The sequence below is a fragment of the Castanea sativa genome, chromosome 1 (genome assembly GCF_040712315.1).
Source record: "Castanea sativa cultivar Marrone di Chiusa Pesio chromosome 1, ASM4071231v1".
Taxonomy (NCBI): domain Eukaryota; kingdom Viridiplantae; phylum Streptophyta; class Magnoliopsida; order Fagales; family Fagaceae; genus Castanea; species Castanea sativa.
The window spans coordinates 54,763,327-54,835,415 of record NC_134013.1 but is presented as its reverse complement, the minus strand read 5'-3'; the positions used below and the strand labels follow the sequence as shown (position 1 = coordinate 54,835,415).

The 72,089-nt window shown below is 36.5% G+C and overlaps 4 protein-coding genes across 6 annotated transcripts; 2 read left to right on the top strand and 2 right to left on the bottom strand.

The window, feature by feature from the left end:
* Positions 1-5,468: 5,468 nt before the first annotated feature.
* Positions 5,469-13,262, bottom strand: LOC142622430 (phospholipid:diacylglycerol acyltransferase 1-like). Of its 2 annotated transcripts, XR_012841909.1 has the most exons (8): positions 12,149-13,262; positions 10,192-10,414; positions 9,687-9,970; positions 8,775-9,099; positions 7,457-7,716; positions 6,374-6,864; positions 5,969-6,017; positions 5,469-5,831 (listed from the first exon to the last, which is right to left on the bottom strand). XR_012841909.1 is itself a non-coding variant. In XM_075795893.1 (7 exons), the coding sequence occupies exons 1-6, from the start codon at positions 12,628-12,630 to the stop codon at positions 6,381-6,383; spliced, it is 2,058 nt and encodes a 685-aa protein (XP_075652008.1). In that variant the 5' UTR covers positions 12,631-12,762; the 3' UTR covers positions 5,469-5,831; positions 6,374-6,380. The 2 variants fall into 2 exon arrangements, 1 of the variants encoding a protein (XP_075652008.1); XM_075795893.1 differs by lacking the exon at positions 5,969-6,017 and having other exon boundaries at positions 12,149-12,762.
* Positions 13,263-33,754: 20,492 nt separating this feature from the next.
* LOC142629993 (uncharacterized) lies at positions 33,755-35,621 on the bottom strand. The gene is made up of 2 exons (XM_075804054.1): positions 35,241-35,621; positions 33,755-34,117 (listed from the first exon to the last, which is right to left on the bottom strand). The coding sequence occupies exons 1-2, from the start codon at positions 35,619-35,621 to the stop codon at positions 33,755-33,757; spliced, it is 744 nt and encodes a 247-aa protein (XP_075660169.1).
* Positions 35,622-43,719: 8,098 nt separating this feature from the next.
* Positions 43,720-49,510, top strand: LOC142641077 (protein Brevis radix-like 4). 2 transcript variants are annotated; one of them, XM_075815460.1, is made up of 7 exons: positions 43,749-43,837; positions 44,123-44,189; positions 44,331-44,460; positions 44,560-44,966; positions 47,523-47,658; positions 47,979-48,382; positions 49,110-49,510. In XM_075815460.1, the coding sequence occupies exons 3-7, from the start codon at positions 44,338-44,340 to the stop codon at positions 49,186-49,188; spliced, it is 1,149 nt and encodes a 382-aa protein (XP_075671575.1). In that variant the 5' UTR covers positions 43,749-43,837; positions 44,123-44,189; positions 44,331-44,337; the 3' UTR covers positions 49,189-49,510. The 2 variants fall into 2 exon arrangements, with proteins under 2 accessions (XP_075671566.1, XP_075671575.1); XM_075815451.1 differs by having other exon boundaries at positions 43,720-44,189.
* A 19,978-nt stretch (positions 49,511-69,488) lies between these two features.
* On the top strand, positions 69,489-70,897 carry LOC142622763 (protein BIG GRAIN 1-like A). Its single transcript, XM_075796292.1, has one exon. It carries the CDS (start codon positions 69,755-69,757, stop codon positions 70,889-70,891), a length of 1,137 nt encoding a protein of 378 aa, XP_075652407.1. The 5' UTR covers positions 69,489-69,754; the 3' UTR covers positions 70,892-70,897.
* Positions 70,898-72,089: the final 1,192 nt, after the last annotated feature.

Here is a 72,089-nt window from a genome sequence, read left to right as displayed (position 1 = left end):
TTAAATTGGGGATGACCCGCTTTGGCCCTTCAATGGTTTTGTTACTTACACTTTGTTTGATAGCAGCTAAGAGGGAAGAGAAAATAAAAGAAATTAGTAAGGGAAAGGAAAGGAAAATAATTTTCTCATGTATATTTGGAAATAGGGAGGCAATGAAAAGAAAAGAAAAGAGATGATGCTCCTCTTTCCTTTGTTTGGTTTGCAAAGAGAAATAAAATGAAAAGAAAAATTTATGTATTTTACTTTTATGCCCAAGTGAGATGGGTGAAAGTTATGGTAACAATGTAAATTTAGGGCAATTAAAAGTCAGATATGTGGGCTCCAATTTTTTTATTCCATTATTTCCCTTCAAACCCGTCCAAATTGGGTCGATTGCAAAATGCAAGCCAACTAGATGTGCTCTCTTTACCTTCTTTTACTCCCCAATTATCCAAAGTCCAAACAGATTAACAGAGGAAATAATTGTCTTTCCCCTCTTTTTCCCTTCTCATCCTCATTTTTAAACACAATGTTATTTCCTTCTCAAAAAAAAAAAACACAATGTTATTGCTACAATTTTTAATGATTCTCTTCTTTCTTTCTTCTTGTTTTTTTGATTTATGTTTTTAAAGCTCACTGCATTGCAACCAAAAAAAAACATTATAGGAGTTTTATTAAAAAGGAAATAACAAACAATAAATTATGTATCAATTAAGTCCTTCCGAGTGAAAAATTATCTTATGAGATAGTCTCATGAGATTTTTTTCTCACACCATGTGTAAATCCCATATGTTATGAAAGAAAGGTCTCATGAGATACCTTATCTTTCTGAGAACATACTTAAAAAATAAAATTATATGTGTGTGTGTGTAAAGGAATCATATACTAAATACAATGGGATATTATTTGACCCCTTAAAAAATTAAATAATAATTTGATCATGTTCTTGGGAATTTATATATTTTATTTTAATCATAGAAAGTTCAAAACAAATAAACAATCGAGATTTATTTCTCAAAAATAAAATAAAATAAATGATTTAGATTTGGATTTGAGATTGGATGCAATTATAAAAGTAAAGGGAATTGCTCTCCTTTTGCCATTCTTTATGTTGCTTTTTGCCTCCTTTTTATTTTTCTTACATAGAAAAATAATAATAAAACTAGTTTTAAAAAAAATAATAAGTTAAACTTTTTTTTTCACATATTTATCATAAAAGTTATTAAAAACTATATCTATTTTATACTTAATGAATAAACTACCGAAAACTATATGATACCTAATACCTAATGGACCCTTCAAATTTTCACACACCCCGAGTGCTTGGTCTTAGAATTTTAACTGCCCTATATCTATATGATACCTAATGGACACTTCAAATTTTCACACACCCCGAGTGCGGTCTTAGACTTGTAACTGCCCATTGACCGAGCTCATGAGCCGCCGAGTAGGCAGTCTTACCAACTCTATTTAAATAAGCAAGATTCGAAACCTACTATCCAACACACTATTGCTTAGCACAACTTGTAAATTAGAATGAAAGCTTCACCAATTCAACTTGAAGTTCATTTGCACCAAAACTTTGTAAAAATGACCAAACTTCCTTAAAAACGTCAAGATCAATTTAATAATCCAAAATGTTACACATGGTTTAGACACAGCTAAGTTTTTTTATTATATTTAATTATATTTTTTCTTTAAAGTAATTGAATGCTAATTAAATTGATTCATCTGTAGATGATATGATAGTTTGTGAGGTTGGGCTGGCAGTTGGCACTAGGCATAAAAGGCATATTCCTCAAAATCAACAAAACAAATTTAATAATCTAACATAGTATTAGATGCATCAAAATCCATGAAAATATCTAATTAGATTCCCTGTTTGCATTAGTAATATAATCTAACATAGTATTAGATGCATCAAATTCCATGAAAATATCTAAATTACATTCCTTGTTTGCATTAGTAATATACCGTAATAAAATATTTTGAGAATTTGTAAGAGAAAAATGTTCATTTGGGAGGGTCACTGAAAAGTTTGGGGTAAAACCGGTTTGGAGTTATTTTCCTTTAACTTATCATGTGGCAATTGAATAGACTATTAGTTTATAATTTTAATCACATGACTTATTAAAAAAGTAATGCTTAAATAATACGTATAATGACAAAATTTGACAACAAATTTAGTTGTAGCCTAAAGCTTGTAAATTTTTTAAATCAAATGTTTGAATTTAAAGTTTTTGTAGTCTAAAATTATGCATAAAAAATAAATATATAAATCGATTAATAAATAACATCTAATTAATACAAAATTTGATAGGTGTGATTGGTATTGACTTTTAACTTTATGTTTTAAAACCTTAAGGAGTGTTTGGTTTGTATTTTCAAACAACCATTTTCAGTTTTTAAACAATATTTTACGCATTTTAACGTACTTTTTCACCTCACACGTATATCCACAAATATTTTCAAACAACAATTTTCAATTTTTAAACAATTTTCTCACTTTTTTTTTCAAGGCATAAGTATACTTTAACACATTTTTAGCAAAAAAATTTCAGCAAAACACTAAATAAACTGATTCCAAACAAACAATTTAGGCATGTTAAGTTTTTTAATAAACCAAATTTGTACATATAAAGACTCTTATAATTCATTGGAAAGATAAAGTCATGGATTGAGAATCAGAAACTTTGTTCGGCTCACCATAAGAAGCAATATATAATATTATAAAGAAAAAGTTAAAAGAAGGTGGAGGGGTAGTTGAGTAAATTTGAATGAGTGAGATGATAATGCAAAAGAGATCAAAAGAAAAGGTAGTTTGTCCTATTATCCGTGTCGTTTAGTAATAGGTACTAGAATCTAGGGAGACCTTAAAAAAATGTAGAGAAATTACAAAAATTTAAAAAAAAAAAAACCAAAAAAAAAAAGCCTGTTGGAGAAGATCTGGTACTGGTGGGTTTGACTCGTAGGCTTCGCAAGGAGACATGAGTAAAGACGAAGATGTCCGAGTTCGTTGCTTTTCAATTAGTCTACTACCCAACCCCACATGGAGATTAGATTATTGCACCAATAAAATATTCATTTTATAAATTAATTAGCTGATCTTAAGAGTGGAGAGTTTTAGTGCTTCGTAGCACATTTATGGCCTTCGGTTTATAATGTTTAATAATTTGCCACCATCATTTTTAAAATAAAAAAAAAAATGCTGGCAGCCGCAACAAGACACATAATTTTGCTACAATTTACCCATCTGGCCATGTGTTGAGTTGAGAATAGTGGATTATGCTAGTACCATTATACTACGAAGAAACACGTAATTTGGCTACAGTTTACTCATGTGTGGAGATGAGAGTGGTGAATCATGCTAATACTAATATACCACAACAAAACACATAATTTGTCTACAATTTATCTATGTGTTTGTGCTAGTACCAGTGAATTACAACAAAACACATAATTTTACTACAATTTATCCATGTGTAGACAAATGGGCAACTTATGACAAAAAATTGTGGATTTTATCATGGTATTAACATTATTCTTATAATGTTAGGTCAGAGTTTGGCTCCAAATTGGAACTATCTTTTCTGATTGGTAAAATATAATATTACACCCATGTTATTAGGAAAAGAAAAAATCATATCACTAACACATAGATGGTACTTCAATTGCCAAATAGTTAAGAGTGAAATAACTTTAAATATGTTTGGAACCAAACTTTTTTCATGATAACATTTTTGTTACATTGACTAATATTTTAAATAAAATGATACCATATAAGGACACAATATTATTTTATTTTTATTTTTATAAAAAAATCTATAGATCCATTCATGACAATCTATGTTAAGTAAGTTGTCTCTAATACTCTTAAATTTAAATATTTAATATGAAATGATTTCTTTTTGGGCATGCTTTTCAAGGAAGGTGCAAAAACACTAATAATTTTATCATCACCTTTATTATTAAAAGAGAGTAATTTAGCTAGCATTTTTTAGTATTTTCAACGAAGACATCTAGGATTCAAATCCTCTCTCTCTCTCTCTCTCTCTCTATATATATATATATATATAGGGTTTGGTTCAAGTTACACCTGATATAACTCTAAACAATGTTACACCACCTAATAATTTGTTATAAAATTTATAGTTTGAAAATCTCACCGTTGAATTACATGTTTTATATATTCTTAATATCATGCCAATTTTTATGTCAATTGGATTTACTATTTGATCTATAAATTCAAATTTTATGCATTATTTTAAATTAAAAAAATTTGAATTCAAACAATTGATTAATGCCTTGGCTATTAATTTTTGATCACCTTAAAATTTTGCAAGCATAGAGAATATACAAAGATAATGTAATCTAACAGTGGATTTGTCAAAATTCACATTCAATTAAAAAATATGAGAAAAATATTCATATACCCCCTAAACTTTCAAGTACTGGCCAAGACACCCCCTGGACTTTTTTATTCACCAATTTACTCCGTAAACTTTACATACCAGCCAAATCAGTACCTCAACTTGTAAACTGTTAAAAATCTAACAAAATGGTCACATACGTCTAACATGGGGTTTAAAAAACAAATTTAATCCAAATTAATAGAAAGAGAAAGCTAGATCTGGCCTGGAGAGAAGAAAGAGAGAGATATGATAGAAACAAAGCCATCGTAGCATAGAGCCACCGTAGTCTACTAGCATCGCCTCCTTGAATCACCGCGATAGTTGTGGCCATTACAATAGTTGGCCTTTTTGTTTCTTCTTCTCAATAGGTATCCCTCTAGCTTTTGCTTGGCCTTCTTTAACTTCCCTTAAATAAATCGCTTAATTCTAGCTAATCTACCATTCTCTTCATACGCTGCTTTGAGCCATCCGATGAGTGCGTCAAAGCTACCCCATGCTTGTTTAAGTGGGCAAGTACATGAAATAGGTGGGTTTAATATTGCTTAAAGTTACATTAAGTGTAACATCGTCACTTATATATGGCTTGCTTAAGTGGCAGTAGCGTTGAATAGACCACATCTGATTCATTGCCTGTAAAGGATTTCTAACTCAACCCTTATAACATAACCGTACACTATAAAAAAAAAAAAACAACAAGAAAAAGAAAAAAAAAAAAAGGAAACCAGCCAATTGGAAGTAACACCAGACACTTTGAACTTCAAAAATTGAAAAGCAACCAGGCCCAAGACCCAGCGAAATTTGGCAAGAAATCATATGATGTTTGTAGTCAAATTACACACCCGTTTTTAAGGTAAAAGATGTCTTATAGTACAGTTGGGTCACACTCATACATACCAACAAGGAATCCACTATTTGTTCCATATTTCCTTTCAACAATCATGTGATTCACCAGCCTAAAGTCCAACCAACTCTGTAGTCTGTATCATTAACCTTATTAGGCTTCGTGTGAAGGCATTAGAGCATTAGGTGATTCAGTCTAAAAGTGGAAAAAGCTGTCACCAGCCAGAGAGAGCAAGACCCACAAAATAATTACAAAGTAACATGCACTAATTAACAGTAACTTTTATTGACAAAAATCAAATAAATTAAATGGATATCCAAAATTTCTGGGACCTATGGACTCTACAAGTTAGTGCACCGAAAACAATAGGGAACCCAATAACGTGGAATTCCAATTAATAAACCAAACTGGGTGCTTCCTGAGAGAATGCAGACTACAAATACTATATATATATCTTTATGCATTTTTGCTTCAGCAGCGAGCACCTCAACTCTTAGGCTTCAATGAGAGCAAAAAAGTGCACTGCTTCAATCGCCGCCGCTAACATGGGAAGGCAGTACCTCATCAGGTCCCTTGAAGCATAGTAGAAAGCTAATATGCTGAAACAAGGGTGGGAACAAACTTTAACAAATGTATGGTATTAAGGGCAAGGTATGAAAATAGAAAACAAATTTACTGAGATGCTATGATTGAGAATGTAACACCAAGGACAGAAACGAAAATAGTAGCGGATTACCTCAATATATTGTGTCCTTTGATTATATTATATTAGTCAAGCATGATTTCTGCCATTCAGAGAAGGTAAGGCTTCAGATTAATGAAAACAATGTGTAATCAAAGACCTAAAGCTCGAGAACTTGGGATAAGGTTTATTTTTAGATTGAATCATTAATCAAGCACTACAAAAAGTTGAGACTGATGTTTTTGTATGAATATATAAATCTTTGGGCAATATCACAAAACCTCAAACTTCAACCAAGAGAAGGTTTTATATTTTATGGAAAGGGGGGGGGGGGGGGAGGGGTGTTGAAAGGCAAAGCCCGTACCGCAAGGTTAAATCAATTAAAGTTGCTTTCAACAATATATTGCTTCAAAGTTCAAACATTTATGGAAATTGTATCGATAAACTTCAAATACTCACCATGAATCTAAAGTTGTAAGTTGATGTTTTCGGACCATTTGAAAATATCAGAGTAAACTCGATCCCCACCCAAGTCGTCTCCAGTGGCCCCTGCTGCTACTCTTATAATATCTTCTATCAATGCAAAATTACCCATTATATCAACATGGGCACCACTTTGGGTGCCCCGGCCCTCTAGAAGATTGGCGGGGGGGGCATGATCGTACTCCCTTATGTAAGTATGAATGCCTGAAGGATTGAAACGAGTTTTTCCCCGCCAACCTTTAGCACACATAAAACCTGAACTTAAAACAGGCACAGTTTCATCTCCGTCAACAGAAAAAACACCACCTTTTAGACAGGAGTCCTCACTTCTACCCTCTGCTGAGGTATCTATCTGAAATGGAATGTAACATTCTGATGGAGGAGTTAACTTGTATACATATGCTCTTTCCGTGGGAACTCCAACACCATACATAGAGTAGATTTCCATGTCTGGAGCATTTGGTAATCTGCAAGGCAGTACAGAAGTTTAAGCAGCAATATTAAGGGGGAGTTCACTTGAACTATAGCCAACCTAGAACAACTAAAGAACGTTCATTGCTATTATAGTGATAAATAAACAAATCATATCATCAGCCTAAACATAATATTTTAAGATCAAGAAGAGAAAATTTCCAACACATTAGACCATTCACAAAATTTCAGATATCAATTTCTCCAGTAACTATAATATAAGAAGGATTTTAACCCATTTTCCCAAGCTTCTGTACCGCACAGAAGAGAACCTTCCAACAAGATTACGTAACATCCTTTTTTTTTTTTTTTGATAGGTAACTAGATTATGTAACACTGTGCTCAATGTGTCTACAAACATATAAATAGAGTATGACATGTGCATATTTATACACACACACTGCAGAGAATGATGCATGCTTGGCTAATTAAAAGCTTTAACATTGATCAGTCACATTGGTGCGCATACTTTGTACAACTTAAATAGCACATCATCAACAACATTTGAAGAAAAAAAATTATGTCAGGGCAATTTATTACTCATAAGAAACAAACAGCTAAAACAACAAAGAAAAGTTAAAAACTCACTTTGTTTCTAAGGGGTTTGACCAATATTTGTAATGTTGGTATTTAGGGTCATCCAAATTGTCAGCAATTCCATATGAAAAATGAGCATCTCCACGTGCCATCATCTTGGGGGCAACATAATGAAGCAGATCCAAAATTGACCCAGCTGTGTAAACTTTGTAATCTGCAATAGCTTTTACACCCTCAATACCCATTTCATGGTACTCTGTCCATACATCACACTTGGTTGCATTTATAAGGTTACTACCCTTGAAAGCATCCTGCCAGTAAGCCAATAAAAGAGAAAGTAAGCACATAGAACTCCAAGCAATATACTTCAGACAAATAACAATTGCTAGTCTAGGTAGCAAACACCTCAAATTAGTGAGTACCTCAGCAGCAGATGTACGATATTTCAGTCACTGATTACTAAAATATACTTCAGGAATTTTTTTTTTGTTTATTTATTTGTTTTTAAAAAGCTTGGACTCTAAAGAAATCAGCACTCGTAGAGTGCAAAAAACAGTAGTCTGCCTTTCATATGATCGATTGTGCATTCTAGCAAATGATATGTGACAATACAGGCTCGCATTTGAAATAACAAGAAGAAAGAATTAGTCCTCCACATAAAACATAGGAAAAAAAAGCAGTCTATCTTTGCGTAATCTTGCAAAGCAGTTGCATCACTCTGTAGCTACAAAATCTTACCCAGAAATTTGATACTAGAAAGTAGGTATAGTATAAATTACAAAGTATTGATACAGATGAAATGGATCAATCAATAAGACTAATTTCCTTGCATGCAGACTGGTGGACAGGAATAAAAAAAACCCCTTCCATTTTAATAATTAATTTCATATGAACCATGGGCTATCTTATGGCTCATCAATCATATGGATGATTTAAAAAAAAAAAAAAAAAGCTTTTCAGGAAATAAGCTACTTGTTAAAAAATGGAATGACTCATTTCTTGCTAACTATTTATTCCCGGACATAGTCATCTCATTCCATCAAATAGGCCATCTTCTTGATTCTCATTTGTGAGATTCATTATTATTATCACTTTTTTATGCATTCTACTAATTTTTTGTTTAATAAACTACTAAAGTATCCTGTTTTGTTAGTTACAATACATCACACTTTTTCTATTATCCCCTTGTTCTATATAAACTTAATTATAAGTGTATAACCTTTCACAGGTGGCAGAGAGAAATACACTTTGTATACTTTTTAGGTATGCATGCACACACACAGAGGCAGTGGGGGGGAGAGAGAGAAGATATGTTTACTTTCAATGGAAAGAGAACTCATAGCAATCAAACTAAAACCCAGAACATTACCCTAAAATCCACCATCTCAATCTCAGAGGAATGTATCTCAGCTACATCTTTCCCAAATGAAATGATCCTCCCATAATTTACTCTTTTTGTAGAACCCAGACCTCCCTTTCCATTTTGGTCTGCAGTGTTGGTATCATTATTTTTCAGCTTCTTTGCACTACAGTTGAAGTATCCTTCAGGAGACCAATCAAGGCCACCCCAAATGGTATCCCCACCTTTTGGTATCATTGACATGGTTGAATCCCATGTACGGGTCATCCGCATCATATGTTGTAGAGTTTGAAGACCAAAAACATCCTTATCCAAAACACCTGGTGCGAAAGCCCTGTTTAAGGATTAGCGGTTCATCAAAAGCAGAAAAGATGTATGGAAACATGCATGCCAGTATTGGTGTCCAGATCTGAATTTGGGTGTTCAAGTAAACAATATTTGAACACAAAATTACCCAAAGATGAGTCAGAATTTTTGGAGAGCAAGATGAATTTTATCTGGACAGTAAATCTTTAAAAAAAAAAAAAAAAAAACCTTTAACAGAAAAACATCTCTCTTCTTATTTCCTTACAACAAATTTTTTTTTTTTTTTGGGGGGGGGTGGGGTGGGGGTGAAGGGAAGCAGGAATCAAACAAGGTTCTCCCAGGCAATGCCATGAGAAAGGACGTTTGCAAATCAAAGAATACAAAAAACATTGATAACTTGGACCACCAGCTAGAATGGAGTCTTCATGCAATCTTTATCCTGCACCAAATTCATAATAAAAGAAATTGATGCCACCCTATTTCCTTTGAAATGATCCTATACATGCTACAAAACATTCTTTGTTTTGAAGTAATTCTGAAACCGAGGCGATTAAGACAAGAAAAGAAAAGATTATAACCTAGTCCTATTCATATCATGACAGTTGAAATATAAACCTGGCAACAGCAACATCCTTCGCTTCAATAGAGAAAAGTCCAGAGACTGCTTTTGGGACGCCTAGAAAGGGTCCACCAATATTCATCACTGCTTTGATATGCTTAGCACACCAATTCGACCCGCCACCACCACCCACTGGAGCTGGTGCCTCAACCCATTTCATGAAATGCAGAAAGTAGATAGCACCCATTGAGTGTGGAATAACAACCACCTTTTTTCCACCATTTGTAGCTACCATGAGTTCTATATTGCTTTTTATCCTGCTTAGACTTTGGTCTCTGACCTGATCAATCCAATTAGGCAGCGAATCATAAGCGGATTCGAGACAGGATGTATTCTATACTACAAGAGGATGACAAAAACTTCTGCCAATACCAGATAGTTAAATAATGACTTTTTTTTCTTTCAAAGTAACGAAAAGTTGAATAATGAAATTTCAGCAACACAAGTTGAGTTGGTGAAATTTATGTCCAGGAAAAATTAACTCCTAATTGAAATCTGTACCTCGGTGTTTTGAAACGACAATCTCCAATCATATGCAGCCATATACATGGTTTTCTCCTCATATCCAATGCGAGCCAAATTGGCAATTAAGACTGCCCAGACAAAATAACCTGGTGCAAAGTAATCAGCCGCCACAAGTCCAGATACAGGCCTCACCCTTATACCAGGCGAGTCCAGTCCAGTTTCATTGTCCAGTGACATGTGCTCAACCCAGCATAATGGCCTGCAGAAGCAACACACACCCCTTAAGGACTCACTTCCATGGTTCCATTAAGATAATCGCAAAACTTCATAACAAATGAGCAGCAAACTGATAAACATTCAGAATACAGGCAAATTTAGCATGATTTTATTCTACCTGGTGTCTTATTTTTTTGATAATATAATTCTACCTGTTGCTAATCAATCAGGAACGGATATAATTGGTCAATTTAACATATATATCATGGATCAAAAGCAATATAAGGTATAGTTAGTCTACTTTCAATTATCTCTAATTAAATTTTGTGCTTAGTCAAAGGATATTAATTTCTTATAAAAAAAATTAAAAGAAAAAAATTATATCTTATTAATTAAGCAAGTTCATAGCAAGGATTATGGTCCATTGATCATGCACTTTTACATGCTAAACCCCTATTTTAAGGACACCATTTTTTGCCCACAAATTTTCTCATTTAATGCCAACTCCTATGCCTCAGAAGAAGTACTGCTTTATGCATTCAAACAATTTTGTAAGATACAGCCACTAAATTTATGTGGAACAAATGCATACTTATATAAGATAGTATGAAAAGGGTTGAAGCACAGATTTCACAAGTTCACAGTCGACAATGAAATACCAAAAATATCCAATAAAGGCTTGAAAATGGTTAAATTGGGTCTTTTAGAGGGCAATACGGCAGCTTTAACAATTAGGCCATTTAGTCAAAAATGGTCCATCATTATATAATCACCCCATATCCCGTTTGTTTTTTAAAGATATCATCTAAAAACTTACCATTTACACAACACCTTCTGGTTGAAAAATTTTCAAATATTTCAGACCTAAATCAAATATTATTAACATAAGTCAGTCTCCAGCAACCTCACCCATAAGATTTCCATTCTAAGCTAAGAACAACATGATATAAACTATTGCATTCTTGCAACCACTAGATTAGCTATAAATACACATTCCTCAAATGTCATGCTCTCAGACCAATACATGACATATGGTTGAATTGGCTAATGCTTCATCTTATATAGACCACATCATTCACCACCAAATCCAGTTCATTTCAAATTCATCAATCACTTAAAAAACTTCTCCGAACCGTGCCTTCCCATAAAACGAAATGGCATTGCACAAAGAAGTTCTAATCCAAATTAAAAAGTAATACTCCCTCACTTCTAGCATCTTCATTTTAGGTTTCTTCCATAGAAATAAAAAAAATCACCCAAAAAAAAAAACACTTTCTTCACTTGCGTATGACAATGACCCAAGAAACACCCAAGTTTAAGCAATGTCACCCCCCCTAACTTCTCACCTAAGCAAAACAAACATAACCCACTTTTGCATTGTTATAATAAATAAATAAATAAATAAAACACCCTTTGAAGTATCAAAATCACTTCCCTCACATGTCACACTAATCAATGAGTAGTGTACATTTGTACTACCCTTTAAGTGTCCCATTGTATAAGCTCAACTTTTACCTTTTATATACCATTTTTAAAATTTTCACTTTTCCTTACATTTTCACCCAAAAAAAAAAAAAAAACTAATTAAGTTATTGCCCACTTTAGAATCTTTTTATTTATTTTAAAATCTCATTTAAGCTATCGTATCCAAAACCAATTAAAGTGCAGTGCTTTTCTGCAAGCATAATAAGAATACCAAAATTCTCATCACAAAGCACAAAAATTACAATTAAAATTTTTTTTAAAAAAGGTGCAGAAACCCGAAAAGGACCTTTACCTTCTGTACAATTCACCAAATGTGCCACCCCAGAGTCTCCTCCTAAACAATCCCTCGGCGCACTGGTGCCCCTCCCACAATTCGAGGCCGCCGGTGACGATTCCGGGCACGAAAACGACCGGATGCTGCGCCGTTAACCCTTCCTTCCTCAATTTGACGCCGGGAGGGTCAGGCAACGGTCCCGTTATCGCCTCCGTTACGTACTGAGGAAACGAAGCTGGCATTGCGTTGTACACGAATAGCAAGAACCACCAGATCGAGCATATGCAGCCAATGAACCAGCAACAGCTGTCCACGCAAGACCATCTCCTCGAAGAACTTCTCCTTCTTCTGGAACTTTCTTCGCTTTCGTGCTTTTGTGGAAGCTTCTGTTGTTTTCTGTTATCAACAACGTCGTCGTTTTTTGAGGCGGTGTCAATCTGAGAGCCTTCTGACTTATTCTCCTCGGCCTTCGTGGCCTTTCTCTGCCGCAGAAACGACATCGTTTCGCTCCGGGGTGGGCGAAAATTAAATAAAGTACATAAATAGTATAGAGAAGTTTTTTAATTATAAAAAAAAAATTAAAAAAAAATGGAAAGTTTGAGCTACTATGCTCCGCCGGAGTATCTGATCAAAACCCTAGGTTTCCCGGCGAGTGAAACGTGGAGGCACGGGATTGGCTGTGCGGGTTTTGTGTGTTTTTTTTGTTCATATTGGGAAGGGAATGAAGGGAGGCTCTGGAGGTTAAAAGATCTTACGTGGGCCCCGGAGGAAAACCATTGTGTTGACACGTGTCTCCGTACCGCGTCGGCTCAGACAAGGGGTCAGTGAATTGGAGGGTGGAAAGTGGGTGCGTTGGAGTTAAAGATGATCAACGGTGAGGAAGTAGGGGATGCCGGGGGCGGGGGGGGGGGTGGGGGAGAGTGACGTTGTTGTGGCGGTACTGGATAAGAGTGGTGTACATTAATTACAAAAAATGGTTGGGATTGGGTTTTGGTTTTGGTTTTGGTTTTTGGAGGCCATTCTAGCTTGTTCCATTCATCTACAATAAAACTAGTAAGTATTCTAGTGGTTTCCTTTCCTCTAATAGCATAAAAGCTGCTACTTGCGTCATGGTGCCTGTCAGCCTCGTACTAGGGAAGACTATCGAGCAGTCGGCGTATACTTCTCATTCTCGCGTAATGGTGAGTTTATCTAATAACGACTTTAGACTATAGGTGATGCTAGGAGGTTACTCCTAGTTTTTTTGCAATTTTCAACTCCGGCTGTAGAATATTTTTCGAGTTTAAAATATTTTCAAAAAAAAAACGATGAAGTTAAATCGTCAGTAGTATATATCTGTCTAAATGATGCCGAAATCTCGTTGTTGCCCCTACAAAACGGACCAAAACTTTCTTGAGATAGACACCGGTGTGGCGCTTGCCACAATACTTCCGATGTCTAAGTTAGTATATGACAATCTCTTAAAAGTAAAAGAAAAATGTCAAAGTATTTCTTGTTGGTGAAATTATCTACCTTTTGTGTTCTTTGTGAGTGTGTATATATAGTCTTTGGGGCTTCTAGCCGTTGGGGCCTTGATTGTGGTTTTAATGCTCTCCTTGTAACGTTTTAGGGCTTGTTAATGCAGGTCTTGATGAGGCTCCAACGGTCTGACAGCTAGTTAATACCTGGCTGAGGCATTGAATTCTCTTATTAATGTTCTGCCTGTCCTTGTCTAAACCGCTTTGTATTTGGACGATGGTGTTGCTTTATTTCGTCTAGAGGTTAGTCTCGTCAATCCCATCAGCTGCCCCCTCGGGTTCTATGGTCGTTGTGGCGTGTCAGGACGACCATTGAAAGTTAAAAAGTCTTTTAACTGGATGTAGCTCTTGGGGTTCTGTTTCGCATTTAATGTGTAGTGGTGGCGTCTCATGCGTGCTGGCCACGTGGCGTGCTCTAAACGGAGCAGTTAATGCCCCAATTGTGTGACTCTTGGTTTTTCCACTGAATTTCAGTTTTTTATGCCTAGCTTTTTAAACTTCTCCTCTCTTCACTTTCCCCTTCACTTTCTCCAACTCCTAATCATTGCTCTAAGTTTCTTCCTCTCCACTCTTTCCTTGTGACTTTCTCCGAGCCAGTGTGCCCTGTGGCTGAGCTTCCTACTTTTTCATTTTAAGGTATGTCCCTCTTCCCTTTTCTCTTTTATGTATACGATTACGATAGATTCCTTATTTTTTCCCTTTTTCTTTCTTTTCTGTGCATTTGTTTTTTTGGCGCTTTGGGGTTTCTAGGATTCATCTCTTTCTTTCCCTTTTTTTTGGCTTTTATGGTCAATAGTGTTGAGGTTAGAGTAGCTTGTCTCTCAGTTTCCTTCTTTTTTGCACATTTGGGGGCCTCTTTAGGTACTTCTCGTGTTTCTTCCCTTTGGTTGGAAATTTTGTATTTGAGGGTAGTGGTTTAGGTGTTGCATTGTGTGAGTTGTTCCCTGTGCTCTGTCAATCAAACGATTGGTTTGATAGTTTGGTGAGTGAGAGAAGGGTAATGTCTAAGGTAAGGTCAAGTGAACTCGAGACTGGGTTGTCCTCTAGCGACGACCTCGTAGAGGGGGACACTGCCGTCTCCGTCCCTTAAGTGGTTAAGGTTTTTCATGCTCTTGGGGAGGTGTGTGGTTTAGACAGGGAGACACTCTCCAGATTTAAGGAAAGATTCCAATTCTCAGATAGGGTTAGGGTTCGTCTGCCTCATGGGGAGGAACGAGCTTGCCACTTCTTGCCTGGGGAGGTGTGCTTTTACGAAGCTGCCTTCCTGTGCGGGCTTAGACTGCCCGTCCATCCTTTTATCATGGAGCTTCTAGGACATTTCGGTATCACTTTATGCCCAATTCGTGGAGGATAGTGGTTAGCTGTATGGAAATATGGCTGGCCGCCACAGACGGGGACATGATTAGGATGGACGAGCTCATTTACTTGTACCGTTTGAAGCCGTCTAAAGACCATAGGTACTACAAACTAGTGCCTTGGGAGAGGAGGACTAAGATCGTTCGAGAATTGCCTTCGTCGTTTAGATACTAGAAGCCCCGGTTCTTTTTTGTGTCCGAGGATGACTGGGCGACTCCCTCTGACAAAGTTTAGGGTGATCTCCCTAGGCTGCTTCGTAGGTGGAGAACCTCGACTTTAGGTACGTCATTTATTTCTTCCAAATCTTTAAACCTTTAATTTTTGTGTTCATTTTATCGTCATTAATTCTTCTGTTCATCTTCTTGTGTAGTTAAGAGACAACCCAAGCTTAAGAGCAAGTATAGGAAGCAGGTTGAGAAAGCCATCGAGTACGTGAGGACGATCAAAGATTTTGATGATCTGGTAGATCTGCGGACTCTAGCTTTTTATTGCCTCGGTCCTGAACCGTTTTCCTTCGTCCTATGAAACATAGATATCGAGCAGAAGAAGAGTAAGTGTTTGCTTGAGCTCGTCCATGTTGTCCTTTTTTTTCTAAGTGTTTTCCTTCTGCAGGGATGACGACAAAATTTAACCAAGTGATATATGCACGAATGAGGGGCAAGAAGAATGAGTCCCTTTCCAACATTGGGACTCGGGCTGTGCGTGTGACGGACAAAGGGGCCCCCGTCACTACTGGTACTCCAGTCACTCCGGGACTAAGATAACGAGGACGGACTTCCCGGCTACTTCAGTTGAGGAGATCATCCCCAAACGAAAAAGGCCGCAGACTGGTGACAAGGGGAAGGGAAAAGCGGATTCTCGTTCGTTCAGCGTCTGGGACGACGCTGGGGTCGCATTGGTGAGAGCACAAGAGAACTTTACTGCCGAGGACATGAAAATATTCTCGGGCCTATCTCCCAACGAGATTGTGAGCCGTCACCTCCACAAACTCGTTTAGGTGGTGGACTTGTGCAGATTCATCCTCTTTTCTTCTTTTTTCTTTTCTCTCTTTTTTCTTTTCTTTTTTATATTTGGCTCCTCTTTTGCAGGTACTGGGGGAGAGCCTTCACATAATCTTGGAGTTCCTTACTCAGGAGACGAAGGTATCGTCAGCAGCTTCACGGGTGGAGGCTTTAGAGGCCGAGAATTCTAAGCTTAAGAAAGACTTGATCACTGCTATGGGGGACACTAACACCATAAAGGAGCAGGTATAGGGCCTTTCTGACGAGCTGAAGGTGGAAAAGCAATTAGTTGCGGAGAAGGATGAACAACTCTTGGCGATGAGGGAAATGCTGAAAACTATTGCTACGAAGTTCGGAAGCGTTCTAGACGACGGAGGAGTACAACACCGTCCTCTTCAACTGGTACTTCAAGGGCTTCGAGCTTTTGAGGTGATATCTCGTCAAGCATCCAATTGGGGTAGACTTGGAAAATTTGGACCTCGAAGAGGTGGACAAGGAGATGACAGCTGACGAAGCTTCCCAATCCACTACTCCCAAGGGTGATACTCCTGGGGATGTCCCTCTGCCTCCTCCAGACGCATGAACCTACTGTTTCCTTATAACCTCTTTCATAAGTTTTTTTTTTATATATATATATATATATTTTTTTTTTTTTTGGTGCCTAATGTGTTTTGGGGTTTTATTAATTCTACTTTAAGAACAATATCTTTAGTTTAAGAATGATGCTTTTTTTATTTAGCCCAGTGTTTATGGGCTTCTAATTGTAGTATGGAAACAATGGTGCCTGTTGTTTTTGGGCTTTTTAATTATATCTATGATTGTGTACTTGTTTGGATTCTCGTCTTTGTGTGATTTTTGTTTTCCTAATTCCTTTAGTTACTCCCCTTGCCATGTTTATTTGTCGGTAATTTTTTCTTCGTCCGAGCAGAACTTGGTCCTTTGACCGCTCTTTGTGATTCTCCCTCATTTGCATTCGTCAATAACTTACTTCCGTCAATACGAAATCTTGTTATATTGACCGATTTATGCGACTTACACACTGTTTAAGGGATCCGGTCATTCTTGTCTTTGTTAGTAACTCACATCCGTCTATGCGGAATCTTGTTACTTAGCCATTTTCTTGTGATTTACACCCGTTTAAGGGATCTTTTCATTCTTAGCTTCGTTAGTAACTTACATCCGTCTATGCAGAATCTTGTTACTTATCCATTTTCTTGTGACTTATACTCGTTTAAGGGATCTTGTCATTCTTGGTTTCGTTAGTAACTTACATCCGTCTATGCGGAATCTTGTTACTTAGCCATTTTCTTGTGACTTACACTCGTTTAAGGGATCTTGTCATTCTTGGCTTCATCAGTAACTTACATCTGTCTATGCGGAATCTTGTTACTTAGCCATTTTCTTGTGACTTACACCCGTTTAAGGGATCTTGTCATTCTTGGCTGAATAATCTTTTATTACTTCTCAAAAATGAATACAATTTGTTACATCTATTGATGGTACTTCTTCAAGTGCTCAATGTTCCATGGCTGTGGAAGTCTCTGTTTGTCTAAGGTCTCTAGGCGGTAACTGCCTTGTCTCGAGTAATGGACGACCCGGTAGGGTCCTTCCCAGGTTAGGCCTTCCTTGGGCTGGATCCTTGGTCACCGAGGTGACTTTGCGCAGAACAAGGTCCCCTTATGTCAAGTCGCCTGAGCTTCACTCTTTTGTTGTAGTATTCGGCTATCTTCTGCTGATACTTCTTCAATTTGTTGAAGGCTTCATCTCTGGTCTCGTCCAAACAATCCAGGTTGATCTTTAATTGATCATCGTTGCTTTCTTCATGGAACGTTTCTCGCCTAACGCTACTTATTCCCATCTCGACCGGGATCACTGCTTCAGTGCCGTAAGTGAGTCTGAAGGGGGTTTCTCCTGTTAGGATCCTTGCTGTAGTCCTGTAGGCCCACAATGCATTGGGCAATTTCTCAGGCCAGGCTCCCTTAGCATTGTCCAGCCGGGTTTTGATGATCTTGAGTAGTGTTCGGTTGGTCACTTCTGCTTGATCGTTCGCCTGTGGGTGTCCTGGGGATGAATACTGGTTCTTGATCCACAAACTTGAGCAAAAATCTTTGAAGCCTTGACTATTGAACTACCGCCCATTGTCTGATATGATCATCCGTGGAATCCCGAATCTGCAGATAATGTTCTTCCATACGAAACTTTGGATTTTTGCCTTGGTGATAGTTGACAATGCCTCTGTTTTAATCCATTTGCTAAAGTAATCAATAGTGATTAGTAGAAATTTTACCTGTCCCTTACTCCATGGTAGTGGACCGACGATGTCAATTCCCTATTGTGCAAATGGCCAAGGAAAGGATATCGTCGTCAGTGCCTCTGATGGAAGATGTTGGACATTCCCGAATCTCTGGCACCTGTCGCACTTCTTGACGAGCTCCCTCGCGTCTACCTGTATAGTAGGCCAGAAGTAACCTGTTCGGATAACTTTGCTTACCAAGGCTCTGGGGCCTGCGTGGTCTCCACAAACCCCTTGATGGATCTCTTTTAGGATGTACTTGGCTTCCTCTTCATCGACGACTTCAAGTAGGGCATTGAAAAGTCTCTCTTGTACAGGGTATCATTTAGGATCGTGGTTCTGGCTGCCCTCTTCCTGACCTTCCTGGCTTCTTTGGCGTCTTGTGGAAGATGTCCGTCTTGAAGGAATGATATGATTGGGGTCATCCAGTTATTTGTGCTCTGGACTACAAATGTAGGGACTTCTTTAATACTAGGGTGCTTTTGGACTTCCACTTTCAAGTCTACGCCGCTCGCTGATCCCTCTTCTGACAATGATAGCTTCGCGATTTCATCCGCAATCATGTTCTCGCTTCTTGGGATCTGCACGAATTCCACTTTGTCAAATTCTTGTGTTAGATGTTTCGTCAGTCGAAGGTATTTTCGCATCCTTTCTTCCTTTGCTTCATATTCGTCCCTTATCTACCTTATCACCAACTTAGAATCACTTTAGAGAAGCACGTTTTTTGCTCCTAATACTTTCCCAACCCTTAATCCCGTCAATATTCCTTCGTACTCAGCTTCATTATTGGTGACTGGGAATTTTAGCTGTACCCCATATTTAAGCATTTCTCCTTATGGGCTGATGATGACGACCCCTACTCCTCCTTTCTTTTGGGCGGACTAATCGTTGGCCTGTATCATCCAGCACTCTATTTCGTCAGAGTTGCTACCCTCGTTTGGGAGGGTGAATTAGACAATGAAATCCGCTAAGGCCTGCGCTTTAATTGCTGTCCTGTGGTGGTATTCAATGTTAAACTGGCTGAGCTCAATCGCCCACTAGACCATTCTCCTAGCCGCCTCAGACTTGTTCATGGACTTTTTAATGGGTTGGTCTGCCTCAGGCTCTTCTTTGCTCTTGACGAGCATATCATCCACGTATACTTCTATATTTCTCCTGATCTGTTTGCTGAACATTCTATTTACCAACCTCTGGTAGGTTGCCCCTGCATTCTTTGGACCAAAGGGCATTACCTTATAGCAATAAAGCCCTTGACTTGTGATGAAAGCAGTCTTCTCCTGGTCTTCTTCAGCCATCTTTATTTGATTTTATCTTGAGAACACATCCATAAACATCAGTAATTATGCCCTGCTGTAGAATCCACGAGCTGGTCTATCCTGGGCAGAGGAAAGCTGTCTTTTGGGCAAGCTTTGTTCAAGTCTGTGAAGTCCACGCACATCCTCCATTTTCCATTTGCTTTCTTTACTAAAACCACGTTGGTGAGCCAATCTAGGTAATAGACTTCTCAAATAAAGTCTGCTGACAACAGCTTATTAACCTCGTCCATAATTACTTGATTCCGCTCTAGAGCGAAGACTCGGCGTCTTTGTTGGACGGGCCTCTTTTCGAGATCCACATTCAGTCTGTGTTAGATGACTTTTGGGGATATACCCGACATGTCCTCGTGACTCCATGCGAAGATATCCAGGTTCTCTTTAAGGAGCTTTAGGAGCCTCGTCCTCGTCTCAGAGCTCAACGTCGTCCCTATTCTGGTCGTCTTGGCTACATCTCCTTCAACCAGCTCCACTATCTCTAGGGCTTCCACTTTATCTTCTTGCTCCTCCTCGATCATCCATGTGTGGTTCTCTTTCGCAGCTAACACGACTTGATAGCATTCCTTGGCTAGTATTTGATCCCCTTTCACTTCTCTGACACCGTTTTCTATTGGGAACTTTACCTTCAAGCAGTAGGTGGACGTGGCCGCTCTCCAACGGTTGAGTGTGGGCCTTCCTATGATCACATTGTAAGAAGAAGGGTAGTCAACCACCAGGAAGTCCAACAGGTGAGTCAGTTACCTCGGGTGAGTCCCCATTGTGACCGTCAGTGTCACTATGCCTTTAGGATATACCCTGTCTCCACTGAAACTGACGAAGGGGGAGTTAAATAGGCGCAGCCCTTCTGGATTTAGCTTCAGCTGCTGAAACGCGAAGAGGTAGATGAAATCTGCAAAGCTGCCATTGTCTAGGAGGATTCTCTTGGTGTTAAATCATCTATCGTGAGCATTATAACCAGGGGGTCTTCATGAGGCTGCTTCACTCCTCTAGTATCTTCTTATGAGAAAAACATGTCCTAATCCATTCGTTTCTACTTAAACGGGGGTATTCGGTGGACGTTGTTCACTTGCCTTTGACATGCTTTCTTAAGAGATCTGAATGAACCGCCTATGATCGGTCCTCCTGTGATCGTCTTTATCTCCCCTATCACATTTGGCGGTCGTTGGGATGTGTGATCCTCATCCCTGAGCGTAGATTCGCGTTGGCTTTTGCTATTGTCCCTGAATCTACTAGATTCCCTCTTTTTCACAAACTTCTGCAGCTTCTATTTTCGTATAAGTTCCTCTATCTACTCCTTTAGGTCTCTGCAATCCTCAGTGTAGTGACCGTGATCCTTATGGAATCGGCAGTACTTCTTTTTGTCGCGCACGTAGGGTGACGAATGTAATGGCCTTGGCCATTTGAGGTAGTGCTCATCCTTAATCTGTGCTAGAATTTTATCAACAAACATAATTAATGGAGTGAATTTTATCGTTCGAGGAGTTTTTTCATCCTTTCTTTTACTCCTGTCTCTGGACTGACGATCTAGTCTCTCTTTTTCGTCCCCTGCGATCGTCTTCCTTTGTCCCCTTGTCACTCGTTTTTTCCACGTCTTTTATCGTGGCTAGAGCATCTTCAGTGTTTATGTACTTCTGCGCCTTCAGGAGCATTTCTTTCATCGTCTTAGGGGGATTCTTCACGAGTGAAACCACGAATTCTCTAGACTTTAATGCAGCTTTAAAGGTTGTCAACTGCACTTTGTCATCAACTTCGTCTACTTCCAAAGTCTCACGGGTAAATTGCTTCACGTTTGACCTCAGGGTCTCTTTCTCTCCCTGCTTGATGGTGAGTAAATGGTCTGCTGGCCTTCTTGGGTGTTGCCCCCTACAAAGTGGCACAGGAAGGAACTGCTTAACTGTTCAAAGTTGTCGATGGACGAGGCAGTTAGCTTCATGAACCACTCCCTCGCTGCCTATTTGAAGGTAGTAGGGAAAAAGCAGCACATTATCTCGTCGGGGGGTTGTTGGAGACCTAGCTTCGTCTTGAAAATGTTGAGATGGTCCAAGGGATCCTTAAGCCCATCGAACTGTTCAAGTTGAGGCAGGCGAAATTTCGATGGTACTGGGCACTCAAGAACTACTATCGTGAGGGGAGAATCTATAGTCCTGACCATCCTATCCACGCTTCGATCTATTTTTCTTTGATAGCATTCCTTAATTCATCCATTTCCTTCCTCATTTCCTGAAGAAGTTTCGAGCTCGGTTCATTTGGAATGGCGGGCCTTTGATAACTTTGTCTCTGGCTGTCCCCCTCGTCTTCCTAATTATCTCTAGATCGGTCAGCTTCCTGCTGGAGTCGCTTCCTCATCTCCTGGTTTTCTCTAGTGAGTTCTTCCATGCTAGTTGTAAGTGCTTGGATTTGCAGGGCCAGTGTCGTAGGGTCTTGGTTAGACTCCATCTGGATTGTAGAGAATGGTTGCAACTATATTCTCGAACCTTAGTACGAAAATGTCGTTCCCCACAGACGGCGCTAAACTGATGAATTATATCCATCTAGATGATGCCGAGACCTCGTTGCTGCCCCTACAAAACGGACCAAAGCTTTCCTGAGATTGACATAGGTATGGCACCTGCCATAATGCCTCCGATGCCTAAGTTAGTATATGGCAATCTCTTAAGAGTAAAAGAAAAATGTCAAAGTATTTCTCGTTGGTGAAATTATCTTCCTTTTGTGTTCCTTGTGAGTGTGTATATATAGTCTTTAGGGCTTCTAGCCATTGGGGCCTTGATTGTGGTTTTAATGCTCTCCTTGTAATGTTTTAGGGCTTGTTAATGCAAGTCTTGATGAGGCTCCAACGGTCTGAGATCTAGTTTATACTTAGCTGAGGCATTGAATTCTCTTATTAATGTTCTGCTTATCCTCGTCTAAACCGCTTTGTATTTGGACGATGGTGTTGCTTTATTTCGTCCAGAGGTTAGTCTCGTCAGTCCCATCAGAAAATATTTTCAAGTGTTTGGCTGCATTATAAAAATTGTTTTAGAAAATGTTTTCATGTGTTTGGTTGCATTCTGAAAATGCTATTTTTCTACTAGTTTCTCACATTTTCTCAGCTTCCAAACATATTTTATAATAGAAAATTTCAATATATAAACTTAAAAAAGAAACAAAAATCAAAATTAAACCATTAAACTTTCAAACTTGGTTAAATAGAGAGGGGGAGGAAGAAAGAGTGAGAGACTGAGGGAAAGAGAGTGGTAGATCAAGAGGTTGAAATGGGGTTAAGGCTCTGATCTGTGTTTGGCATTGACGACGAGCTTCATCGGCGACGAGAACGAGATGACAAGGCTTCGATCTGTGTTTGGCAGTGACAATGAGCTTTAGGCGACGACTATGAGCCAGCGATGGCGATGAGGTTCTCCCAGGTTCAAGCTCTCTCTCTCTTCAGTTTCACTTTCCCTTCAAGAGCTCTCTCTCTCTCTCTCTCTCTCTCTCTCTCTCTCTCTTGTGTCTGGTTTCAATCCGTAAAACTTGATTTGAAGGTATAAGTTGGTTCGAACGAGGGATGGGTCGGCAAAGTGGCTTGCATGCGACGACGGGGCCGTGTGTTGAGGGGTGGTTCTAGGCACCACCAGTGAGGATGAGTTTGAACAAGGATTGCGATCTGACCAGTGAGTATGTGCTTGGGATCTTCAGGTGGAGTGTGCTTGAGCTCTCTCTCACTCTCTCTCTTCAAGTGTGTATTTTCTGAAAATTCGTTGAAAGTAAAATAAGAATGGAAATGGTTTTACGGGTGAGAACGGTTATTTTCCAGTCAATGTGTATTTGAATTTTCGTTTGATCGAATTTTCTATAACTACCAAACACACAAAAGGGTGTAAAATAATTTCCTGAAAGCGTTTTCACCCGAAACAAACGCAGGCTCCATATAGTGTTCAAATAATAAAAAAGTACAAATTATAAAAAAAAAATATAGTTATTGCCTCCCACGAATTTTAGAATTTAGACTTTTAACTCTTTAATTCTTTTAAATTAGTTCAAAACACAAATTTTATACATTGTGTAATTGTTTAGGTTGTGAATAGTTACTAAATAATTTATTTTTTATTTTTTATTTAGCTTGGCCACTGGGAAAAAATTTTACGGCTCTGCCATTGCCTTAGACCCAATTAAAACTTCTATTTCTCTTGAAAAAAAAAAAACCCAAAATTCTAGTGTTTTTGTTTATTGGATTCTACTAACCTATGCTTTATTTTCCACAAAAAAAAAAAAAAAACTATGCTTTTAGAGCTTCCATTAATAAAATATTTAAGGAAATCTTTTATGAAAAGATGAAAAAATGATTAATTTTTTTGGGAGTCTTTTATTTTATTTTTCAAATAAAATATCCTAAAAATGGATTATTAATTTATGCCGTGAACCCTTGTTTATTTAAATTTTCAACTCTTAAACAAAAGGAAGGATAATTATAACTGATGGATTGTATGCTAGAATATCCATTTGAGTAGCTTTTAGCTCAACTAATATCTAATTGTATTTCTGACAATAATGTTTAAAGTTTAAATTCATCATCCTCTCTTGTAACACTATTAAATTATAATATACATATAAGCTTATTCACTTTTAAACTAACAAGAAATAAATTAACATATGACCAATGCCAAAAAAATAAAACAAAAAGAATAAGTAGAAGATCAAGGGGCATCGGTCACAAAATCTCTATTGTTTAAGTTAAGAATATATTCTTTTTTGGGATAAAAAGTTGGAGAATTTTCTAATGCTCAATCTCATATTCGGATTCGTGGCGTTAGATTAACTTTATATTGTATCTTGGTGGTAGTTTATCACACACATCATTTCCTGAATTTTTGATCTCATGGTAATAATGGAAACGGATTTTTTTTTGAGAATCCACCCCAAGCAGTGAGGGGAAATGGAAAAGGTTATAATTGGAAGTGAGAATTTTGAGGCCGCCCAATCATTGCTCCCAAGTTCGAGCTAAAAACCTAGTAAATAGCCTTACATATATGCGGATATAACCAAATTGGGTTGCATATATCGGCCAGTATTGATTTAGATAGATGAACTAGACCCTATGATTTTTTATTTTTTAATCAGTGTTCGTTCCATTACCCAAGGATGATGAGGCTTGCTAACGTCAATACTAAACTAGTAGACATTTTTTTTCTTAAACTCTCAAGTACTTAATGAATAGGAAGATGCCAATTCAGTTACAAAGTTCTTGGCACCTTAATGCCCCACTTGGTTATAAGCTCACGCTACTAAACTTGGCACCTGAACCTTACGTTGATTAATTATATATATAATTTCATGGTATCAATCAGCAAAAGCAAAAAAGAAACAATAATGATAATTGTAAAGACATGATTCGCTCCACAGCCCAAATGGAATGAACAATAGCCTAAAGGGAATGAACAATAGCCTAAAGAGCCCAAAACAATGAATTTGTTAGAGAGTGAGCTTGATAATGAACGTTCAATGAGTTAGGTGATGAGTTAGTTAATATCAGAATATAGGGGTGTGTGCGGGTCGGATTGGGCGGGTAAACGTCAATATTTCTATCAAATCCGCCACTAGCAGGTTGGAAAAATTCCAATCCGCTACCAACCCACCAAAGCTTAAATCCTAGATTGGTTACAAATATTGGTGGTTTCAACTCGGCAGGTTAGGCGGGTTGGGCAGGTTGGCATTAACAACATTAAAAAAATAATAATCACAAACTAAAATTTTTTATTGAATATTCTTAAAATATAACTAATGCACAAAAAAAAAACTAAAGGTAGATTTCATTGAATAATCTTAATTCTAATATAAACACAGGGTCAATGAAAAAGAGATATATCATCTCTAGTAAAAGTAGGCTATGCCTTACAACTTAGAAAATTAAAAACAATAGGCTTTGCCTTACAACTTAGGAAAATTAAATCAACAAACTCAAAATTTTAAAATTTTCAAAGTCACATCAAGGATTAAAAAAAAAAAAAATTAGATAAAGACAAAGAATTAGATGAACTATATTCTTATGTAATATATAACATATTTAACTTGAATATTGTGAGAGACCGCGCCCTTGGCCCGTTTTATATGATGTCGGGCCAAACCCATGTAAATGGGTGGAGTCGTATTATTGCCTCTCAAAGTGGAGGTTTGACTAGTTATATTTTCCCCTTTAGATTAAGGGTTTTACAATGGAATTGCCACTTATTTAATTATTGGGATAAATAAGAAAACCAAAATTGAAAATTCCCCATTTTATTAATTTGAAATTGAATTTACATTGATCATAGGAAATTACATGGCTTTGGTTCTAGGTATAATCTAAAATAAAGTACATGACTTTGTTTTCTAGTTACAATCTAGAAATTGAAAAATTACATGGATAAATATTGGATCTACTAACCCTTAATCTAAGCTCAGAGGCTATGTTACAAGGTGGGAAGGTGTTAGGCACCCACATTACTCGGTGAAACCGGTCTTCTAGACTATGGTGGCTAACATTCATATCATATCATCCAATATATCAAACATTTTGCATGTTGAATTTAATGTGTGTGCATGTGATGAACCCGAATTCAATTTATTAAGCATTGCATTTGGATTGAAAAATAAATTCTAGTGAATGTGTGTGTATGGTGATATCCTAGATTCAAGGATTTGAAAGAATTATGAAATAAACATGTTTTTCATATTTTTGATGTGGATTTAAGATCAAAACTAGTTTTTATGCATGAACAGGTGATGAACAACCAAGAACATGTGAAGAACACAAAAGAACATTTAAAAATATTCAAACATATTCAAGATAATTTAAATAATTACTATAATGCTTTAATCCGAAATTCTCATCATGGCAACACAAAAACAAGTTAGGGAAACGGATTATACCTTTATGCAATATCTATACGGTGGAGGAGGAGACTCTTGGTAGAGGTCCTAAGGGTGGAGGAAAAGAAGAGTTAGTCTCACTCAATACCTTGAGTCTCCGGAAGACCAAGATATGACAAGACTACTCTACTTCACTAGAACTCAGGAGAGGAGAAGAGAAAGGGTTTTTGTTTGTGTCTTTGGAATGGAGGAGAGGAGGGGTTTATATAGTAGTGGTTGAGGAAATATGAATGGAATGCCATTTAATGAGGGTTGACAAAAAATCATGAACCTAGACCTCATTTTAGCATTTGGGAAAATCTAGTGCATTAAATGGAGAGATTGGTGGGAGTGAGGAGCAAACCAAAATTCGGTTTCCTGTAGCTGTTGTAACAGCCTGTAAAGCCAACTTCGAAAAAATCATATCTGACTCAAATATGATCGGAATTGTCTCGTTCTTGTGCTCAAATTGAAGCCCCGGATGTCTAGTTTCTAGGAAAATTAATCTCATTCATAGATTCAAAATATTCTGAGAGATATCAATGAAATGGTGAGTAGAGGTCATTTGTTAGAAAATGATTTCAGCACAATTAGCATTAATAGGTCCCAAATTAGCTCCCAATTAACATTAAATGGATCCAATCACTCTCATTTTAGACTTAATTGATTCCAAATTTACTCTAATTAAAGGATAATTGCACAAATTATTCATTGAATAATTAATGTTTAACTATCTAATTAATTAGGTATGTGTAACCTTACCATAAAATGTAGTCCTAACCAATCAAATTATGACACATCATTAATTTCAAATTGATTATAATTACCAATTGTTCATAATCACATATAGTGGGATTCAATTTGTGACAGTGCATCTTGGCCATTAAAACTTGATTTGATGATAACTTTCAATCTAATGGTCCAATTAGGATTTATGACCAATCGATTTGATCGTTACAAAATCAAGATCATTTTTGTGAAATGAGATTAAGGATTTAATGACCAGAACCAAGATGCATATTTCCAAGGTGAAATTACCTTTCTACCTTCTAAGTGAGATTAAATGCGGGTAAGTGAGATTAAATGCGGGTTGCAAAATGAGGTGTCAACAAATATACAATGAACTACTTGAATATACAATGAACCTGCTTGCTAGAATAGCTTTACTTGTAACATTATATCACATTTTATAATATATAAACAGATCAAATGACATAAACCGAAATAAAAAAGACAAAAAATATTTAAACAATAGAAGACAATAACGCAATTACGTACCTTTGTGATTATTGGTGAAGAATTGAAATGATAAGAAATAGGCTACAAAAAGGTTAAAGAAGAAAGAGGAAGGGAAAGACAGTGGCTGAAGGTGAAAGCCAAAAGTGAAAGGTGAGAAGAAAAAGTGAGACCTAGAGTCACAAAGTGTATACTGTACATACGGCTGAAGTAAATGAGATGGGTGGTAGGTAGAGGTGTTTAGGGTTTCAATGTTGACTTTTTAGATTTTGTTTAAGGAAATTTTGAAGGCTAGTTCTGTTTAGGGAATTGATTATTGATTAGTTGTAAAAATTTATTAGGTGAATTGATTAACTTTAAATACTTAACAATCCGAACTAATATATTTTTTTTATGTAAGTATAATTATATGGGCAGGTTGGGTTGTAACGGGTTGGCAATTTTTTAATCCATAACCCAATCCAATCCGCAATTTTGGGGGTCTAACCCCCAACCCAAACTGCCTAACTTAATGACCCGCACGGGATGGGCGGGTTGGGTGCGAGTCAAGCGGGTTGACAGGTTAAGCGGATATTTTGCACACCCCTATCAGAATAAACGAGATAAACAGTTTGGACAAAGAAAAATGCTCCTCGGTCAGGTTTGAGGAAAGGTTTGTTCTTTTATATATATATATATATATATATCTTCGACTTATACAAATGTTCAAATCCTTAATTACACAATACTTTTTCCTTCTTCAGTCTCAGATACCCCCTCTGGTTATGGGGTTCTTCCCTTTTATATGTCATTCTCTTCTTTCATCCCAGCCCTTCATGTGTAGATCCGATTGCTTATCTTCTTGATACTTGTCCCATCAGCACCGTCTTGAAGTTTCTGTGGTAGCTGTAAGGTCGGGAACTACTGTTTAGGTATCACTTCCACATTAATGCGGCAAAGAGGTTAGATGCAAAGCATTCAATGCGGTGGTAGCAGCTTTATGCCCATGTCTTTCTCATCTCTATGGTGACTCACCTCTCACTGAAGCTTATCCTTCCAAGCATGGTTGCCCATTGCTTAGGGCTTAATGGGTGGTTAGACTTCAGGCCGCTAGTCTACTGCTCGAGGAGGGGTAGCTCCTCTGACAACATCACTTGTTCACTGTGACTTGTCCTCCTCTTGGACTCAATAACCTTCTTGTCTTCGTCAATACTTATATGTCCTTAGGCTATTTGGCGTTCTCAAACGCGGCCCACGGCCCAACATCCTTATCTAGGCCCTTCATCCCTACAATAGCCCCTCGAAATTCTACTCTTTCTCTCCTCGGAGAAGAGTAAAATTTTGACTTTAAGTAACTGTACCCCTCATGCTCATGCTATTTCTTCACGTGTAGGTGTCTTTTCACCTGCAAAGGAGCACGCTCTTGACGCTTCGGCATCTGGGATTCCCCCGCATTTACTCCATACGGCGCTCTGTCCCCCACATTTTATGGTATGATGAAGATCATACGGTGGAGGTTTTTTGTGGGGATTTAAGTGGGAACTCTCCTGCTTACTTTTCCCACCCCTATATAAGTTACTTGAAGAGTCCGAATGTCCCACTTTTTGAAGCTTCAACTTTCAAGAATTAGTCTGAGGTGCCTTTTCATATCTTTGTAAGTAGCCTTTAGCCTTTCTTTTCATTTCTAGGACCTTTCCTTCCTCGCGCCACTAGTTTACACCTTAGTCGTCCAATACTCCTCCCTCACATTTCAAATGGGTAAGTTTGCTAACTTAGTAAATACCCCAGAGGGCATAGAAAACTTTAAGGCCCGTTACAACATTTATGCTGGGGTTTCGATCTAGCACTGCCTTCAAGGGGAATGGCATACTTTGAAATCAGCATGGAAAGTAGTAATTCCCATGATTGCCTTTTTGATTACCCACCGTCTCTGCCTGACCTAATGTGCCCCGAATATGTTTAAGATACTAGGTATCGTAGACGCCCTTAACAAGAAGATGGGTGTAAATCTCACCCATTACGATGTTAACTGGATATATAATTGCCAGAACCTTAAAGGCCAGAGATATTATCTCAAAACTAGGGTTCCTGAAGTTAGACTTATATCGTGTCTTCCCGACACCAACAAGGGTATGGACCAAGACTTCTTGATTGTCTCGGGGGACTGGCATGATGGACATCATTGCCCAACATGAGATGGGGAACCAGGTGGGGTGCTTAGGTTTAGGCTCACTATTCCAATATTGCCCAATTTCTCACTAACTGTTTCTTACTTTTTTTTTTATTCGTACGTTTATTTTTCTTTGTTCGACGATTTCCCCTTCTAACGACGCTTTCTTTTTTGGGAATTTCACAAATAAGTGCTATACAACCCCAAACCTTAATCTTGTTAGCAAGCTTGACTTGACGAGGATACTCCAGTTCGAGATCTTTGTTCATTTCGACGGACAATTGTGAGCAGCGCACATCATACTGGGATACAAACCTATCTCCACGAGCTTCCAAGCCCCAAAGTACGTGATTAAAGCAAAAGATCCTCAACTGCACCAAATCAACATTGTCGTTCCAAAATTTCTGATCAGCCCCACACCTGAAGGTATCCACCAAGTTGAGCTACCTTTTCAGCACAGTGCCAAGGAAGAAGCAACCTCCTTCCACTTGATTTTTGAAGAATTGGTCAAGGTAGTTGAAGTCTCGGATTTCGAGGAAGAATTTAAAGCCTTTGACCAACCTTGACCTTCAGACCCCTCAGGTGCCAACTTCAGCCACCTTCCCCCTACTCAAGTTAGTAGTGTCCAAGAACCTTCCAACATCCTTGATGTAATGGTGCTACAGAGAAAGCCAAAGACGAGCCTATTCACACTCCTCGAGTCCCACGCAGGAGGGTCGGTCCCCGATGTGGCCATCTAGACCTGACCTCCCACTCCCCTTCTTACCCACACTTCCTAGCCTGAACCTACATATAAGAAAACAAAGTGGGATAGGAAAGGCAAGGATATGGTTAAGGAGGGAGAGATCATCCCCTCCAAGGAGCCCGAGCCCCGAAAAGGGGCCAAAATAGCTAAGGGAGCGTAGACGAGGTCCTTAAGTGAGGGGGGATTGTGGAGAGAGGACATGATCGTCGCCCCAAGGTCCAAATCTAGGATCCTCCTTTAGCGTTGGACGACGCTCCTCTCCCTCTAGATTCATCGATTAGGGACTCCCAGAAGGGGAAGGCAGGCTATGTGGCTAAAACCTTGGAGCAACCACTACTGCTACCTCAAGACATGGCTAACTTAAGGACATTTAAGAAACATGAGTTGTTTCTAACCCTGAAAAGGGATTTAGCCATGGTAAGTCTTTTCTCTTTCCCCTCTTTTTTTGACTTTTTACTTTTACATAGCATTCATGCTATTCTTGCTCTTAGAGAGTTTATCCTAACTTCGTTTTTTTTTAAAGGCGATCCAAACAACACATGTCGCGAGGAGTGGGTAGATGATGCCTATAAGCAAATGAAGAAGGAGGAGGGGCGGCGTAGCTGCCGTTGATGCGTTTACGCTGACCGAGCAAATGACTAAAGACCTCAACGTGAAGTTTACCAAGGAAAATAGGGACAAGAAGAGTGCCGAGGCAACTTTAGTTGGGGCCGAGAGGCAAGCAGAGGATTAGCACCGATAGTTACGCAAAGGTGAAGACCAGCTGACCATTGCCAAGGAGCCGATAGATGCTTTAAAGAAGAAATTGGAGAAAGCCGAGGAGATTGTAGCCCAGGCTGACAAAAGGGCTATGATACTAAGGTGCAAGAGACCGAGGAAAACCTCAGGGCCCAGGTCACTGGAGTTTGCAGGGGATACTACCTCCAAGTGTGGAATGAAGCACTAACCCAAGCTGGGGTGGATGCTTCATCAACACTAAGGAGGGCAAAAAATGTCTACTATCCCCCAGCACTCCGTGTGGCGGGCCCTTCCAGTTCCCGAGCTGAAGTTGCTCCTAAGGCACCTGTGCCCAGTCAGATTGCCCTTGCTATTGCCCTTCTCGCCCCTACTGTCCCTTCCAAGGAGGCTGACCAAGCCAAAGCTGGGGACAAGGACAAGGAAAGAGCTAAGGACACAGTTCCTTATAAGGAGTCAATCAAGGAACCAGTCAAGGAGTCTTCCAAAGAGAAAGGAGCATCCTAGGGCTAGGTATTGGTGTTGGCCACTCTCCCCTTTACCATCAAGTAAGACTCTAAGAGCAAGGGTGTAGCTCAAGCAACAGCCCCTGAGGCACTTGCCTAGACTGTAGCAAAGGCCAATCCTCCTCCCAAGTCCACTTAGGATTTTTTTTAATGTACTTCTTTGGTGTATTTTTTTTTACATGTATTCTCTTTTCCCTTTTGAGGCCTTATCTAATGAAAAGTACCAAGGTTCTTTACATTTCAACATGCGTATACCAAATAAGAAGTTATCTTATACTTGAATATAACTTAACTGATGCAAGCTTAACCTCTAACCTCTTTCAATCGAAGCATAGCATTGTCCTTAATCTTGACAGATCCCAATGCACTTATTAATTTGATAATTCTAAGATATTTATTTCAAAAGATTACGTGTGACTTAAGGCTTCCTTCATAACTTCAAACAAATGTGAAACACTACTTTGTCCCAAGCATGCAGTCCGAGGGACTTAGCTTAGTTAAATCAGGTTTATCACCCAAGAATAATTAACAAATATACTTGCAAATGCTTTAAGTGATGCTCATGAAAATTTCTTCAATTAGAACACTGCAACAAGAGTCTTCATGATCCATTGCAGATAGGTCAAGCATTAATTTACCCAACATATGTGGTTCGGGGAACCAGACATGACCAAGGCTCTTTTTAACACTTAGTGAGATAGAGAAGCATTAATTTACTCAAGGTATGTGGTTTGAGGAACCAGGCATGACTAAGGTTCTATTTAATACTTAAACGGATAAGAAGCATTAATTTACCCAACGTATGTGGTCTGAGGAACTAGGCATGACCGAGATTCTGTTTAATACTTAAACAAATAAGAAGCATTAATTTACCCAATGTATGTGGTCCGAGGAACCAGACATTCTATTTAACACTTAAACGAATAAGAAACGTTAATTTACCCAAGATATGTGGTTCGAGAAACCAGCCATGATCGAGGTTTTGTTTAATACTTAAACGAATAAGAAGCGTTAATTTACCCAAGATATGTGGTCCGAGAAACCAGTCATGACCGAGGTTCTGTTTAATATTTAAATGAATATGAAGCATTAATTTACCCAAAGTATGTGATCCGAGGAACCAGACATGGCTGATGTTCTGTTTAACACTTTAACGAATATGAAACATTAATTTACCCAAGGTATGTGGTCCGAAGAACCAGACATGACCAAGGTTCTGTTTAACACTTAAATGAATAAGAAGCATTACATATAATATTAGAAACAAAAAAAATGACAGGATTGCCTTTCATTAAAAGTAAGAAGCATTAATTTACTCAAGATATGTGATCCGAGAAACCAGGCATGACCGAGATTCTGTTTAACACTTAAATGAATAAGAAGCATTACATATAATATTAGAAACAAAAAAATGGCAAGACTGCCTTTCATTAAAAGTAATACCTTCGTGGGTTATTTACATTCCAAGGGTATGGTACAATATTTTCATCCAAGTCTTCTAAAAATTAAGCACTTGTGCCTGCTACCAAGGTGATGTGATACGGTCCTTCCCAGTTGGGACCTAGTTTTCCCCACGAGGGATTCTTCATAGTACCCACAACCTTTCTCAATACCAAGTCACCTGGTGCCAATGGCCTTGCCCTTACACTTGTATCATACCCCTGCTTAAGTTTCTACTGATAATATGCTGGTTGAACCATGACAGCTTCTCTTCGTTTATCAACTAAGTCTAGGCTTTTCTCCAATAACCCATCATTGTTGTCTGGGGTGAATAAGCTCGTCCTCAGCATTGGAAACCCAGTTTCTAATGGATTATAGCCTTTGACTCATAAGTCATTGAAAAGAGTGTCTCCTCTGTTGACCGACGAGGTGTAGTCCAATACGTCCAGAGAACATGTGGTAGCTTTTCTACCTACCTACCCTTTGCTTCGTCTAACATTTTTTTAAGCCCATTCACTATGACTTTGTTAATTGGTTCAGCTTGCTCATTTCCTTGTGGATAAACTAGAGTTGAATACGTATTTCTAATGCCTAACTCACAGCAGTATCTCCTAAAGGCTTTACTATCAAACTGAAGCCTATTATCCGAGATGAGGGTGTAAGGAATCCCAAACTGAGTAACTATGTTTTTCCACACAAACTTCTTTGCATCCAGATCCCTAATATTGGATAATGGTTCAGCTTCCACCCATTTCTTGAAATAATTAGTTCCAACTAGAAGCCATCTTTGGTTTCCCACAGCCTTAGGAAATGGTCCAACAATATCCAAGCCCCACTGAGCAAATGGCTATGAACTAAACAAAGGAATAAGCACACCCCCAAGCTGATTAATATTCAGAGCAAATTTTTGGCATTGATCACACTTTTTCACATATTCTTGTACCTCTTTCTGCATACTCGGCCACCAATAGCCCTGAGTGAGGGCTTTATGTGATAGTGACTTGCCCTCTGTATGGCTTCCACATATCCTCTCATGCAACTCTTCTAAAAGTGGTTCCACTGCCTCAAGGTGGACATAAAGCAAGTATGGTCCAGAAAAGGAACGCTTGCACAACTTTTGCTTCTCGGACAACCAGAAACGAGAAGTCTTCCTCTATACCTTATCTGGTTCCCCCTTCTCGCTAGGCAGGATACCCTTCTTGAGAAATAGGACCAAAGGATCCATCCAGCTAGGTCCTACCGTGATCTAGTGAACCTGTACCCTCTCTTTCTTCTCGTCGGTAGGCGTATGCAGATCTTCAACAAGTATAACTAGAGGTAGGTCTTGTCTAGAAGAGGTTGCCAAAGTAGCCAGAGGGTTAGTATGTGTGTTTCTGCTTCTTAGGATTTGTTGTATACCGAAAAACTTAAAACTTGATTACAACCGTCGAGCTTGATTCAAATATCCCTACATTCTTAAATCCTTAGCTTCCAACTTTCCCTTTACTTGACCTACAACCAATCTTGAATTTGAGAACACTTCCACAACTTTTTCTCCCATCTTCTGGACCATAGCAATTTCGATTAGTAAAGCCTCATACTTGGGCTCATTGTTTGTGGTCGAGAAGCCTAACCTTATAGATTTCTCAATGGTGATCTTGTCTGGGGACACTACAACTAGCCCCACTCTAGATCCCCTTTGATTTGCCGCCCCATCAACATTCAACTTCTAAGATGAAGGCCCTTGTAGAGAAATGACCTTAATCTGCTTCCCCTCTGAGGTTTGCTCCTCGTCCTCTGCCCTTACCGGAAACTCAGTAAACTCTGCCACCAAATCTGCAGGAACTTGCCGTTTAATGGAGGTCCGAGGAATATATTTGATGTCAAATGCCCCCAAAATCGTCCCTCCATTTGAAAATTCTTCTCGTATAATCAGCCTTTCGGAGCAACAACTACAGAGGGAGTTGAGTTAAAACTACCACTGTATGAGCTTGAAAATAGTGAGGGAGTTTCCGTGTAATATGAACCACGACTAAGATAGCCTTCTCCAAAGGTAAATAACGAACTTTTGCTTCGTGCAATGACTTGCTCACATAATAGACTGGCCGCTGTACTCCGTTTTCTACCCTCACCAACACCAAATTGACTGCATGAGAAGCCACAACAATGTAGGCAAACAAGACCTCTTCCTCCTTGGGTTGGGACATAATGGGTGGCCTAGACAGACATTCCTTCAACTGTTGAAAGGCTAGGGCGCATTCTTCATTCCACTCAAACCCTTTCCACTTGTGCAAAAGCTGGAAGAAAGGCCTACACCTATCTGCAGACCGAGAGATAAATTTATTCAAGGCTGTAGTCATTCCTGTAAACTTTTGGACCTCTTTGGGATTCCAAGGAGATTGTAAACCATTAATTGCCTTAATTTGATCAGGTTAATTTCAATTCCTCGATGGGTGACCATGTGGCCCAAAAATTTGCCTAAACTGACACCAAAGGAACATTTAGAAGCATTAAGGCGTAACTTATGTAGACTTCAATATTCTTACCAAGCTGAGGTTTAAACATACTAATCATCATCCTCTGATAAGTAGACCCAGCATTCTTTCACCCAAATGGCATCACCTTATAGTGATAGTTCCCAATGGGCATTAAAAAAACAGTTTTCTCCTGGTCAGCCAGAGTTAATGGTATCTGATGGTACTCCTGAAAGGCATCCAAAAAGCTCATTTGAGGATGACCAACCGTTGTATCCACTAACTAGTCTATCCGAGGTATCAGGAAGGGATCTTTGGGGCAAATTTTGTTCAAATCTGTGAAGTCCACACACACTCGTCATTTTCCATTTTTCTTCTTTACTACCACAGTATTGGGCAACCACTATGGGTGAAAAACCTCTTTTATTGCCCCTGTGCGTTTAAGCTTCACCACCTCCTCTTTGACAGCATTAGAGTGCTCTTTAGAAGAGCGCTGATGTTGTTGTTTTTTAGGGGTAACAGAAGGATTAACATTCAGATGATGACAAATGAAATCTGGATCCACCCCCAGAGCTTCATATGCACTCCATGCAAACATATCTACATTCTTTATGAGGAAAACAACCAACTCTTCCTTTTCCCGATGAGGCAATTGAACTCCCACTTGAAAGTAATTTTCCTCATTGTCATCAACGGTGATTCTTTCCAGCTTTTTGCACTTGGCACCCTCCACCACATCGTCAGAGGACATCACTGTTTTCTTTGGTTGCTACAAATCCCTTACTGTGGTGGTCGAGACTCCACCCTCTGATTGATGTCTAATTGTCGCAACCAAGCATTGTTTGGCCATAGCCTGACTTCCAACCAGTTCCACCACCTGGTTTCCTGAAGGATACTTCACCTTTAAGTGAAATGTGGAAGAAACAGCCCCCATGGCATGAAGCCAAGGCCTTGCCATGATAGTAGTATAGGGAGAATATGCATCTGCCATAATAAAATCCACCCCCACAACTTCTGACTCTGCTTGAACAAGTAATCTGATCTCGCCTTTTGGGATAACTGTCTTCCCATCAAACCCCACTAGAGGGGAATTATAGCTGACTAGATCCTCAAGTTTCAACTTAAGCCCCTTGTACAGGTCAGGATACATGATTTTTGCGCCACTACCTTGATCTACCAAGACTCTCTTCACATCATACCCTCCTATCTAGAGGGTAACCACTAGGGTATCATCATGTGGTTGAAGGGTTCCAACTTTATTCTCGTCAGAGAAGCTTAAAGCTAAAAGCTGGTCGGACCTCCATTTTTCCCCTCTTAGAGTCAGGGATCAAATCCTCCTTCTATGACCTTACCACAGACATAACCTTTAATGGGAACGAGCCAGTCTGTCCTGGGGCAGCGAGGATGACACTGATTGTTTCCAGGGGTGGTCTCGAGGAAGCATCCCTCTAGTGTGCTGACTCAACCTGGCCTCCCTGCCTAGTGGGCTGATACAGGAATTGCCTCAATTTCCCAATCCTGACCAGCTGTTCTAGGTGGTCACGTAAAGTCCTACAATCCTCTGTAGTGTGTCCTTGGTCTTGATGATACTAGCAATGAAGACTTCGATTACGCTTCATGGGGTCTCCTCCCATCTTATTTGGCCACTTAAAATATGGCTCATCCTTTATTTTCTCCAAGATTTGGTGTACAGGCTCCCTAAACACTGTGTTGATTACCTGGGTAGCAGCAGGCTCGGCATGTCCAGTAAAATCTCTCCTGGGTCGATTATTGTTATACCTCTTTGGCCTGAAATCTCTTTGGTCTTGGGGAACTACCTTTGCCTTCGCTTTCCTAGTTGCTGATCCTCCTTAGCCTGTTTATATTTATCAATTCGGTCCATTAGTTGACGCACACTTTAGGTAGGCCGACCTTAAATGTCCTCATTGCTACATCATCAAAATTTTCCCTTATCTCATTTAACATCTCTCAGTATCTATCTGAGTATGTCTTCAAGGTTTCCCTCTATAGTATAGTCTTAGACAATAAGGAATCCAAGGGGCGGGGCACCCTACTGCAGGTGACAAACCGGGCCCCAAAGGCTTTGATAAGTTCTTGAAAAGAGCCAATTGATCCTTCCGCCGACCCATCAAACCACCTTATCGCCATCGGTCCCAAACTAGATGGGAAAATCTTGCACATCAAGGCCTCATTCTAGGAGTGGACAACCATTCTCTAGTTAAAATGACTAACATGTTCCACTGGATCCGTCCTTCCACAAAACATGGTAAACGTTGGCTGGATAAATCGTCGAGGAAGTTTTCCCTTCTCAATCCTCCTTGAAAACGGTGATTTTGAAATTAAGCGCAAGGCCCTACTTATAGCATCATTTCCTAAGCCCCTATAGGCCGGGCTTCTGCTCCTTCGCCTATGATGGCGATCCTCATCACAAGAGAAAGACTCACTGTGGGGCGTCCTTGATTTGAGCTTATAACTATCATCATCATCAGACTGAGACCCCAAGCTTGAAGGAGTCCTTTCTTTGCTTACAACGCAGCTTCCTTCTTAAGTGATCAATCTCCAACTACATGTTTTTGGTATCTTCTTCATGAGACACATGACTACTACTCCTAGAATGGCTCCTACTAGTGTGAGTGGTGTGTACACTAACTTCGCGATCCCTCATTCGTTCAAGATTAAGGAACTAATCTCGAAGTTGGGATCCTCCAGACTACTCACAGTTTGGCCCTGAATCCACCATGATTGAACAAGCTCAAGGATGTTCAAATTCCCACAGACGACGTTAATTGTAAGGACACGATTTGCTTCACAGCCCAAATGAAATGGACAATGGCCCAAAGAGCCCAATATAATGAATTTGTTAGAGAGTGAGCTTGATAATGAATGTTCAATGAGTTATGTGATGGGTTAATTAATATCAGACTAAACGAGATAAACAATTTGGACAAAGAAAAAGGCTCATCGGTCGGGTCGGAGGAAGGTTTGTTCATACATATATATATATATATCTTCGACTTATACAAATGTTCAAATCCTTAATTACACAATACCTTTTCCTTCTTCAGTCTTAGATGCCCCCTCTGGTCATGGGGCTCTTCCCTTTTATATGTCCTTCTCTTCTTTCATCCCAGCCCTCCATGTGTAGATTAGATTGCTTATCTTCTTGATACTTATCCCATCAGCAACTTCCTAAAGTCTTTGTAGTAGCTGTAAGGTTGGGAACTACTGTTCATGTATCACTTCCACATTAATGCGGTCAGGAAGTTAGATACAAAGCATTCAATGTGGTGGTAGCAGCTTTATACCCAGATATTTTTCATCTCTTTGGTGACTCACCTCTCACTGAAACTTATCCTTCCAAGCATGGTTACCCATTGTCTAGGGCTTGATGGGTGGTCGCACTTCGGGCCGCTAGTCTACTGGCCGAGGAGGGGTAGCTCCTCGGATAACATCACTTGTTCACTGTGACTCGTCCTCCTCTTTGACTCAATAACCTTCCTATATTCGTCAATACTTATATGTCCTTGGACTATCTGACGTCCTCGGACGCGGCTCATGGCCCAACATCCTTATCTGGGCTTTTCTTCCCTACAATAACAATATGAGGAAGTTCATTACATTTACACGTAACACAACTTGTTAATAATTTTTTGTTAACAACTTTCTTATTTGTTTAAAAATGAAAAAGCATTTTACTAAAACTTGTTGTTTCATCCTATCCTAACCCTATGAGGGTCTTTCATTAGGTCGGTAGATGCTCCTAATTTGAGAAAGCTTTTCTTCTTTATGAAAAGTAATTGTTTCAAAAATGTGCAAGTTTGATTCTCAATGGCATATTAAAATCAAAATGAGGGTATGGTTTGTGCTTTTGTGGAGGTTACGGCAATTAGCAAAACTGTGGGCTAACTGGCTAAGCCCACAAATTTGGATTTGAAACTCAGACTCCTTGTTTTTTTTTGGGCGAAAATGCACTTTTGGTCCCTACATTTTGGGTTAATTCTCATTTTGGTCCCAAAATTGATTTCGTTACTAATGTCATCCCTAAAAAAAGAAAATCATTTTTAAAATGGTCCTTGCCGTGAGCCAACCAACGGAAAAATCTTACGTGTCTAACGGAATGCCCTGCTTGCTGACATGGCGCTGACGTGGCCATTAAAAATATTATTAAAAAATATTATTTGGCATTTTAAATGACATGTCAGCATTTTAATTTTTTTAAACAAAGCCACGTCATAAAATTTATATAAAAAAAGAAATTACTTTTTTATAAAAAAAACCTTAAATCTAATTTAATTAAAAAAAACAACTTGTTCTTCCTATTCTTCCCAATCAAACCCAGGAAGAACTCAAACCCAGATTACAAGAAAACAAACCCAACAACCAATAACTCAAACCCAAATCACAACAACACGAACGAAAAAAAAAAACCAGAGGTCAAACATAAACATAGACCCAAATCAAAAATAGAGATCAAACACAGACCCAAATCACAACAACACAAATGAAAAAAGAAACAGAGATCAAACAACAAACACAGACCTAGATTGGCGAAGGCTATGCCTCTTACTCTAGCTTCCCATCCGGGGGATTTCCAGCTGATGGTGACGTAGCCATCGACCACGCCTCCGCATCGCCTGAGATCTACGGATTTGAGGATCCAAACCCTGGCTACTCCCAATCTTTGTTCAACCCGATCCGCGTGGATAATGGAAATGGGAACGAGAACGGTTACGGTGGTTTCGGTGAAAATGACATCGGCATCGGCATCGACGACGGCGTTTTCAACTTCGACGGTCCGGTGCTTCCGCCACCAACCGAAATGGAGCTAGAGGAAGGTTCTTCTCTTCTGTCAACAATGCTAACTTCGCCAAAAAGGTCTTCGACAAGCCCGCCACAGCTCTCTCTTCCGCTTTAGCCATGGGCTTCTGAGTTCGGAGCTTGGTGTCTTTGGCCATGGGTGTCTGGGTATGGAGCAGATCAAAGAGAAATCTAAGAGACAGAGAGTGAGAGAAGAATGGGTAGAGAGAAGGATTAAATTGATGTTGTGATGTTGATGTTGGGTTGGGTAACTTGGGTTCGTGGGGTTGGGAATGGGGTTTGGTGCAAAGGATTGTAATAAAAAAATTTTAAAACTGAGAATTGAGAAATTAAAATTTCAGTTTAAATCAAATTTGTATTTTCAGTTTAAATTAAAATTAAGAAATTAAAAGTTTGTTTTTTAATTAGATTTAAGGTTTGTTTTCTAATTTAGTTTAAATACATGTGGCTTTTTTTATTAATTTAAATGCTGATATGGCATTTAAAAATGCCAAATAATCATTTTTAATAATATTTTAATGGCCACATCAGTGCCATGTCAACAAGTAGGGCATTTCGTTATACACGTAGGATTTTTCCGTTGGTTGGCTTACGGCAAAGACCATTTTAAAAAAGATTTTCTTTTTTTAGAGATGACATTAGTAACAAAATTAATTTTGGGACTAAAATGAGAATTGGCCCAAAATGTAGGGCCTAAAAGTGTATTTTCGCTTTTTTTTTTTCTGTTTTGGTAATAGGAGACTCTGTCAGCACAACATAATAAATCAATGGTGATACAATTGTGGTCAACCATGATCTTCAAGATTGGAGGCCAACCAACTATTGGTTCATTTGTTTTATTCACTTGAAAAACCAATATGGTGGGTTTCAAATTAAAAAAGAAAAAGAAAAAAAGATGAAGGTAACATGTGGGGTGGGTTTAGCACATCTATGGATTATCATAAATTTGGGTTTGGAACATAGACAAAGACAATATAATATTGCTACACGATTGGGACTATGGCCAGCATTGTTCCTCATAGTTAGAGCCCAACCCATTACTAGTTAATTTCCATTTATTTAAGGAAAATGCTTTGGATAATAATGTTATTGTTTGTACCTCTGATTCTTTAAAAAGACTAGACAAATATTTAAAAAAGGGGAACTAGCCAAATACTTGATACTGCAAACTTTGTTGCGCATTTTATAACATTGGGTTCCATAGCAATGCCTACTTTTACTCCAACCTATAATATATTCTTTTTAAGACTTACGTTAGTAGGTCCATAGACTAGAAGGGTTCTCTTGTCTGGTATCCATTTTATAAAATTCATATATTGCTCATCAAATAGAAGAAAAGTAATTAAGGGATTCTTTTCTATAGATTTTGATACCATATAATTAGGTTATGCCAAATTCGTTATATAAACAACACTAATCAGTGTATGACTTAGCAGTTGGAAGAATACTTAATAATCGCATAACATTACATGATTTGCACTTTGAAATAAACTAACATAAACCTTTCATTCACTTTTATAGTCTCATTTAGTGGGGTAAGCGTAGACTCAAGCAAATCAAACTCGCATTTGATCGAACCCTATAATTCTTGGTGAAAGACCATCTTATATAGTATCTTACTAAATTATTGACATAACCTTTGCCAATAATATGCAAACAAAATCTTAATGCTGTCGTCAAACAAGTAAAGCCTTCTCTGGTTCCTTAAGATTGTCTTTTGTCTTATTTCTTCATTTAATTTTTAAAGACATTGCAATAGCGTGCGATACCTTGGAATAATGGAAAAATGATAACTGCAAGTTGGATTAGCTCTTCAATATCTGATAGATCACAATGCTTTTTGCACGGGTATGCATAACCCCAAATTTGGGTCGTGTCTAAAATAGTCTATAATTTCAACGACAAGCTATTGGGGCGAGAATAAAAAATATATATAAATTATTTGTTTAAAAAAAAAAGTGAGAGGAAAGAGCCTACTCATCTAAAGTAAACTACTATAAAACCAATAAGATTTAGTGATGTGGACTTTTGTAGTACGTTGTACATGGATAAAATTATTAGTAAAAGGAAAATGCACTAACTTTATTTATTTTTTTACCATTTTATTTTATAATTCACCTAATATTTCAATTTCTATTTTTATATGCAATTTATTAAAATAAAATAAGCTATACCAACAAATAATATAAACAAATCAATTTTTTCTGTTCTCTACCATCTCTTTTCTTCCATCTTTTCTTCTCTCTCTCTCTCTCTCTCTCTCTCTCTCTCTCCATTAAAATAATATAAAGCCCTTTTTTAGTGTCTTAGTTAGTAAAATAGCAACTGGGGGTTTATACGCCTCCAATGCTAATGCTCAAGCTTGAACACTTGTAGAAAGTTCACACACAAAGTCACTCGTATTTTTTTGTGGAAAAAACATCGTTTGATAAAGAGAAAAACAAAGGTTAAAAAACCATGACACAAGCAAGTCAATTCTTCATTATAACATTTTCTCAATTTTATCAAGAAAAGGAAAGAGGTGGTACAATATAAATATTTAAGTTTTGTTGGCGATGGGCAATGTTTCATGCAAACAAAACGTCGGCACTCGGTACTATACAATGCCAGTGCCACGGTGAGGCATATTCACATGCCATAATTGTGATGTTGTTATATTTGGGTATTGGCACACATGCATGTCTCTTCGTTGTGATTCGTGGGAAAGACTCCTATGGGCAGAGTACTTGGTACTAAAATATATCTTTGGTAAATCATCGAACACCTTACCCTATATTTGAATAAAGGAAATGAGAATAGCGCAGAGGAGACAAAATAAAAGATAACTATAATCTACTAAATTTTAGTATATGCCGATCACTTTTCTCTCCACTATCGTTTCCCATTTCTTTGTTCCAAACACACTAACAATTATCTTTATTGACTAACTATGCTCCTATTGATTGTTCCACTCATAAAATACAAAATACATTGAAATTAAGCACAGTAAATATAATTTACAATTATGCTAAACAAATCAATTAAAGAGAAACAGAAGATTCTGCACAGTAATTTGTTCCTTAATCATATCAGCCAAAAAGAGGCAAACCAAAAAGCCCACGTTATGGCCCAGTGGGCCGTATCCAATTTCCCATTTTATAATCTTCAGCCACTCCGAACTGTCATTAACAATCAAAGTATTCGACAACATGCCTCGGACTAGCATTTTTCTTCTCAATCCCCACCACCGATCTAGCCCGTTCCCACAACACCAAGGAACACCCATTCCGTACACCTGATAGCAGGTAAACGCCCGGTAGCACGTCACACACACACACACACACACTCAACAGTCACTGAAATGAAAACACACACCCAAAGCTTACCATTATAGCCCAGCCATTACCACCATTTCTCAAGGCAAAACCAAACCCTTCCCACCAAAACCAAAAATCTCTGTCACTAAAAATTCTCAAACCATTAACTCCAACCATTTTTTATTTAAAATTAATAGTAATTCCCTTCCATTATTATTATTAGTATTTTTAATCTGTTCAGACTTCAGAGAATCTCTGATAGCGTCATTTCAGGTAGCATTTAAAGCTGAGCTCTTATTGCATAATCCGGTACAAACAAAACAGACTAACCGCTCCTCAGGTTTGTTTTTTTTATTCTTCTTCTCATTGCGTAAGCGTGTAATATTTACTAACTTTACTGTCTCTTTGTACGCACCGTTTCTTTCTTTCTGCAATGTAGAGAATTCTGATCCGAATGTGAATTCTGTTTTATGAATCGCAGAGAAAGAATGCTGACGTGTATAGCTCGTCCTAAGAAACTCGGGGATGACTCACTGAGTCAACCAGAAGAATCCGACTCCACCAACACTCCCGGCACCAAAACTCAAGCTATCAAATCCCTCACTTCTCAGGTACTGTATAAAAGCGCTTAAACCAAACCTAGGCAATTTCAGTAACTGGCTCTAATTGCGAGGGGGGCAATTCCGTCATTTTCTTTTTGTTTTTCGCAGCTTAAGGACATGGCGTTGAAGGCGTCAGGGGCGTACAGGAACTGTAGCCCGTGCACGGGGCCGCCGACGTCGACGACGGCGGCGAGTCAGGGGCAGAGTCGACTCAGGGTGACGGGCGAGTCGGACGCGGAATCGGAGAAGTTCCGGTGGTCGTACAAGAGGACGGGGAGCTCGAACTCGGGGACGAGGGTTTGGGGGAAGGAGATGGAGGCGAGGCTGAAAGGGATATCGAGCTCGAGCGGAGAAGGGACGCCGAGTTCGGCGAGTGGGCGCCGAGTCGAACCGGTGGTGCTGTTCGTGGAGGAGAGCGAGCCGAAGGAGTGGGTGGCTCAGGTGGAGCCCGGCGTGCTCATCACCTTCGTCTCGCTTCCGCGTGGCGGGAACGATCTCAAGAGGATACGCTTCAGGTAGGTCCCACTAACACCACCAATTCATTGTTTTCTTAATGTTTGAACGGTCATGATTTTTTTTTAATTTAATCAACGTGATTGGGTATTTTGTTGATTGATTCTGATCGGACGGCGATCCTGATTTTAGCGTGTAATTTACTGTTTTGCCATCATCATGGTATTTGCCAACTCTGTAGTGTGTGACTAGTGATTGATATTAATAAATAGAATATGTATAAGTGGTCCTCTTGGTGGGTGTACACGTCAGACTTGGGGGATGTTTTAGTAGATATATTAAATTTTTTTTTTTAATATATAGTAATTCAATCATTCTGTTTAGTTAAAATTAGGAGATGTTTGGATGCTTCTAAATGCTTTTTTTTTTTTGGCTTTATGGAAATAAATTCTTTTTGTGGAATATTTGGTTTAAGGGTTTGGTTAAAAAGTATGTTTAGAATATTTGTTAATGAATAATTTTAGGAAAATTTTGATACCAGTCTTATGAAAAATTAAAAAAACTATTAAAAAGTTAATTTTTTTTATAAAAACTTTCTTAAATTGATTTACTAACAAATGCATTTAAAGCAACTATTAACAAAATCTTTGTTTTAAACCTTGGTCATGTAGTGCTAGAGAGCAAGCCATTCTTTAATCTCTTAATAGGTGTTTTTTTTTTTTTTTTTTTTCTGTTTTGTTTTGTTTTGTTTTTTTTCTTGTTTTTATAGACTATTTTTGTTCAATCTTCCCTCTTTTTTATTTTTTAAGTACATCTTAATTACCAAACTATTAATAAAGAAATAAAAGTGGAAGGGTTTTATTTTTATCATCTAGGCATTTTGGGGTTTTTATTTTTGGCAAGTTACAGTTTTTTTTTTTTTTTTGAATTTTTTTATCATCTAGTCCACAATTTCACCCACACAATGCTGTGAGAGGAGGAAGTGTGATTTGAATTGGAGTTTATTGGTATCTAAACTAAAATGCAATTAGAGATTATGTGGTTTCTATAAGCTCGATAAGATGAGTTATTTTAATATTTTTTAGATAATATAATTGCTAAAGATTTTTTTTTTCTACCAAGAGTTTTTTAAGTTTAATTAGTTGATTTATTTTTTTTATGTTTCCAACAGAATTTAGATTGTCCTTCCTTACCTATCCAATTATCAAAAAACAAAAAAAAAAAAAAATTTTGATTGATAAAATTTAAGTTGTGGGCAAACTGGCATGAAAGCTCGAATGTTTGTCCTACTATGGGGATTGAAAGCCTGATTTGTGCCCCCTTTTGTTTTTTGTCTTCATCAAAATGTGAACACACAAATTTTGGAGGGTCCAAACACCACCTTAGAAAGGCTCTGTTCATTCGAAGAATTTAGGTGGGGGCCCGGGCAACACTTTGACAGTAATTTTCACGCCCTTAAGAAAAGCAATCGGGGAGAAAGTCCAAAAGTAGAAGTCATTGTGACTAGTTGTAGTGGTGGTGGGACAAATTTGATTGTGTTGGCTACCTTTTTCACTGAGTATTGTCGTGGTGTCGGGAGAAGCCACTTCCCTTTCTTTTTCAAATTCCTTCACGCCTTCCTGATTCTCCGTGGCTTTGTCTTTATCCTGACCATTCTTTTGTCATTTCATGTTGTTGTGTTATTACAACTTCTAAGAACTTGGAATTACCACTTCTTCATCTACCACTCCCAAAACGCCAAAACTACTCCTACATAACATAGTAGAAGACAAAAACATGAGGTTCTAGTAAGAATATGTTGGCTACTAACAAGGGCAGTGTTACGTAAGCTTTTAAGTCATGGTCCCTTTGCTCTCTTTTCATCTAGGAGACAACAAATGGAGTGGGGGTTTGAATTGTTTGTCCTTCCTTCATGAGATATTTGACTCATTAGTGCACTCTCAGACTCAGTGGATGCGGTATTTACTTTGGGTTAATAGTTCCTTTCTCATTAATACTCCATGGATTGACTTTAACATGAATTTGATACCAATTAAGCCATCTTAATGATGTTATATGCTTTGATTGGTTTTGCGATGTAGTCAGAATTGATTGACTGTGGACCTCACCTGTTTTTTTTTTTTTTAATTTTTTTTTTTATAGTATGACACCCCCCTAACGTAAGGTCAATGTTTCTCACCATAAAGAACTACTTTATTACTTGCATCAATTTTTCAGTCTTTGCGTTTAATTATTCTCGAGTTCCTTTTGTCAAAAAAATGTAAGTGTGAATCAGTTTAGTGGCCTAACATTATTGACTACAGTTCTTTTAAGACTATAACCAACAATTATTTAATATAATAATGGAATTGGTTCAAGGCTTTTTTAAGCATTAGGCATGCGGACTAATTATAGTAGGTAAGGAACTTGATTACATGTTTGTAAGATGTAAGAGTATTATTACGTGAAAGTGGAAATAAAAAACAAACTTGCATTACTTTCTCTATAAATCTACAAAACTGATCTGTACTGTATAAAATGAATGACACTTTCCATGTGCCATGGCCACTGTTGCTCAATTCTTGTAACGTTTTTTCATAATTCTAGAATTTTGAATTGTGGTTATTTTCTATGATTAGTCGAGACATGTTTAACAAATGGCAAGCACAAAGGTGGTGGGCGGAGAACTATGACCGGGTTATGGAACTGTACAATGTCCAGAGATTCAACCGCCAAGCTTTCCCACTTCCAACCCCGCCAAGATCTGAAGATGAGGTCAGCTATGAACCTAATTAAGTGTTAGATATATCATCAAGGATAATCAAGAACATTATGGATGCACATTATACTGCTAAAATTTAAGTGTATTGACATTGGATATTATTATCTAATTTGCATCAATTGGTTGAAACGTTTTTCCATTCGACCACAAACGTAAATATGCTAGAGCAATAAACTTTTTTCATAGAATCAAATTTTCTCATACGTGGCCCTGGCCCAGAAATGATGAATTTATGAATTTTAGCCTACTCTAATTTTTTTTTCTTTATGTCAATTTTGTTTTGCACTAATGATGTAATTCTTCTCTACTATAGCAAAGCTTAAAGATGGAGTCTGCAGAAGATAGCCCTGTAACACCCCCACTGACAAGAGAACGCTTACCACGTAACTTGTATCGTCCGACAGGGTTGGGAATGGGGTACTCATCCTCAGATTCACTTGAACAACATTCGATGCAATCCCGACATTACTATGACTCAGGTGGTCTCGCCTCAACTCCAAAACTTTCCAGCATCAGTGGTGCCAAGACAGAGACTTCATCAATGGATGCTTCAATAAGAAGTAGCTCTTCTAGAGAGGCAGATCGCTCAGGGGAGCTGTCCATAAGCAATGCTAGTGATCTTGAGAGTGAGTGGGTTGAACAAGATGAACCAGGGGTTTATATCACAATTAGAGCATTGCCAGGTGGAAAAAGGGAGCTCAGACGAGTCAGATTCAGGTAAGCTTCTTGACAACTCTTAGGACAGATTGAAAGTCCCTTAGGATTTAGGAACATACGATGTGGCCCGGTTTTAACTCTTGATAATCTTGCAGCTATCTGATAGAGTGCAGAGTAGTTAAATGTTCATCTGGTAGTTCAATCCCTTAGCAATCTGTATGTCAGATGCTTACAATGTTCCAAGCCAAAAGTGCAAATGCAAAAATTGGTGGGTCATAACCTATACCCCAAAAGGGGTCAAAATCTAGCCGTGTATACTTGCCTCCCTTACTCATAGCTTGTCTCTCATAAACTTGGGGTTGCCAGACCACAAATGATCTGCTTTGGGCATTGTGGCCCATCAAAGCGAATTTCCTGAAGTTTACATCCATTGTAATGCCCTAGAACTGGGTCTTCTATGGATTTTATTAGACTTGGACATAATCTCCAAGCATGATATTAACTTATTAAGGCTTTAATTAAGGTTCCACAAATTGCCAATTATAACTTGAATTTCAAACATATCATGAACACAATTATCAGATATCAAAGCACTGTAACATTATTATCATTGCTCTCAATTATGCTGTCTCCACTAATCTTTTTCGTTTCCCATTGTAATTTAGTCTTTACAAAAAACTGAGGCTACAAAAGTTGTTCCTTTTTCCCTATTTTATTTGTCATTATGATATGGAACTGTATTGACTTGAATGCTCTTGATTATACTTGTCAAATTTGCATCATGCAGCCGGGAAAAATTTGGGGAGATGCATGCTAGATTGTGGTGGGAAGAGAACCGTGCGAGGATACATGAACAATACTTGTGATTGAGCAAACAGGGCGCCTGCTTGGTGCTTTCCAGGGTGTGGAGGTGTTGCTTATTAGAGTGTTTTTTCATTTATTTTGCCACACTAGTAAAAAGTCTCGTCTATAGATAATTAGGTATGCAAACAGGTGCTACTAGCACCACTTGATGTTTTGGGGGCTGCACACAACATTTGTTAGTGAGTCACGCTTATGATTTTTTATTTCTTTCTTTTCTTTTTCCCCTTGATTGCGTCAAATATTCTCATGGGATGTGGGTGGTAAAATTTATAATCGATAAGTCAATATCAATGAAAAAAATATGTTCACTTCTTTTTGAGTAAATTATTTCTGAATTTTATTGTTATGATTTTACACCAAGTTTCAAGTGGTATGAAAAAATACACTCCGCCCTTTTCCAAGTTGGTCTTATTAGTTCGCATATTTTGCCTTCTTTATGAGCAAGCGAATGACTAAAAAGTAAAACACTTGTAAACAAATGTTCCATATTTGCACCGAATTTTGTTGCAATTCTTCCTGGTCTCCCCTGAGCTGGGAGTTGCTTGTGTTGTGAGTGGGAACTTGTCAAAACTCAAATCTAATTCATCACTTTCACCAATTCCTTTTTCCAAATTTTGGTGAAGCAAATGAGGACAATGATGGGTGGACACTGAAAGGCAAAGATGCTGTTGTCCATTTGTCTATTCTATTATGCTCATCTCATCTCTTTTGGTCGCGGAAAGGGAAGTTGAAATCTTTCCCTCCATTTGGATTCATTTGAAAGCATTTTTTTTTCCTTTTTCCCTAAGCACCTGTTGTTTTACTCAAGTACTCAACCAACTATGCTCCCCATCCATGTGCAGTTGAGTTCATAGTTTATACTTTTTGCCTTACCCGTAAGCAAGATGCTCATTTCATAAGATGCCTCACTTGGACTAGGAAAATTGCAATCCGAAGCAATGGAAAAAACGCCCTACCCCACTTGACCTGCCTTGTTCTGCACGGCTTTTTCCTGCCTCGAAGAGGTGATAAGATGGAGACACTTTTCGCTTGACCTATCCCACCTTAAATGTATATGTGTGTGTATATCATCTCCAAAACAAACAATTAGTTCTCATCTCTTACTACTCTCATTGTTTCTCTTTTCCTTAATGTTTCATCTTTATCTCGTCAATGTTGAAACCATCTTATTAGGATTAATGAAACAATTCTAACTCACCTCGAACCTAACCTGCCCCCCTCCTATCCCACTTTTTTCATCCATGATCTGAGGCCCTCTACGCCCCATTTTTATCCCCTAGATGCAAGCTTGGCCATGGGCATGTATCATATTTAACCGATTTTGGATAGGGCTGAAAAAGAATTGAGGTCGGCAAGTAATACGTTGGTAAAGCATATCTTGGTAAATTATTTCTTTTTATTTATTTTCTTAAAAATGGAAATAAATTAACTTGGTAGAAAGTAGGATTAAGCTTGATTTATTTAGCTCAAGAATGAAAAAAAAAAATGCGATTGGTTGAGATGATTACCAAACTAGCTCACAGAGCTAAGTACAGCCTGCTTAAGTCTGCTTAGACTGCTAAGCACCGTGTTTAAAAAAAAAAAAAAAAGCCGGGGGGGGTGGGGTGGAGTGGGATTGAGAGGATGGACCTCCGATGGGCCGATATAGGTCTTTACTATCAGCCTCACTTTGCTTGAAAGTGGCATTGGGGAGCATGGACCAAGCCCAGATAGGAAGAGAGTCCTATGGCCCCAGTTAGACCGAACTCCAAGCCCAATTACATCTAAATTCTTAAGGAGCTTGCTCTTTCCTGAGTTGTAATGAACATTGAACAGTCCCTGTATGGGCTTGGACCATTGGACCTACATTAACCCATACTTACCCACCATTACATCATTTTGTAACTGGGAAGTAATTTTCTAATGGTGATTGGTACTAAGCAGCCGTATAGCAATAACTTCCTTGGAACTTGGAGGTAGTGATACAGACCCATTTGGTAACGTTGTTTTAGTAATATTGTTTACTTATATTACTGTTTAAGGGACTTCTCCTGTTTGGACTGAATTTTTTTTTTATTCCAAAAAAGATCCCTCTATCCTAAAATTTAGGAGAAACAAAACTTGAGGATAACACAGTAATAATATCCCTTTTAACTCCCACCTGAAACATGGCCTACAAAATAGAACAACTCTCTTGGTGGTTTTCAAACTCAACTTGATATCTATTAGAGATTTAAACTGCCACAATTTTCATATTCCTTCGAGTACTAAAATACTCAACCCCCTTTTAAAATACAATGGATGGACCATAGTACAATGTTGGTTTTGGAAGTGTTGTGTTTAGGAATCATCTTTGGATTCCTTTTGTTTCTTTGTCCAATGATATGTTGCTCTGAATCCATTTCTCCCTTCTAATTATTGAATTGCATTAACATATATCTTATACTCATTTGATTGGGCTCTTTTTTGTGGTAGATTTAAAAATAAAAAAAATCAATACCAATTTTAAGGGTTCATAAATTCTTTAGCCATATGGGGTATATAGGGAAAAACTTGCTTTCATAATTCAAAGGGAATTTCCAATAGACGGCCGTACGGCTACAATTTCTTGCGTTATCCGATCATAACGAGAGGTCGAACACTACTATTAGGTTTAACTTTTTTATTTTATTTTTTTTATGGGTTTAATAAATCATATAAAAAAAAAAGGATAGATGAAGATGTGAAATTTGATATGTTTTGATCTATACCACACTTGAAAAAGTAAATCTAATATGTTTTGAGTTTTTTTTTTCTTTGATTCTTTAATATTTTCTTCTACTTTGTAAACTAATAGATAATTGTTTAGGAAGCAAGGACTATTCAGTGTGGGCATCCTCAAGAACAGAGACGATGTATCTCGATTATCTTTACTTTAGCAATTCATCAATGTATGCAAAGCCGTATACCCAGACTACTAAGAAAAGGATCGAAAGACTAGGAAAAACAACAAACCACTGAAGCTAGGCGTGGAAATCATATTGTTTGTAAAGGCAAGATGTGGTTTAGTTTTTCAAAAATGTAATTTCTTTTGCAGTTTTTGGAGTGGGGTTGTTGGGCTAATTTATTGATTAATTATTTAATGTAAATGTTAGTAGAATGGGAGTATTGTGAGTGGCTTTGGAATATTCAGGTCGTAATCTAGATGGCCGTTTTGCATCAATATTAATATTTTTTGTATAAAATTGTGTAATTGTTTACCTTATTTTCTTTAACTAGAAGGATATGGAAATAGAAAAACATTTTAGTCAAATACAATGATGCATTTGTCAAGTTGTAGAACCACACTTGGTTTGACAAGAATTTTTTATTATTTTTTTTTTTATATTTAAGTTATTTTGATTGAATGCAGACATATTTGCCTTTTCATTTCTCTTAGTCTTAGATGATTGAGATTTGAGAGCTATGTGGATTGATTAATCTAATTGGTCAAGTAATCCTATACTAAAATCAATTTCTTTTAGGTCGGACCAATTAATCCTGAAACTATAAGCAAACTTTGTTACTACTAAGATATGGCCATGTACAAACATTCAAATGTGATTTAGTGAAACAGTTGGGCATTCGTTTTTTCTTTTCTTTTTTCCCGAATAAAAAGAGAGTCTTTGGTGTGGACTCATCAACCTCATGCCACGTGATGACAATGAGTAATATTATACGTACCATTTGTACTTGAGAGGGCTATCATTATGGGCACAACATATTTATTAAAGTACTACTCTAATCGCTCAACTCTTGCCAAGTATTATGTCAAACGATACAAGAACTCCTATCACCAAAACACACTCTTTGGTGGTGGGCATTCAACCTCTTGATGTTAACGTAGTTAATTCTAGATATTATGGAGGGATCATGCATAGCGTTGACGATGTTTGTAACGGATGTTGATATAATGTTGCACGGTGCTGAGATAGTGAGTTAGTGATAGTTTGTACATGTTACTCAAATTAATTCTTGGACCTTTCTCTTTCATTTGAAATTTAAAAAATAAAACCTTTTTTTTATAGAAGGTTAGAAAAATAAAAATAAAAATAAAATACATCTTAAATTTTATAAGATTCTTTTGTATGCTTAGAGGCTCTTCTAATTTTTTTTAAAGGTTAACACTTTCTATTTATCTTAATTCAAGGTTGTTGCATTTTTCAATTGCAAAAATACCTAGAGGTGTGATTGAAAAATATTGTAACTCCGAATTATGATGGATTAAATTTATTAACTTTTACACTTCGTTTGGGAGCCCATAAAGGAATAAAATGAAACAAGTAAATCGTAGAGGAACACTAGCCTAATTGTTATCCAATATAATTTGAGATTACTACATTTTCCAATCACAAAAAAATCTAGGGGTGTGATAAGTATTGTGCATTTGTAGGTAAACTAATTTTTATATCACACCTCTAGGATATTTTTATGATTGAAAAATATAATAATCTCAAATTATAATGAATGAAAATTATTATCATTTATCCAAAAATAAATTATCAAATTATAATAAATTATCTAAATTAACCCTTACACTCAAAGGCTAGTATTTTTAAAAAATATGTGTGGATGAAAAAGTGTGTGAAAATACGTGTAATGTTGTTGAATTATTTATAGGGGATGTATACTTTTGTTATTTCCACTCATCATACTGCTTAATTTGGCATTTCTAATTCTACACAAACCAGTCTGAAATTTTAATTTTTCTATATATATATATATATATACATATATATATATATATGAGTTTTTTTTCCATAGATCTTGAAAATTTATCTCTATTTCTCTATATATTAAAAGGATTTAAAAAGGTAATTATTGTCTTTTTTTTACTGTAAAAAATACCCGTAGTTAATTAATTTGTCATTATTCCATGGGGTTAAAATAGTAAATTGACAAATTTTAAAAACAAAAAACCTACTGAGTAAAAACTCTCCCATTATTTTTTTGAGTAAAATTTAATAATTTGCATCCATTATATATAATTGAGGTTATTATATTTTCTAATCACAAAAAAAAAAAAAAAAACTTAGGGATGTGATGAGTACTATGCATTTGTGGGTGAAATATTTTAACAAAATTAATGAAATCAAAACTTAGGATATAGTTCCAACTTTTTTTAAAAATTCTTTAACAAAATTGATGAAGTCAAAACTTAAGAAATAATATGCATATGCTAATAATATTATTAGCATATATATATATATATATATTATTTTTGGGATCTTCAATCCCTTGAAAAGAACTATTGCAGAACATTTGTAAAAGATTGTGAGGGAAATTTAAAAACAATAAATGTGTATTTTTTTTCAAAGTAGAATATCATAAATTTTGTCATAATATTTTAAACTTTTAATACATATGTATACACCATCTCCTACTATAGGAGGTGAGTTTTAAAGCCAAACTTTCTGTAACAGAAGACCTAAAACTCAAAAGTAGTAAAATTTGCTAAAGTTACATTTACAAACAAAGTTCACACTATCAATGCGCCATGATCCAAATCTTGTTTCCCATTTATATGCTGCTACTATATTTCTCAATTCTCATTTTCAAATATTGCTAAGTATCTTTCCACTTTGTTTTTCATTCTTGTCGATGGTGAAAGCTAAGAGAGCCATCTTTCAACAAACTCATCCAATAACTATAAAACTAAAATCATCCCGCACGTGCTCAAAGGTTATTTTATTTTTGTAAATGTTAATAATTTGAATCAATTATAATTTGATATTATTACTTTTTCCAATCACAAAAAATTCTAGGGGTGTAATTACATCCCTAGAGATTTTCTATAGAGAGTCTATAGGAAATAACTTAGCAAAAAAAAAAAAAAGGGGTCTGCTTGAAGTAAATGCAAAATCTGTAACTTATACAGTGATGAAAATCTTAGAAACTGAAATTTGTCTTTTAAATCATAACCCATAAGGATCCCTGTGGACTGAAAGAGTGATTTTGAACTCCACTAACTTTACTAAGTTGTCCTAAGGACCTCGAAGGAGTTTGGTTACTTTGGTACTATTATACATGCATCGATCACAAGTAATGAACTGGTCAAGAATTTTAGTGACGCCAAGAATTCTGAATTAGCAAGCTAGTATAGTATAATTGTTTGTTTGAAGGAGTGAGAGAGAAATAAGAACGAACCCAAGTGCATGTCATCAGTTTGGCCATCTGCTCGAGCACCAAAGCTCATGACATCAAAATCGATTAAGGCAGACCTTCTCCACCCCTTGTGATGTAAAACGTGTCTACTCTTTTGTGCCTCAAATTCAATGCCTTTCACAACTGACACTGCTTCTCTGCTGAAAACACCATTGAAATAATAGATAGACAGCACTAAGGGCAATTTGGCATGGAAGAAAGGTCGGCTCATGTTGTTGTTTTAATCTATGTATGCGTCTGCAATAATATGTCAGTTTTGAGTGAGTAGTTTTGTTTGTATAAGATTAAGAGTAGTGTGACATTGAGCAAGATCAAGAGTTAAAGAGTTGTGACTTCGCCGATAAGCTCTTGCAGTTGCTGGGAAGTTATGAAAAAAAAAAAAAAACATACGTGCAAAGTTTACGGCTTTGTGAAAGCCATGGAATGTGGAGATAGTTGTCTCAACTCTGAACTGCTATCTTCAATTATCAATATTATTACTTAGTTTTTTATATATTCTATACTATTATTTAAGCGGCTGCTTTTGGACCAGATTTTTTTTTATTCCAAAATACCTTTGAAGCCGAAGGAGTAGTGTACCATCAGTTATTAATACTGATGGTACCCTACTCTTTTCAGCTCAGGCTTATAAGGGAGAAAGTGGGAGAAACTCTTGGCGGTGTGGGACAAAGAAAGTTCCCAGGGAGTATGCAATTAGTTTCCTTCTTGGAGACTTGAACCCCGGTCCTTACCCTCCACACCTTACAAGCATTTATACTTATGGAGTGACCACCGCACCAAGGGTGCGCGGTGGTACTACTATTATAAAGGTTAAAGGTTAATAATTTACATCTATTATAATTTAGAAATATATAATTTTTATTTTTCAAACAAATAAAAATGATAAATTTTAGAGATAAGCAGTAACTGTAATTTCTTTTTTGAATGTGAATGCAAAAAATTTTAAATTTTAGGAGTTATCTTTTTGAATTCAAAATGAAATTTGTTATTTGACATTTATGACCCTTTTTTTAAATGAAGTTACCATTTATTAATGAGGGTATTTTTGAACCACAAAAAAATCCAGTTGAAAGAGGGGAATCTTTTTATCTATACTACTATTTAAAGGGCTTCTCATGTTTGGACCAGATTTTATTTTTGTTCTAAAATACCCCTACACCTCTAGGTTTAAGTAAAGACAAAACTAAAGGATAATTTGGTAAAAATACATGTCTAACTTGCACTAAAATATTGCCTACAAAATAAGAACACCCTTCCACTAACCCACTTCTTCAAAGTAACTATACGTTTATTTTTATTTTTAAATAGAAAAATAAGTTAAATAATCCACGTTGCTGCTGTTTTTTTTCCTTAAAAAAAAACACCCCATGTTTATCCAGAAACAAAACTAAATATCAAAAAAAAAAAAAAAAACTAAATAGATATATACACTTTTTTTTTATGATAAGTAGATACATCTTTAACTCCTACTAAAATGTTACTTACAAAACATGACCACTCTTCTAATGGTTTTCAAATTGCTCTTTCTATTTTTTTTTAAGGTTAATAATTTGCATCTATTATAATTTGAAATTACTACATTTTTCAATTACAGAAATACCTAGGTGTGATTAGTGTTCTGGGTTTTGGATGAAATAATTTACTCATCACACCCCTAGGTTTTTTTGTGATTGAAAAATGTAATAATCCCAAATTATAATAGATTCAAATTATTAACTTTACAAGAAAAGAGAAAAAAAGAAAAGCATCTGAGCACGCGCGTAAGCGCGTGTTCAGAGGCTAGTTTGTATTTATTAAGAGGATTCAGAAAGTTAGTTATTGTTTTTTTTTTCTGTCAAAAATACCCCTAAATTAATTAACCAACAATTTAAAAATAGGGTTAAAATAGTAAATTGGCAAAAGAAAGTTAGTTATTTCTTTTTTTATTGTCAAAAATATCCCTACCTAAAACTTAAAAATGGGGTTAAAATAGTAAATTGACAAAAATAATAAATTCATACATCTACGTTGAAATGTCTTCCTGCTTCTAATAAACTCTTACTTTTACGTTGATTTAAATTCTTACATCTACTCATTAACTCCCTACAAAATAGGATCACTTTTTTATTAGTTTTAAAACTCCTCCAATCTACAAAACTCATCCACGTATTCATTACACCTTTAGATTTTTTTTTTTTTTTTTTTTTGTGATTGGAAAAAGTAGAATTTCAAATTATAATAAATGCAAAGTATTAATCTTTACCCAAAAAATAGAAGAGCCTTTGAGCATGCGCTCATGCGCGTGCTTAGAGACTAGTCTATACTACTATTTATGCGTGCACCTGTTTGGACCAGATTTTTTTTATTCCAAAATATCCCTACACCCTTAGGTTTAAGTGAGACAGAACCAAAGGATAGTTTGGTAAAAATATATGTCTAACTTGCACTAAAATATTGCCTACAAAATAGGAACATTTTACCACTAACCCACTTCTTCAAAGTAACTATACTTTTATTGTTTTTTTTTTGAAAAAAATAGAAAAATAAATTAAACACCTCACATTTATCTAAAAACAAATCTAAATATATATATATATAACTAAAGGACAATTAGGATTGTTTTTGTTCTAAAATACCCTTATGTTCCTATGTTTAAGTAGAGACAAAACTAAAGGACAATCCGGTAAAAATAAAATCTTAACCTCCACTAAAACATTGCCTAAAAAATAAAATCACTTTCCTATTGATTTTCAAATTTATTTATCCAATTATAAATTATATTCTCAAAATAAAAATTATATATATAATAAAAAACATAGATTTTTTTTTTCTACTACCACTTAAAAAAAAAAAAGCCTCATTTCACGCACGAAGCGTGTGGGATGAGGATAGTCTATACTATTATTTAAGCGGTTGCACCTGCTTGGAGTGGATTTTTTTTTAGTTCCAAAATACCCCTACACCCCTAAGTTTAAGTAGAGACAGAACTAAAGGATAGTTTGGTAAAAATACACTTCTAACTTTTACTAAAACATTGCCTACAACATAGGACTACAATTTTATTTATTTATTTATTTATTTTACAATTTCAAGCAAAATAAATCCTAAATTTTAGGATTTTAGAATCCTCTACTTATAGCCTATTGACCAACACGGTTTTACATTAAAAAAAAATGTTTTAGGTATTTTTATTCCTAAAAGTTTGTCTATTATTTAGAAGCAGTTTCCTTCACAATTTTATCTTTAAAGATAACTTCCCCAATATTACTTTTCTCTTTCAAACTTTACGTATATAGCAATTGCTTACAAAGTCATCATATGAATGGTTGGTTTTTTTTTTTTTTCCCTTCTCATTTTACTTTGTATTTTACAATTATATTCTAACACAATTGATTCTCTATTTTCTATATAGTGATGAGATGGTGAAGTTGAAGTAAATGCAAAGGAATTTAAGAAACTTTAAGAACTAGAAAATTCATTGACAGAATCCTCACATGAGCAGTTGGTACATTTTTTTCTTTCTCATTTAACTTCGCATTTTGCACTATTTTCTAACAAAGTTGATTCTCTATTTTCTGTATAGGGAAGAAAGGGTGGAATTGAAGTAAATGCAAAGGAATTTAAGACCCAAACAATTCATTGAAGGTATGTTCTTAAATTCTTAGTAGAAAATTTCATTAAAATTTTGCATAAAAATTTTGCATTCTAATTATAGGCTTCTCTTTTGTGTTCAACGGGAACCCAAGTAGTCAAGTACTCAACTAATGCAGTCTGGATGTAACAACCATAAAAAAAGAGTTTGTTATTTGGCAAAGGTGAATTATTTGTTGATATGAGTTCATTTGACACAAAGGTGCTATCCGAGAAAGTGCTAGAGTTTTTTATGGCAGTTGGGCAAGAAAAGAGAGTCTTGAAATGAAAAGAACCTGATGAAATCTGAAAGGAATCGGCATACCCTTTATATGTAAAATGCACAAGAAGAACCAAGAAACATGTACCAAGAATGAGAATGGGATTTGAAGTTTGTTGTTTGTGAATAAAGGATTCAATAATGTCAATGAAGTTATAAAGCTTGGATTTGGATTTGGAGTTTTGAGGAAACTATAGATTGTGGTTGATGCAACTAGGATGAGAACCTTTCTTCATCTCTCTCACGATCTCTCTTTCCCTGGGTTTTTTTTTTTGAAAAGGATTCGTTATTTTTTTAGAAGTGTAATGAGAGTGGGTTCCTGTTTATTTAGCAAACAATTGTAGTTTTTTTTTTTCTTCTAAGTTTGGATGACAGCTTCAATAGTAATTTTTCTGGGTTTGGGTTTGCACAAGTCTGCCAAAGGACCATTTTTTTTTCTAGGTTTGACAGTTATTATTATTAATTTTTCTTAGTTTTTTCTTTTGCTTTTTTCTTTTCTAGACAGTTGGCTTGCTGACTCCAACTATATAGCAATTTGATTTAATTTCTTGCATTGATTTAATTTCTTTTTTTTTTTCCCGATAAGCAAGAGAGGGTTGATTTGATTTTGTCGATGATTGGTTTGGGTATTTGCAGTCCTATTGCTAGGATTTTTTTATGGATGGTTTATGCATTTTTATATTTCAAAGGGTTCTCATTCTCTTTTGACATGCAAATAGAGCAGAGATTCTCAGACCACACCACATGGAATACATACGTGTTAAGTGGAAATTGACACTTTTTGGAAAAACTGTTGGGTGCATAACGCACGTTGATTCAGCCCACACAAGATTAGAGCTTCGGCTTGAAATACTCCTACGTTTAAGTAGAGACAAAACTAAAGGATAGTCTGGTTTTGAGAATATAATTTATAGGTGGATAAATAAATTTGAAAATCAATAGGAAAGTGACCCTATTTTTTAGGCAATGTTTTAGTGGAAGTTAGGGTTTTATTTTTATCGGATTGTCCTTTAGTTTTGTCTCTACTTAAACATAAGAATGTAAGGGTATTTTAGAACAAAAGCAATCTGGATTGCCCATTAGTTTTGTTTTTGGATAAACGTGGGGTGTTTAACTTATTTTTCTATTTTTTTAAAAAAACAATAAACGTATAGTTACTTTGAAGAGGTGGGTTAGTGGAAGAATGTTCATATTTTGTAGGCAATATTTTAGTGCAAGTTAGACATGTATTTTTACCAAACTATCATTTAGTTTTGCTCTACTTAAACCTAGGGGTGTAGAGGTATTTTGGAACAAAAAAAAAATCCGGTCCAAATAGGTGCAGCCGCTTAAATAGTAGTAAGATATATCTAACTTGTACTAAAATATTGCCTACAAAATAGGAACACTCTTCCACTAACCCACTTCTTTAAAGTAACTATACATTTTTTTTAAATAGAAAAACGAGTTAAACAACCCAGCAACCCCACGTTTAGCCTAAAAAATAGGGTTACTCTCCTATTGATTTTCAAATTCATTTCACAAGTTTATGCTTCATGTTTATTGTACTTATCATTATTGTGTACGTTTTAAAGTCTCTATTAATAACACAAACACACATATTTTGTATCATAGGTTCATGGCAAATGCTGCTGAAAAGTTATTAGAATGTGGAACAAATAACATTGCTCCACCAACTTCTCCACTGTAGCCGGCATAATATTAATAAGTTTGCATATTCCATATTTCAGATGTAGTGAATTATTTTACAGTTTTATTTGATGTAAATATTTCACTTTTCTACATTGATCCATCAACTTTTCATAATAGCTTTTGTAAAGGTCATCACATGCATTTTGTAAGTAGTTTTATTGTTACGATTTCATTATGCATTTTCATTATATGCACTATTTATAAGATTTATTCAATGGATCTTTTTTTCCTCCCCTATAGGTTAATACTAAATTATAGCATCATCTTCCAATTAATAACACGTTGATTACTACATAAACAAAATTGGCAAAAATTGATAGTAATTACGGAATACTAGCCTCTGAGCACGCATGTGAGCGCATGCTCAGAGGCTCTTCTATTTTTTGGGTAAGAGTTAATTTAGAGCATTTATTATAATTTGGGAGTATTACATTTTCCAATCACAAAAAAAACCTAGGGGTGTGATGAAAAATTATTTTACCTGTAGTGATCAATTGTTTATGCGTTAGCATGTGTGATGAATGTTATGCATTTGTAGATGAAATATTTTTTTCATTACACCCCTAAGTATTTTATGATTAGAAAATGTAGTAATCCCAAATTACAATTGATTCAAATTATTAACCTTTACCCAAAAAATAGAAGAGCCTCTGAGCGCGTGCTCAGAGGTTAGTACATATTTAAGGGGCTTCCCCTGTTTGGTCTGGATTTTTTTGTTCTAAAATACCCCTACGTCCCTATGTTTAAGTAGAGACAAAATTAAAGGACAATCCGGTAAAAATATAACCCTAACTTTTACTAAAACATTTGCCTAAAAAATAGGATCACTCTCCTATTGATTTTCAAATTTATTTATCTACTTATAAATTAGATTCTCAAAATAAAAATTATATATATAAAATAAAAAAAACATAGATTTATTTTTTTGCTATGACCACTAAAAAAAAAAAAACTCATCGCATGCACAACATAGATTTTTGTTTTTTGCTACGAACACTAAAAAAAAAAGTTCATTGCACACGCGAAGCGTGTGTGATAAGGTTAGTTAATATTAGTTTTGTTTTTGGATAACAGAAAAAAATAGCAGCAATTTTGGTGGTTTAACTAATTTTTTTATTTAAAAAAAAAAAAACAATAAACATATATGTATGTAGAAGAAGTAGGTTAATGGGAGTGTGTTCATATTTTGTAGGCAATGTTTTGTGTAAGTTAGACATGTATTTTCACCATACTATCCTTTACTTTTGTCTTTACTTAAACCTAAAGGTGTAAAGATATTTTGGAAAAAAAAAAATCTGGTCCAAACAAGAAAAACCCCTTAAATAGTAGGATAGATATTACCCATGTAACCTACCCCATGTTGGAACACCACTACATGGAAGTTACATACTTTCAAGTTATAACTAAAACACTGAGGGGGTGTTTGGTGGTTGTTTTCAAACAACCATTTTCAGTTTTTGAATAATATTTCACCCAATTTTACACACTTTTTCATCCACATGTATTTTCACAAATATTTTCAAACAATAATTTTTAATTTTTAAACCCATGTACCATTCAGCCACTTGAAATATCTTCCCACCCACTACAAACAGAAAACACTCCCCACGTTGATAATGATAAAACACTCCCCACCCACAACAAACAAAAACTTCTCAATAGTGAACTTTTTTTTTTTGGTTCAAAAAGAGATAATATTAAAAGAAGCTAAGGCACAATCAGGTTCGCAGGACAAAGCCTGGTTAAATACAGATCGGATAAATCGAAATCAATAAAACTGAACAAGTCCTCAAGCAGACTTTCATAGAAAATTAAAGTGGTTCGTAGCGTTCCTCCCATTCTAGCACGCCTATCTACTCGTCTATTAGCTTCACGATAGCAGTGTTTAAAATGTATCTGAGGAATTTGAGAAGCCAAAAGCCTGCAATCATCCACCAAAGAAGGAATAGAAAGGTTAGAGTTGTTGAGATTAGATATGACATCAATAACTGCTCTAGCATCTAATTCAACTTCAACTGCCTCAAGGTTTCGGTTAACGCACAGCATAAGCCCATCATGCAAAGCCCACAGCTCCGCCAAACAATAGCTGAACTTCTCATAAACAAAAACTCTTCCCAGCAGTTTGTGAACTTCAACATATCATTTGAACGCTATTTGGTGTTCATTTTTTAGAGAAGGCCTCATGAAACTTTTAGCTGTATTAATAGTTTGCAAATATGTAAATCTCAAATTAGAATAATTGGAAAATTATAACACTAAACCAAAAAAAAACTTATGAGCGTGTAGTGCGTGCAACAAGGCTAATAATAATTAAAGAGACGAAAAATTAAAAAGTCTCATACAGTAAAAGTCCATAAACTTATGACTAATTTTATAAATCTTTTCTCTCTTGTAACCGATAAGAGTAGAATATCATCCATGATTTTGTAAGTTGTAACTTAGGGTGCGTTTGTTTCGACAGTAAAACAATTCCGGAAAATGTTTTCAGGAAAGGAAATTATTTTCGGGAAAGGAAAATATTTGTAGATGTTTGGTGGCATTTTAAAAAATACTTTGGAAAATATTTTCAAGTATTTGGTAACATTCTGAAAATGCAAATTAATTACTGATTTCTCATATTTTCTCACATTCCAAACAAATTTTATAATACAACATTACAATCCATCAACTTCTAAACAAACAAAAATCAAATAAAACACCAAATCAAATTAAACTGAGAGAGGGAGGTGAGACAGGGAGGAGGAAGAGCGAGATCGGTGGGCGAGATCGACGTGCGTGGGCGTGATCGGTGGGCGAGACCGGTGGGCGAGATCGGTGGGTGAGATCGCGCCTCGATCTCGCCCGACGCGAGCTCGACGGCACGAGATCGCGCCTCGATCTCGCCCTGCGAGAGCTCGACGGCGCGAGATCGCGCCTCGATCTCACCCGGCGCGAGCTCGACGGCGGGCCTTTGGGTTGAGGACGGCGTGATCTTGGCTTCACCGGCGATCTCCCTCTAGCTCTCTCTCTCTCTTTTCTGGGTTGTTGCTCTCTCCCTCTCCTTCTCTTTCTCTGTTTTCCAACGGAAAACTCAATTTGAAGGTAAAATACACATGGAAAATATTTTCCGGGTGGGGAGGGCAAATTTTACGGTCAATGGTTCCTCTTTTCCGTTTGACCAAATTTTCCGGTGTTGCCAAACACCCGCAAATGCTGAAAACATTTTTCGGAATTACTTTACTGTCGAAACAAACGCACCCTTAGAGTAATTATGGAGATTAGCATTAGTGTGACCGTTATTATTTTATAAGAAGTGTTGCATCTATAATATTTTTACAATATATTTTAGGTGGTTTTCATAAATAAATAAAAAATTCTAGGTAGTAAGTTGTTATTAGTTGTAATTTGAACACACTACCCAATTTTTTTTCCCCAATAGTAACAATAAGTAATAACTTGCCATTTAGAATTTAATTAGCTGTAATAATATATCATTTCTTATTATTTTAGCTTTTTTTTTTTTACTAGTATTATTTTAGGCTTTTTAGCTTTGTAGTTAATAAAATTTTTAGTAATCCATCACTATAAGTTTAGTTGACAAATAAGACACTTATTATCCCATTGTCGTATCATATCAATCAAAATTGTGATGTTACACTGTATGATTTGAGGTTAATAAAAGGGGAATGAAAGAATTTGAGACAAAGGAAAGCAAATCAATTATTTGGTTGAGTTGATATGACAATGGGATAAATGTCTTATTTGTCAACTTTAATCTCTAAAAAAAAAAAAAAAAATTATTTGGTTGTGATAAACAGTGGTACAGGAAAGGAAACTAGAGGGATTTATTTTACTCTCTCTCCCACTATTATCTTTCCTTTCCAATTTGTGAGGAAAAGGAGAGAAAGGAAAGATTTTTATGGGTGTGGCTTGTGAAGAGCATTGACACCGGTGCTTCTCAAATAGAAAAAGTTTTGCAATTTATACAATTTGGCTCCAAAATTACTCACATTAGTAGGTGTATAAATGTGCAAATTTATACATTTGCTATAGTAACCATGTAAATATACACAGTTATTGTAATTGTGTATATTTTAATATATTCTTTTTTCCTCTCTCACCACTAGGGGTGGCAATTCGTGTTCGCGGGTTAGTTAATGTCATGTCAAGCCATGACTATTTGGCTATATGGATTGATCTGAATCCAACCTGTTTAGTAAATGTGTTAAGAATCCTTAACCCTAACATGACCTGTTTATTAAACAAGTCAATTCAACACGACACGGTTAACCTGTTTAATTAACAAGTTATATAATGGTCAATACAAATGACCCGTTTAATAACTTGTTTGATTAATAGGTCACACCTAACGTAAATAACTTGCTATCAATTTCCATATATCTAAAATTAAAATACAATTACAACTATAAATATAGTAATAAACATAAAAATACAACTATAAATTAAGCAATAATAACAAAAGCTAATAACTTTATAAGCTAAGTGGGTCAAACAGATTTGCATGTTGAACACGAATACGACAAGTTTATTAAACGGGTTTGCCATGTTGACCCAAATATAACTTGAACCCATTTAGCCTCAACCAATAGCTTGTTTTTAAATGGGTTAGTCGTGTCGGGTTTGTGAGTGGTGTCAAATTTTGTCACCCCTACTAACCATTGTTGTTAGATTTTCTCTCTTCCTCAATGTTCACAACTCTTGAAAGAAGAAGAAGCCTTTGACTTGGGTGGCAATCCCCCCCCCCCCCCACCTCCAATTTTTTTTAAAAAAAATATTAGAAATTTAGAGCATATACTAGATATTAATTTTAGCAATTTCGTTCTAGCAATTTCATCCTTAATAGTATCATTAATTCTTTTAAGAATGATGTTATAGCCACAAATTTTTCTACAATATTTCACAAACACCTGAGAGAACAAATTCTTATTGGTTCGCATCTAGGCTTACTACTTACATCACTTTTTTACTTACCAATAACCACTCGCTACATCAGTAATTTATAATAAAAAATTGTAGCTCTAGCATTTTCTTCTTTTCAAAGACCATAAAAAATATATAAATTTAAAATTTAAAATAAAATATACAAGTCAAAAAAAAAAGCCCAACAACAAAAATTACTGTAAGGACACAATTTGAGCCCAGACCCACAATCAGAATGGAATGGGCCTGGAAGCCTTTTTACAATGAAATTTGTAGAGAGTGAGTTTGAAATCTAGGTTCTAATGATGTTTAAATAACAAAGAATGATGGGCTTTGGGCCCAATGGCACTTCAAGGAGTGGTTTAAATGAATATGAATGAAAAACTTCTCCTCGGACACAATCCGAGGATAGTTTATATTACTGATGCTCAAGATAGATTACAATTGTGGACAATCAGATTTACAATGTACTTTTCTTTCCAAAAGGGCCCCCCTTTACTGAAAGTCTCTTCTCTCTTTTATACTCCCTTCCTCTTCTCCTTCTCATCCTCTATCTCATGGTTAGACTGCTGGTTTAGATACTTGTCTCATCCACCTTTCCTGAAGTCTTAGGAGATAGGGACCAAGTTTCAAACCTGAGATTCAGGTCTCACTTCCCTATTAATGCGGCCAGAATATCATATGCAGAGCATTCAATGCGGGGGCGGTGATAAACAGCTTTATCTCAGATATTCTATTGTCTTCTTCTTATCTTCCACGTGTACTGTATCTAGAACATAACCTGGGGAACTTCTAGAACATAGCCTGTGGATTTTAACCAACCTTTCTCCCACCTCGGCTTCATATAGCCGAGGACACAATCTTCCTCGGACATACCTTTTCAGACATTATCTTTCCTTTGTTTAATATTTTCTTATGGGTTAACATTCATACACCCTCAGACCATCCTATGTCCTCGGACTGGGCTTTTAGCCCGAAGAATACTCTTTGGGCCAACCCAGATATATTCTTGGGCCCAATGGCCCTACAATTACCAATAGTGAAACTAAAAACAATTAAGTCTAATCAACCAATTTTACCAAAAACAAACAACTCAACCTTTAAAAAATTTCAAAAAAAATAATAGTCCTTACTCAATAACACGCGTCTAAGTCACCAAAAAAAAAAAAAAAACCTTAGTGGCTAAGCCATTGCAAATAACCTGCAACAAAGTCGCCCCCTTAACTACAGGTCCTAGCTCCATCCTTGCTCAAGCCCATCCCAAACTCAACTCAAAATCAACCTAATCTGCCGGAAACATAGCACCATCCAACCACCGACACCACTGCAACCCAGCACCACCTACCGGAAAACCAAATCAACCTAAACCTAACTCAAAATCAACCCAAATCCGCTAGAAAACCCATCCCAAATGGAACTCAAAATCAATTGAAACCAAAATTAAATCAAGTCAAAACCAAACCCAATGTAAAAACAGACGAATTTGTCGCCGAATTTACCACTGTTATCGTCGGATTTGTGGTTGGATCTACCGTTGCTACCTTTGGATTTGTTGTTGTCTCTACTGTCGATATCACCTTGATGTGTGTGTGTGTGTGTGTGTGTGTGTTTGGGTTTGGGGTGTGAGATAGGTAGAGAGTTAGGGAGGAGAGACGTTTGAGATGTGGAGTTGTGAGAGAGAATGAGCATTGAGATGAGAGAGACTTAATTGAATGAAAGAAAGAGATATAATAATAATAATAATAATAATAATAATAATAATAATAATAATAATAATAAGAATAATAAATTAAAAAATAAAAAAAAATTTTTAAATAAATAAAGTGTATAATAAATAATATGATATGCGTGTTTTTGAAAAGTGATTGTGTAAAATAAAAAAAGTAAATTCTTATGTTAAAATAGACGAAAAATTTTAGATAGACTGATACGAATGCTTTATTAAGCAATTTTCTTTCACTTTCCTTTTTCTTACCTTTGCTTTTGTCCTCTCTCCCCTTTTTTCTTTCATTTGGCTCCCCTTTTATTTTCCAAATACAATGTTAAATAATAAGGTAAAATGCAAAACTGACTTTCAAAATTCCTTCAGATTTCATTTCAGAAATCTAACTTTGCTTTTGTTCATTTCAATCCTCTAACTTTCAAGTTTATTCAATTAAGGCTTTTCCATCAACTTTTGTTATATGTTGTGATTAATTTTTCAATTTTATAAATTTTTCTTCAAATTTTTAAAATTAAAAAAATTCAATTAATAATTAAAAAATATTTTCCAGATTTTTTTTTTCAAAAAATTTTAACAAAAGTTAATGGAAAGACCTTAATTGAATAAATCTGAAACTTAGAGGATTGAAATGAACAAAAGCAAAGTTAGAGGACTGAAATGAAACCTGAAAAAAGTTAGAGGGTTAGTTTTGCATTTTAGCCTAAATAATAAGGTAAAATACAAAAACTAGCTTGTAGATTTTGGAAGTTAGGCCTACTACTAGGCACTACCCAAACTTTTCAAAAATATGCAATTTACCCCTTTAACACAAACTACACTTAATATTGTTTGAAAATTCTATTGCTCTTCAAAGTATTTTTCTGCTTGATTTTCCATCTTTGCTTGTTATTCATCCACTGTTTACTGCAAAGACAACTCCATTGTGCATATAATAACCACAATACAGTCATTGTGAGATTGCATTGTGACAATTAACTTGGCCACAAATTAGTTTTGGGGACAAACGATGCTAAATGCAGTTTGTGATTTGGGGACAAATTGAATAGTTTTTGAAAGAAAAATTTGGATAATGTTCGGCATTAACCCGATGGAAAATAAAAGATTAATTTATTTTATTTAAGTTTACAATATTTTCACAACAAATTTTAAGTGGTTATTATTGGTTTAAATTTTTTTGTGTGACATTCTCAAGTTGTTTTTGTTTCTAAATTATAGGCTCACTACTGATATCACTTGTTGTAAAAATATGTGGACGTGATATGTATAATTTTGAGAACAAAATTTGGTTACAAACTTAGTTGTAACTTAGACTACAATTCCTACTAAAAAAATTAACATGATTACATACTTTGAAAATTTAACCGTTAAATTTTATATTTCTTATGTTGTTAACACATATCAAATTTCGTATCACTCAGATATTATTTACTATTCGATTCATAAATTTATTTTTTATACATAATTTTATATTACAAAAACTTGTAATTTAAACATTTGATTGATGACGTTGTTATTGATCTTTTACTCTCTAAAAAATTTACAAATATAAAAGATATAAGAAGAAAATATAATTTATTAATAAATTTATTAAAGTTTAAATAAAAAATATTAAGTGAAGTTGTAGCTTTAAGATGCTATTATAATCAATAAAATATTTAAACTTACGGGAAAAAAAAAAAAAAAAGTGTCCCGCTTCCGGTCCATTGGCAGTGCTTCGAAAGGAGAACCCACACGCGCGGACGTCTTGTTCCTTAAAAAACACTCATAACACACTCTCTCTCTCTCTCTCTCTCTCTCTCTCTCTCTCTGCTTTTCGTAGTCCAAATCCAAGCGTGTGATTTGCCTGTCTCTCTTTCTCTCTCTCCCCTGCTACAGTGTTTGGTATTTCTCTATCTCAATTCTCTTTCTCACCTATGCTTACTCAAACCCGTACACAAAAACACAAACACAGCACAAAACATGTTTTCAATAACTAAAAAGCACATTTCCATTCCCTTTCATTGTTCTTTCACATGATCTACTTGCATTCTATTAATGTCTCTTGCAGCTTTTGACGTTCTCAAAGCAAACACTACAGCTCTTCTCCACCCTTAAACTAACTAAACTAACACTTAAAATCCTCACTCTTGTCCTCTCCTTTGTCCTTATAAATACTCTGTAACCTTCTATTCTAGTACCATCTATGATTTACCACAATTCACACCAAAAAACCATGTATAGAAGGGAAAAAACACTTCGAGAAGACACATTCCCACAAAGTAGGAGAACCCCATCTTTCTCTTCCACTCTCCTAGACTCAATTTACCGTTCTATTGACGAATCCAACCTCAATCAACCCCATTTCAATGACTCAACCCCTTTCAAAAAACAGAGCAATTCTAGCTCCAAGCGTGCCACTTGGGTTGTAGAGCAAGAGAAAGAGGTGTTGAATCTTCGAAGAACGGTTATGATCGAAGATTGGATGGAGAAGCAAAGCATTCCCAGCTCTGTGCTGTTGAATTCAGCTTCAAGTTCCTCAGAGTCTAGCTCTGGAACTGCAGTGTTCTCATCCTCTGAAACAGATTCAACCTACAAACACAAAGCGAAACCGAAATTGCAGAGCTCAAAGAAGCAAATGAACACGGATTATAGGAGTTCAGAGAAGCAGTCCAAGCCAAAGATTACTGAGGGTGGTCTTACAAAGACGAAATCAAAGGCATTGAAAATCTACGGCGAGTTAAAGAAAGTGAAGCAGCCAATTTCACCAGGTGGTCGCATTGCTAGCTTTCTCAATTCGATTTTCAATTCTGATAATGTAAAGAAAGCCAAAATGTGTTACGTCGGAGCTGCGAAAGATGTGAACTTGGAGCCTAATAAATCAAAATCTGCTTGCTCTTCATCAGCTTCTTCATATTCGAGGTCTTGCTTGAGCAAAAACCCAGCTTCAAGACCAAAATTGAGCAATGGTATCAAAAGGTCTGTGAGATTTTATCCAGTTGGTGTGATTGTTGGTGAGGATTCTCAACCATGTGGGCATAAATGTATTTATGAAGAGGATCCAAGTTTAATGCCAATTCCAACACTTAGAAAAATGACCAATACTTGCTCGGTTAAGGAGGGTACAACTACAAGTGCATTTCATTTGCGAGGTTTTCATGAGAATGAGAGAGTTATTGATGACGATGATGATGAGGATGAAGATGCTGAGAGCTATTCGAGCTCAGATTTGTTTGAGCTTGATCACCTTGTTGGGATTGGCAGGTACAGAGAGGAGCTTCCTGTGTATGAAACTACTAGTTTGGTAACAAATCATGCCATTGCTAATGGGTTCATTTTGTAATTTATTGTCATGTCATCAATGTAAATTAATGGTTTTGGGAATTATATCAACTTTGGAAGTGTTAATTAGTTCTTTTTTACAGTGTGTTAGAATTCCTTGATAGTTTTATAAGTTTTGTTTTGGAAGATTTATTATTATTTTTTTATTTTTGGGAAGAAAGTGACTAGTTTCTGAGAGCAATGTGAATGGTAATGGAGGCATTCAAAAGTTGAGTGTCAAATTCACAGGCTTAATTGTCAAAGCAATAGACAAAGATGAATTTTAAAGTGAAAAAGGAAAAGCTAACAGATGTCTTTCTCATGAGATTGGAGAAAGTTAAACTAAAAGCACTTACTTTTTCACTGGCTCAGCACATGGCATCAGCTTCACTAGTAATTTAGTCCCACTTTGAAATCATAGAATTAAAAATGATTGCAATGTACCAACTTTTTCCTTTCCTTTTTTTGTTGTTGTTTGAATGAGTGCATTATTGGAAAATAAAGGATGAAGAAACAGTGAGCTTCAATGCAAGGCTTTTGCAAGCCAAAGGTCACTGGAACGAAAAACAGCACAAAATCTTACACATAGAAACAACTAGTGCATATTGAGGTTCAGACTAGCTTGGTAAATCTTCACATTTATTTTTGTAGAACATGAAGTTTATTTCTTTCTAAAATCTGGTAAATATGAGCAGTGCAAGCAAGTTTAGAGGCCAAAGAGACAGGGCTTCCCCTCCCCTCCCAATCTAAAGTTTGTCCATTGTCGTTTAGCAATGCAAATTCTGGACCATACATATCAGAAGCAATCACAAAACTGACTTAATTTGCTTCATATCAACTTTGTCCTTTTTAATTATAACTGAACAATGATTCACTTGCTTAACATTATGCTTCAAACTTCAGCTATGATAAAATGGCACCATATCAATTATCTTAGTATCACAATCACCATAAAATCCAAATGAACAATATTTGACATTTGGCCGACAAGTAGGGTCTCACATAAGGAATCTCAGAAGTCAAAAATGTGGCCGGATCAGACATGATGACAAAAATCTAAACGAACTTTTCCACCAAAGGAGAAAATTAAAGGTTTGTGACCAAGTGTATATTCTAGGGATGATTTGGGACACCATTGGCCATCATGGTTGACTTGAATGCCTTCCCTCAATTATCTAGTCAATCAAAATATCGAAGATTGAGAGAGAAAGAAATACGGT

Excerpts from the sequence above, each read along its gene's own strand:
- LOC142622430 (XM_075795893.1), bottom strand. The coding sequence starts at position 12,630 with ATGTCGTTTCTGCGGCAGAGAAAGGCCACGAAGGCCGAGGAGAATAAG. Across the intron at positions 9,100-9,686 it reads AAGGATGTTGCTGTTGCCAG|GGCTTTCGCACCAGGTGTTT; the intron begins GTTTATATTTCA and ends ATCCTTAAACAG. Across the intron at positions 6,865-7,456 it reads TCAAACCCCTTAGAAACAAA|ATTACCAAATGCTCCAGACA; the intron begins GTGAGTTTTTAA and ends ACTGCCTTGCAG.
- LOC142629993 (XM_075804054.1), bottom strand. The coding sequence starts at position 35,621 with ATGACTACAGCCTTGAATAAATTTATCTCTCGGTCTGCAGATAGGTGT. Across the intron at positions 34,118-35,240 it reads ATTTTCAAGCTCATACAGTG|TGGGGCTTGGATATTGTTGG; the intron begins GTAGTTTTAACT and ends CCATTTGCTCAG.
- LOC142641077 (XM_075815451.1), top strand. The coding sequence starts at position 44,338 with ATGCTGACGTGTATAGCTCGTCCTAAGAAACTCGGGGATGACTCACTG. Across the intron at positions 44,461-44,559 it reads TCAAATCCCTCACTTCTCAG|CTTAAGGACATGGCGTTGAA; the intron begins GTACTGTATAAA and ends TGTTTTTCGCAG. Across the intron at positions 47,659-47,978 it reads CGCCAAGATCTGAAGATGAG|CAAAGCTTAAAGATGGAGTC; the intron begins GTCAGCTATGAA and ends TCTCTACTATAG.
- LOC142622763 (XM_075796292.1), top strand. The coding sequence starts at position 69,755 with ATGATTTACCACAATTCACACCAAAAAACCATGTATAGAAGGGAAAAA.